Source organism: Somniosus microcephalus, chromosome 2 (genome assembly GCF_052327205.1).
Source record: "Somniosus microcephalus isolate GS21.2 chromosome 2, FLI_Smic_1.0, whole genome shotgun sequence".
NCBI classification, from domain to species: Eukaryota; Metazoa; Chordata; class Chondrichthyes; order Squaliformes; family Somniosidae; genus Somniosus; species Somniosus microcephalus.
Window position 1 is genome coordinate 346,297,610 of NC_140988.1, and position 72,089 is coordinate 346,369,698.

At 46.2% G+C, this 72,089-nt stretch overlaps 1 protein-coding gene across 2 annotated transcripts; it reads left to right on the forward strand.

Moving 5' to 3' along the window:
• Positions 1-19,255: 19,255 nt before the first annotated feature.
• atoh8 (atonal bHLH transcription factor 8) lies at positions 19,256-53,068 on the forward strand. Of its 2 annotated transcripts, none has more exons than XM_085975485.1 (3): positions 19,256-20,359; positions 22,301-22,492; positions 48,641-53,068. In XM_085975485.1, exons 1-3 carry the CDS (start codon positions 19,700-19,702, stop codon positions 48,647-48,649), a joined length of 861 nt encoding a protein of 286 aa, XP_085831611.1. In that variant the 5' UTR covers positions 19,256-19,699; the 3' UTR covers positions 48,650-53,068. The 2 variants fall into 2 exon arrangements, with proteins under 2 accessions (XP_085831611.1, XP_085831612.1); XM_085975486.1 differs by lacking the exon at positions 48,641-53,068 and adding an exon at positions 32,009-32,925 and having other exon boundaries at positions 19,262-20,359.
• The last annotated feature ends 19,021 nt before the right edge of the window (positions 53,069-72,089 follow it).

Genomic DNA, 72,089 nt, shown 5'->3' on the forward strand with positions numbered 1-72,089 from the left:
TTCTTCGCCCAGAGTTGTGAGCCTGTGGAATTCTCTACCACAGAATGCAGTAGAGGCCAATTCATTAAATATATTCAAGGAGTTAGATATATTTCTTAAGGCTAAAGGGATCAAGGGATATGGTGAGAAGGCAGGGACAGGGTACTGAATTTGGATGATCAGCCATGATCTCATTGAATGGCGGAGCGGGCTCGAGGGGCCGAATGGCCTAGGCCTGCTCCTATCTTCTATGTTACTATGATTGCAGATGTGAAGATTGTAGGTGTGGGGATTGTAGGTGTGGAGATTGTAGGTGTGAGGATTGTAGGTGTGGAGATTGTAGGTGTGAGGATTGTAGGTGTGGGGATTGTAGGTGTGAGGATTGTATGTGTGGGTTTGTAGGTGTGGGGATTGTAGTTGTGGCGATTGTAGGTATGAGGATTGTGCATGTGAGGGTTGTAGCTGTTAGGATTGTAGGTGTGGGCATGAGGATTGTAGGTGTGAGGATTGTAGGTGTGGGGTTTGTAGGTGTGTGGATTGTTGGTGTGAGGATTGTAGGTGTGAGGATTGTAGGTGTGAGGATTGTAGGTGTGGGGATTGTAGGTGTGAGGATTTTAGGTGCCGGTTTGTAGGTGTGGGGATTGTAGGTGTGGGGATTGTATGTGTGGGGATTCTAGGTGTGGGGATTGTAGGCATGGGGTTTGTAGTGTGAGGATTGTCGGTGTGAGGATTGTAGGTGTGGAGATTGTAGGTGTGGGAATTGTAGGTGTGGTGATTGTAGGTGTGGAGATTGTAGGTGTGAGGATTGTAGGTGTGAGGATTGTAGGTGTGGGGATTGTAGGTGTGGGGATTGTAGGTGTGGGGATTGTAGGTGTGGGGATGGTAGGTGTGAGGATTGCAGGTGTGGGGATTGTAGGTGTGGGGATTGTAGGTGTGGGGATTGTAGGTGTTAAGATTGTAGATGTGGGGATTGTAGGTGTGGGGATTGTAGGTGTTTAGATTGTAGGTGTGGGGATTGTAGATGTGGGGATTGTAGGTGTTAAGCTTGTAGGTGTGGGGATTGTAAGTGTGGGGATTGTAGGTGTGGGGATTGTAGGTGTTAAGATTGTAGGTTTGGGTTTGTAGGTGTGGGGATTGTAGGTGTGGGGGTTGTAGGTGTGAGGATTGTCAGTATGAGGACTGTAGGTGATGTAAGAAAAGTACTAGGCAATTGGTCTGAGTATTAAACAAGGCTTTAATCAAATGTTTTTCAACATGGAGATCCAGTTGCGTCCTTCACTACTGCCTGTTAAAAATGTCCTATGCTAGCTGAGCCCAGGCCCGAATATTTTTGCTCTCCCTGGACAGCGCCACCAGCAGGCCGCCCAGTATTATTTCATAAGTCATTTCCACATGAATGACAAGATTCATGTCACTCTTCCCGCCTGAAAGATTGGATGTCCGGCGGCTTCCTTTTACCAAATTAATCGAGCTAAGAATAGACGCAGTCGTTTGGATCTCCGTTGGAGCAGTTGACTAAATTGACGTAAGAAAACTACTAGGCAATTGTTCTGGGAATTAAACAAGGCTTCAATCAACTCTTTTTCAACAAGGTGATCTAGTTGTCTCCTTCACTAGTTCCTGTTAAAGAATGTCCTGAGCAAGCTGGGCCCATTCCCGAGTATTTATACTCTCCCTGGACAGCACCAATGGCAGGCCGCCCAGTATTATTTCATATGCCATGTCCACATGAATGACAAGATTCATGTCAGTAGGTGTGAGGATTGTAGGTGTGCGGACTGTAGGTGTGGGGATTGTAGATGTGAGGATTGTAGCTGCGAGGATTGTAGGTGTGAGGATTCTAGGTGTGAGGATTGTAGGTGTGAGGATTGTAGGTGTGAGGATTGTAGGTGTGGGGAATGTAGGTGTGAGGATTGTAGGTGTGGGGATTGTAGGTGTGGGGATTGTAGGTGTGGGGATTGTAGGTGTGAGGATTATAGGTGTGAGGATTGTAGGTGTGGGGAATGTAGGTGTCATAGAGTCATAGAGTCATAGAGTTATACAGCACGGATAGAGGCCCTTCGGCCCATCGTGCCCGCGCCGGCCATCACGCCCTGTCTAATCTAATACCATATTCCAGCATTTGGTCCGTAGCCTTGTATGCTATGGCATTTCAAGTGCTCACCCAAATGCTTCTTGAATGTTGTGAGGGTTCCAGCCTCCACAACCCTTTCAGGCAGTGAGTTCCAGACTCCAACCACCCTCTGGGTGAAAAAGTTCTTTCTCAAATCCCCTCTAAAACCTCCCGCCCTTTACCTTGAATCTATGCCCCCTAGTTATTGACCCTTCTACTAAGGGAAAAAGCTCCTTAGTATCCATCCTATCTATGCCCCTCATAATTTTGTACACCTCAATCATGTCCCCCCTCAGCCTCCTCTGCTCCAAGGAAAACAAACCCAATCTGTCCAGTCTCTCTTCATAGCTGAAGCGTTCCAGCCCTGGTAGCATCCTGGTGAATCTCCTCTGCACCCTCTCCAAAGCTATCACATCCTTCCTGTAGTGTGGCGACCAGAACTGCACACAGTATTCCAGCTGTGGCCTAACCAGTGTTTTATACAGCTCCATCATAACCTCCTTGCTCTTATATTCTATGCCTCGGCTAATGAAGGGAAGTATCCCATATGCCTTTTTAACCACCTTATCCACCTGTTCCGCCGCCTTCAGGGATCTGTGTACTTGCACACCCAGATCCCTCTGACCCTCCGTCTTGCCTAGGGTCTTACCATTCATTGTGTATTCCTTGCCTTGTTAGTCCCCCCAAAGTGCATCACCTCGCACTTTTCCGGGTTAAATTCCATTTGCCACTGTTCCGCCCATCTCACCAACCCATCGATATCGTCCTGCAGACTGAGACTACCCTCCTCGCTATTTACCACCCTACCAATTTTTGTATCATCCGCGAACTTACTGATCATACCTTTTACATTCATATCCAAGTCATTAATGTAGACCACAAACAGCAAGGGACCCAGCACCGATCCCTGTGGTACCCCACTGGCCACAGGCTTCCAGTCACAAAAACAACCTTCGACCATCACCCTCTGCCTTCTGCCACTAAGCCAGTTTTGTATCCAACGTGCCAAGGCACCCTGGATTCCATGGGCTCTTACCTTCTTGACCAGTCTCCTGTGCGGGACTTTATCGAAGGCCTTACTGAAATCCATGTATACCACATCCACTGCGTTACCCTCATCCACACACCTAGTCACCCCCTCAAAAAATTCAATCAAATTAGTCAGACATGATCTTCCCTTGACAAAGCCATGTTGACTATCCCTGATTAATCCTTGCCTCTCCAAGTGGAGACTGATTTTGTCCCTCAGAATTTTTTCCAATAATTTTCCCACCACTGATGTTAGGCTCACTGGCCTGTAGTTCCCCGGTTTTTCCCTACTCCCCTTCTTGAATAATGGAACTACATTAGCGGTTCTCCAGTCCTCTGGCACATCCCCTGTGGCCAGAGAGGTTCTGAATATGTGTGTTAGAGCCCCCGCAATCTCTTCCTTTGCCTCACACAACAGCCTGGGATACATTTCGTCCGGGCCTGAGGATTTATCCATTTTTAGGCCTGCTAAAACCGCCAATACCTCCTCCCTCTCGATGTTAATGTGTTCGAGCATATCACAGTCCCCCCGCCCTATTTCTATGTCTACATCGTCCCTCTCCATAGTGAAAACAGATGCAAAAAATTCATTTAGAACCCCTCCTACATCTTCCGGCTCCGCACACAGATTGCCACTTTTGTCCCTAATGGGCCCTATTTTTTCCCTAGTTATCCTCTTACCCTTAATATACTTATAAAACATCTTAGGATTTTCCTTTATTTTGCTCGCCAGTGTTATTTTATGGCCCCTCCTTGATCTCCTAATTTCTTTTTTAAGTATCCCCTGCACTTTTTGTACTCCTCTAGGGCTTCCTCCGTCTTTAGCCTTTTGTATCTGCCAAAAGCCCTCCTTTTTTTTCGAATCCATTCTCGTATATCCCCTGACATCCAAGGTTCCCTGTGGTTTTTGAAACCACCCTTGACCTTTACGGGAACATGTTGCCATTGTATGATCTCAATCTCCCTTCTGAAAGCCTCCCATTGCTCCGATGCAGATTTTCCTACAAGTAGCTGATCCCAGTCCATTTTGGCCAGATCCTGCTTTATCCTATTAAAATCGGCCTTCCCCCAATTTAGAACCTTTATTTCCGGCCCATCCCTGTCCTTTTCCATGACCACCTTAAATCTCACCATATTATGGTCACTGTCACCAAAGTGCTCACCTACTAGCACTTCTTCTACTTGGCCGGCCACATTCCCTAGAATTAGGTCCAGCACCGCCCCCTCTCTTGTAGGACCTTCTACATGCTGGCTCAAAAAGCTCTCCTGGATGCACTTTAAGAATTCTACACCCTCTGTGCCTTTCACACTCTGACTATCCCAGTTAATATTGGGGAAGTTGAAATCCCCCATTATTATTACCCTATTATTTGCACATTTCTCTGAGATTTGCCTACATATCTGTTCCTCTATCTCCCCCTGACTGTTTGGAGGCCTATAGTACACTCCCAGCAAAGTGCTTGCCCCCTTCTTGTTTTTAAGCTCCACCCATATGGCCTCATTCGAGGAATCTGCTAAATGTCATCCCTCCTTACTGCAGTAATTGACTCCTTAATTAATATTGCTACAACCCCTCCTCTTATACTCCCCCCCCTCTGTCTCGCCTGAAGATTCTGTACCCCGGAATATTGAGCTGCCAGTCTTGCCCCTCCCTCAACCATGTCTCTGTGATAGCAACAATATCATACTCCCGTGTGTTTATCAACACCTTCAGTTCATCCACCTTATTTGCAAGACTCCTTGCATTAAAATAGATGCCATCCAGCCTTGCCTTTGTATATTTGCCCTGTCTACCAAGCTGACTTGTTTTTTTCTCTATAATTGGCAGCACATCACCCCCTATTTCAGCTCCCCTCTGTATCCCATCCCCCTGCCAAGTTAGTTTAAACCCCCCCCAACAGTGCTAGCAAACCTCCCCGCAAGGATATTTGTCCCGCTCTGGTTCAGGTGCAACCCGTCCGACTTGTACAAGTCCCACCTTCCCCAGAAGCAGGCCCAGTGATCCAGGAAAGTAAAACCCTCCCCCCTACACCAACTCTTTAGCCACGCATTCATCTGCTCTATCCTCCTATTCCTATATTCACTAGCACGTGGCACTGGGAGTAATCCAGAGATTACAACCTTTGAGGTCCTGCTCTTTAATCTGTTACCTAGCTCCCTAAATTCTTGATGCAGGACCTCATCCCCCTTCCTACCTATGTCGTTGGTCCCAATGTGGACCACGACCTCTGCCAGCTCACCCTCCCCCTTAAGAATGCCCTGTAGCCGCTCAGTGACATCCATGACCCTGGCCCCAGGGAGGCAACAAACCATCCTGGAGTCACGTTTGCGGCCACAGAAACGCCTATCTGTTCCCCTTACGATAGAATCCCCTACCACTATTGCTCTCCCACTCTTTTTCCTCCCTTTCTGAGCAGCAGAAGCGTCCCTGGTGCCACGAAGCTGGCTGCTGCTGCCTTCCCCTGGTGAGTCATCCCCCTCAACAGTATCCAACTTGGTATACCTGTTTGAAAGGGGGATGTCCGCAGGGGGCCCCTGCACTTCCTGCCTGCCTCTGTTGCTCCGCCTGATGGTCACCCAGTTTCTTTCTGCCTGTGCAGCCCTACCCTGCGGCGTGAACAACTCGCTAAACGTGCTATCCATGACCCTCTCAGCATCGCGCATGCTCCAAAACTCATCCACCTGCAGCTCGAGCACCACAATGCGGTCTACAAGTAGCTGCAGCTGGATGCATTTCCCGCACACATGGTTGCCAGGGACACTGGCAGCGTCCCTGACTTCCCACATAGAACAAGAGGAGCGGAACACGGGTCTGAGCTCTCCTGCCATGACTTACTCCTTTAATTAATCTAAAAATTTATTCAATACCCCAGTTACAGGTGTACTCTAGGGCGCTTTATTTACCAACTGTCCTCACTACAACACAGAGTCCCTAGAAATTTAACACCACAGAAGTCAAGCTTGTAATGAAAAGAGAGAAATACTCACCAACCAATCACTTACCTGCTCCCTGGTGACGTCACACCCCAATTACTTTTTACCTCTCTGCAACTTCTGAGCTCGCAGACTGGAGTTTGGTATGCCTCTCCTGGCCCCGCTGCCGCTTTAAGTACCTCGCTGCCGAGTCTCCCACAGGTCCCGCCTCTCGCTGCCTGCCACCGCTGCTCTGAGGTGTGAGGATTGTAGGTGTGAGGATTGTAGGTGTGCGGATTGTAGGTGTGGGGATTGTAGGTGTGGGGATTGTAGGTGTGAGGATTGTAGGTGTGAGGATTGTAGGTGTGAGGATTCTAGGTGTGAGGATTCTAGGTGTGAGGATTGTAGGTGTGGTTATCGTAGGTTTGGGGTTTGTAGGTGTGGGGATTGTAGGTGTGGGCATTGTAGGTGTGAGGATTGTAGGTGTGGGGAATGTAGGTTTGAGGATTGTAGGTGTGGGGATTGTAGGTGTGGGGATTGTAGGTATGAGGATTGTAGGTGTGAGGATTGTAGGTGTGAGGATTGTAGGTGTGGGTATCGTAGGTTTGGGGTTTGTATTTGTGGGGATTGTAGGTGTGAGGATTGTAGGTGTGTGGATTGTAGATGTGGAGATTGTAGGTGTGAGGATTGTAGGTGTGTGGATTGTAGATGTGACGATTGTTGGTGTGGGGTTTGTAGGTGTGGGGATTGTAGGTGTGAGGATTGTAGGTGTGGGGTTTGTAGGTGTGGGGATTGTAGGTGTGAGGATTGTAGGTGTGAGGATTGTAGGTGTGAGAATTGTAGGTGTGGGGATTGTAGGTGTTGGGATCATAGGTGTGGGTATTGTAGGTGTGAGGATTGTATGTGTGAGGATTGTAGATGTGTGGATAGTTGGTGTGAGGATTGTAGGTGTGGGGATTGTAGGTGTGGAGATTGTAGGTGTGGAGATTGTAGGTGTGAGAATTGTAGGTTAGGGGATTGTAGGTGTTGGGATCGTAGGTGTGAGGATTGTAGATGTGTGGATAGTTGGTGTGAGGATTGTAGGTGTGGGGATTGTAGGTGTGAGGATTGTAGGTGTGAGGATTGTAGGTGTGAGAATTGTAGGTGTGGGGATTGTAGGTGTTGGGATCGTAGGTGTGAGGATTGTAGATGTGTGGACAGTTGGTGTGAGGATTGTAGGTGTGGGGATTGTGTGAGGATTGTAGGTGTGAGGATTGTAGGTGTGGGGATTGTAGGTGTGGGGATTGTAGGTGTGAGGATTGTAGGTGTGAGGATTGTAGGTGTGGGGATTGTAGGTGTGGGGATTGTAGGTGTGAGGATTGTAGGTGTGAGGATTGTAGGTGTGGGGATTGTAGGTGTGGGGATTGTAGGTGTGAGGATTGTAGGTGTGAGGATTGTAGGTGTGAGGATTGTAGGTGTGAGGATTGTAGGTGTGAGGATTGTAGGTGTGGGGATTGTAGCTGTGGGGATTGTAGGTGTGGGGATTGTAGGTGTCGGGATTGTAGGTGTGGGGATTGTAGGTGTGGGGATTGTAGGTGTTTGGATTGTTGGTGTGGGGATTGTAGGTGTGGGGGTTGTTGGTGTGAGGATTGTAGGTGTGGGAATTGTATGTGTGGGGATTGTAGGTTTGGGGATTGTTGGTGTGGGGATTGTAGATGTGGGGATTGTAGGCGTGGGGATTGTAGGATGGGGGGATTTTAGGTGTGAGGATTGTTGGTGTGAGTATTGTTGGTGTGGGGATTGTATGTGTGGGGATTGTTGGTGTGGGGATTGTATGTGTGGGGATTGTAGGTGTGGGGATTGTTGGTGTGGGGATTGTAGGTGTGGGGATTGTAGGCGTGGGGATTGTAGGATGGGGGGATTTTAGGTGTGAGGATTGCAGGTGACATAAGAATACTGCTAGGCACTTGGTCTGAGTATTAAATAAGGCTTTAATCAACTATTTTTCAACATGGAGATCTAGTTGCGTCCTTCACTAGTTCCTGTTAACAAATGTCCTGATCAAGCTGGGCACAGGCCCGACTATTTATACTCTCCCTGGACAGCGCCACCAGCAGGCCGCCCAATATTATTTCATAAGTCATTTCCACATAAATGACAAGATTCATCCCACCTGAAAGATTGGAAGCCTGGCAGCTTGCTTTTACCGATTTATTTGGACTGAGAATAGACGCAGTCGTTTGGATATCCGTCGGAGCAGTTGATTAAATTGACATAAGAAAACTACTGGGCACTTGGTCTGAGTATGAAACAAGGCTTCAATGAACTGTTTTTCATCATGAAGATCTAATTGTGTCCTTCACTAGTTCCTGTTAAAGAATGTCCTAAGCAAGCTGGACCCATGCCCAAGTATTTATGCTCTCCCTGGACAGCGCCACCAGCAGGCCACCCATTATTATTTTATAAGTCATTTCCATTGAGGATTGTAGATGTGGGGATTGTAGGTGTGATGATTGTAGGTGTGAGGGTTGTAAATGTGGGGATTGTAGGTGTGAGGGTTGTAGATGTGGTGATTGTAGGTGTGAGGGTTGTAGGTTTTTGGGTTGTAGGCTGTGGGGATTGTAGGTGTGAGGGTTGTAGGCTGTCGGGATTGTAGGTGTGAGGGTTGTAGGTGTGTGGGTTGTAGCCTGCGGGGATTGTAGGTGTGAGGGTTGTAGGCTGTCGGGAGTGTAGGTGTGAGGGTTGTAGGTGTGTGGGTTGTAGCCTGTGGGGATTGAAGGTGTGAGGGTTGTAGGCTGTGGGGATTTTAGGCTGCCGGGGGGGTGTTTGTAGGCAGTGTGGGGGATTGTAGGTGTGGAAATTGTAGGCTGTGACGGGGGTTGGGGTTGTAGTTGTTGTGGGTGGGGGTGTTGTTTGTAGGCTGAGAGGGCTGTACGCTGCGGAGGTTGTAGGGTAATGTCCAAAGAATTCCGAAAGCTGAATAAGAAAGTATTTGCCTTCCTTATTAGGGGGATTTGATTTCTTTGGAAAGGAAAATCAGATGTGGTGTATAATGTCAGCTGATCCACTAATGCAGCTTTTGCATGCCCACTGATGTTGAATTTCACCCTCTGTGTTACAGAGGTACAACATTCACATCGCAGACATCTAAAACTTGTATTTATTGGCCCAGAAATTCGGGTCGGAGGCTTCCCACGCGTGCAAGCCTCCGTCCTGCACTTATCTAGCGCGCCGGCCGTTGTGCTGTGGGCCCACATGGTATTCCGATCCTGGGCCTGCTCCAATTGCCAGTGCGCAGTGCTTGCGTATCCCAGGGGCGCAGTTAGTTCGAAGCGTCCCCTGGGATCATGTGGGCCATGGAGAGCCAATGGTAGCAGGGAATGCTTCATTCATAAATTTGACAGGAAGAGCTGTCAAACCTATAAATACTATAAGTCCCAAAACATAACTAAAACTTCAAATACATTTTTTTTAAATCACATTTTTAAAATAACTATAAATTACATGAAATAACTATTTTAAACAATAATTTAAAATTTTGAAAAAATTAATTATATTTTCTAACGGAGCTATAAATAAACTTACCTTTCTTTAAAGTATTTAAAAATAATAAACCTGTGGGAAAAATGTTTTCATTTTAATTAATTCACCATTTACCTAGTTAAAAGCAGGCCTTGCGCCTGCTTTTTAAAAGTGTAACTGCTGGAGACTTACCCCCCCGGAGAACCCTGCAAAGAAAACGTAAGTTCGATGCGCACGCGCTGCCTCTCCGGCGCATGCGTTCCACCTGTCAACCCCTTCTTTCAAGGGAACGGAAGTTCCGGTTTCCCGCACATGTGCAGTGCATGCACGAAACCGGCACTTTCGTTGGGCCTACGCGTGAGTGAGTACCCAGTGCGTACTCACGCGTGGGGACCCGAATTTCTGGGCGATTGTGTATCAATATGCAATTGAATATGTCTGAAAAGATCCAGTGAAATTATGAGGGAGAAAGGAATCGAAGGTTATGCTGATAGTTGAAGTGGGGTGGAAGGAGGTTCGTGTGGAGCATAAACACCACCATGGACTAGTTGGGCCGAATGGCTTGTTTCTTTGTTATACATTCTATGTAATTCTATGAAACATCTGTACACATATTTATCTGTTACTCTCCATCAATACTGCACCACATTCTCAGTTAGACATGACCCCTTATTTCAAGTAAGTTGACAACAGAAAACATTCCAACGAAACATTTTTTATCTTATTTAATGCAAGTTGTAAGTGAATGCTTCTGCAAACATTTTTTTTTCCATTTCCTTGAGCTTTCCTGTGAGCCACCTGTCCAGAAAATAAATCCAATGGTTGTGCACTTAGTCACAACATCAGTAAAGTCAGGCTGCAGCTGGGGTAACATCACTGTTGGGACTGGCCCTAAACATTCTGGACTATCAGCTGTACGGAAAATAGCTCACAGATACCAGACAGTCGAGCCAAGAAAAAAAAACCTTATACAGTCACCACCCAAGTAAAATAGAACCAAATGTATCTCCGCACCCATGTTAAATCTTAATATTAAAAACATATACACACACACATTCTTTATTACCAAATCTGTGTCAACAATGACCAAATGGCAATCGATGATAATAAAGCATTGAATGAGAAAAGACTATTTGGCACATCAAGCCATTGCTTCCCCAGACTATATAAGCCAGTTTCTTCCACAGATCTTATGTAATGCCTCCTATCACAAACACTTCCCAACCTATTTAATCTCCCGAGGAAAGGTTTTGCACATTTTCTCCCTGCCCCCAAGAGTTAATCCAGAAAGATACCAGGATACCTGCCCTATTCTTGCATTCTACATTGCCTAGGGGCACTTGCCTTGCTTGGCAGGATATTTGAATAATCCCAGCAATTCAGGATATATATCCAACTCTTTTCTAAAGATGTCAATCCACACAGAATTAGTAGCTCTAGGGAATCTATTCTATCTTTCCACTAATCCATGAGAACATAAGAGCCTCTTAATCTCAAATCTCACTTCAGGTTTATTCATTTTATACTCTTGCAGTCTTGCCGTCACAGTCCAATACAAAAAAACTGCTCGCCTCCATATTATATATTATTTATTCTTCCTAGCAATTGAAAAGACTAAATCAGATTTCCCTGTAATCTTCTTTTCTGAGTGAAAACAATTTCAGTTCTGTGAATCCCTCTTATTAAGTTAGACAATAATTTAAGTTGCACTTCACCAGATCTCTTGAATGCAATTGTCTTTCCAAAGGTGTGCTGCCCTATGGTCACCTATGATCTTTGCAAGATTAGAATAACTCCTTTCAATTAACAGTCAAATGCACTCAAGATGTATCTTAGTATAACAACCTGCATTGATTACATAGAATTACATAGAATATACAGCACAGAAACAGGCCATACAGCCCAACCAGTCCACATTGGCATTTATGCTCTACTCGAGCCTCCTCCCATCCTTCCTCATCTAACTCTATCAGCATAACCCTCTGTTCCCTTCTCCCTCATAAGCTTGTCTAGCTTACCCTTAAATGCATCTACACTATTCGCCTCAACCACTCCCTGTGGTAGCAAGTTCCACATTCTCACCACTCTCTGGGTAAAGACGTTTCTTCTGAATTCCCTATTTGATTTTTTGGTGACTATCTTATATTGATGGCCTCCAGTTATGCTCTTCCCCACAAGTGGAAACATTCACTCTGTAACCATTCTATCAAAACCTTTCATAATTTTAAAGACTCTATTAGGTCATCCCTCAGCCTTCTCTTTTCAAAAGAAAAGAGACCCAGCCTGTTCATCCTTTCCTGATACGTATACCCTCGCATTTCTGGTATCATCCTTGTAAATCCTTTGATATAGCACTTTTAACATCGAAAATCCTCCCAAGGCAATTCACAGAAAGATATATTTTTTTTAATGGACACTGAGCCAAAGAAGGAGATATTGTTTTATTTTTTTTATTTATTCATTCTTGGGGCGTGTGCATCGCTGGCAAGGCCAGCATTTTTTGCCCATCCCTAGTTGCCATTGAACATACGAACAATGTCGGACAGGTAAAGACTGGTCCTTCAAGCCTGTCCCACACAATTGTGAAACCTTGTGTATCACAATATTTACACTCTCCACCCCACTCAAAACCATGTGGTCTCCTGGGAGAGGCAAAAGAAAAAAGATTTTTAAAAACCCAGGCCAATTTGGGGAAAAATCTGGGAAATTCCTCTCCGTCCAGGCCCTGAATTCCCTGCAGTACCTACCTTCTGTAAGAGGTGATCTCCACCCCAGCCAGAAACAGGTCCAGCTCTCACTTGAAGAAATTCAGCAAATCAGCATCCACCGCACGAGACGGCAGCCTATTTCAGAGATCCACTATTCTCTGGGAAAAGAACCACCTCCTGACACCTAACCTAGACTGGCCTTATACAACTTAAATTTGTGACCCCCTGGTTCTCCCTAACCTATTTAATTGGAACAAACTGACAACTGGAACACAATCTGTTTCCTTCGTTATCTTAAAAACCTCAATTAGATCACCTGTAAGATACACATCTCTAAAGTGTAGAGTCCCAACTCATTTAACCTATCTTGATCATTAAGATGCTTTAAACTGGGAATTAGTCTGGTGATGGTGGTGAGCAACCTTCTTGAACTGCTGCAGTCCGCGTGGTAAAGGTATTCCCACAGTGCTATTAGCTAGGGGGTTCCAGGATTTTGACCCAGCGACAAGGAAGGAACGACAATATATTTCCAAGTCAGGATGGTGTGTGACGTGGAGGGGAATTTGGAGGTGGTGGTGTTCCTACGCGCCTGCTGCTCTTGTCCTTCTAGGTGGAAGAGGTTGCGGATTTGGGAGGTGCTGCCGAAGATGCCTTGGCGAGTTGCTGCAGTGCATCTTGTAGATGGTACCAAAGTTCCTCATAATTTTTGGGGGGTGCACAGCTAAACGGGTACATTGGATGGTACACACTGCACCCACGGTGCGCCGGTGGTGGAGGGAGTGAATGTTTAAGGTGGTGGATGGGGTTCCGATCAAGCGGACTGCTTTGTCCTGGATGGTGTTGAGCTTCTTGGGTGTTGTTGGAACTGCACCCAACCAGGCAAATGGAGAATATTCCATCATACTACTGACTTGTGCCTTATAGGTGGTAGAAAGGCTTTGGGGAGTCAGCAGGTGAGTCACTCCCTGCAGAATACCCAGCCTCTGACCTGCTCTTGTAGCCACAGTATTTATGTGGCTGGTCCAGTTAGGTTTCTGGTCAATGGTGACCCCCAGAATGTTGATGGTGGGGGATTCAACAATGTTGATGATGGGGGATTCAACAATGTCAAGGGCAGGTGATTGTGGGAGATGGTCATTGCCTAGCACTTGTGTGGCATGATGGCTACTTGCCACTTATCAGCCCAAGCCTGAATGTTGTCCACGGACTGCTTCATTATCTGAGGAGTTGCGAATGGAACTGAACACTGTGCACTCATCAACGAACATCCCCACTTTTGACCTTATGATGGAGGAAAGGTCATTGATAAAGCAGCTGAAGATGGTTGGGCCTAGAATAGTGCCCTGAGGAACTCCTGCAGCATTGTCCTGGGTCTGAGATAAGAACGTAAGAACATAAGAAATAGGAGCAGAAGTAGGCCATTTAACCCTTCGAGCCTGCTCCATCATTCAATAAGATCATGGCTGATCTTCTACCTCAAATCTACCTTCTCGCACTATCTCCATATCCCTTGATTCCCTTAGTATCCAAAAATCTATTGCTCTCAGTCTATTCAACGATTGAGCCTCCACAACCTGTAAGGGGTTTTCCTTGAGAGATTTCCCTGAGGTTTCTCTCTCTAGAGGCCTCTCTCTCTTGCACAGTAAAACCTTGAGTGGTTCGACCCACTCGCCCCTTAGATTCTATACTCTGGACTTTGGGGCAGGAACTACAATGTAGAGAAAACTCTTATAGACCAAGTTTGATGAAACAAAATGAAATTTTATTGCATATGGAAAAATATCAAATCAAATGCAAGTAGATAAGAGAGTACATGGAAGGGAAAAACACACAAACAAATCATAATGACACAGTACTAACTAAGGCAAATACAGACATCTTATACTCTACAAAGATCATCATGAAATAAGGAAACACACGGAACATCGAGGGACAACAACTCATGTTAATTGTACCCTTAAATCCACCCCCTTATCAAACCTATCTAGATCTGATTGTGAAGGGCCAGAAACATGCTCACCAATCCCACTAGGAAGTGCAAGGTTTTGAAATCGAGTCTGTGTTTGGTCCTTTCAGGCATTTCGTCTCCACGTGGATCGTGGAGCTCCTGCGAGCTGCGCCACACCTCTCTCCTGAGGTGGGGGTCAGGGGCAGCTGGACACTGGCGGGCCTGGATGTCGGCGGGGTCGAGGATCGTCGGCTCGACCCTGGTTAGAGGAGCCTTGGGCTGGCTCCCATCGCTTCTTCAGTTTTCTTTTCTCTCTTCTCCCGAGCAGGGGTGGCTGGAAGGTTTCTCCTCTTGGGGTTTTTATATTTTTGTCTCTTCTCCCAAGTTGGGTCGATGGCCTCTCGTTCCGGCAACGGCCCGGGGACGGTCGGTGATCTCCCGATGTGCTTCCCCGGGGTGGAACATCGGTTTCGAGACGGCCTTCTCGATGTTGGCTTTCTTCTTCCTCCTGCGATTGCCTGCTCCTTCTTCTGGGTGTCCGGATTCAAGCTGTGTGTTTCCAGCTCTCCAAGCCTGCGTGTCGGTCTGTGTGCCTGCGCCCGCCAACTGCCCAAAAAGTCTTCCAGATATACTTTCTTCCAGAAACCTCCATCTCCCGCCCAAAATCAGGTTAGTCTTTGTTTTATTTTTGGCGGGCTGGGAGCACAGTGGGGTAGTCATTATATTTTAAAATGTCTTAAACGGCTGGTAAGAGGCCCATCTCTGGTCTGGAATTACCTTCATTGTTTTTAATGTCCTGCTTCTCTCTAGATAGAGACCCCGGGAACTAAAACAGGCAACTAGGAGCCACCTTGTACTTGGAAAGCTCATTACTGTAAGACTTGGGCGAACCAGCAAACCAGTAGATAAGATTGATTCTCAGTAATAGGATGAAAGTGTAGCTGGGAAACAGCACAACTGTAGAGAAATAAGTAGAGTTCTTCTCCTATTCTGACTGTTCTGCATCCAATATTAAAGTTGGTAAAAGTCATTTCTAGCTATGGGCATGACTTTCAACTTCAACGTGAGTGTAAAATGGGCACGAGCTGATCGGCTGCCCTTTACACATCGCGCTCAATTTTCCTTTCGGTTGATTTCAATGGTGTATAACGGGAAGTCCATTTGATGCGCACACGGAAGCCGATGCATGGGCGAGAAATTCAATTCACGCCAGTTTCCAGTGCAAAATGGATGGCACGACCTGAATTACATAGAATTACATAGTATTTACAGCTCAGAAACAGGCCATTCGGCCCAACTGGTCTGTGCCATGTTTATGTTCCACACGAGCCACCTCCTCTCACCTTACTTCATCTCACCCTATCAACATAATCTTCTATTCCTTTCTCCCTCATGTACTTATCTATCTCCCCCTTAAATGCATCTATACTATTCGCCTCAACTACTCCAACTAGCAGCAAGTTCCATTTTCTCACCACTTTCTGGGTAAAGGACTTTCTCCTGAATTCCTTATTGGATTCATGAATGCGCACCCGAAGATATCACCTGATCAAAATTGGGCCTTGGGCCTCAATTCTATTTACCCAGCAAGCTGTGGATGACAATCAGGCATCATGAGACAGGTCATGATGGTCAGTCGGGGTCTGATCCATCCGGCCAGCTCCGGCTCCCGGTAGGTCCTAGGAGGAAAGGTGAAGTCAGGACTGGAAGCTAAGAGAAATGGCAAGCATTTTAGTCAGGTTGGAAAAAATGGGGAAAAGGGGAAATGGAAAACAATAGATACTCCAATCATAGAGAGGGGGTTCATGGGTTGAATGACCTGCAAAGTGTTCAGCAGAAAAATGTTGGATGGTATGAAAGATCTCAATGGAACATAGGAACAGTTGTAGGCAGTTCAGCAAACGTTCCCTTTAAGCTGCGCGGCCCTGTCTTTTTCAATGTTAAGTTTCATGCACACGCGGAACTGTGAATGGGCCGCGCACCCCCCAAAATATTAGGGGGGGTCACTGAATTCAGCCCCTCAGGCCTGTTCCGCCATTCAATTAGATCATGGCTGATCTGTATCTTAACTCCATCTACCCGCCTTGGTTCTGTAACCCTTAATACCCTTGCCTAACAAAAATCTATCAACCTCAGTTTTGAAATTTTCAATTGACAAAGCCTCAACAGCTGTTTTTTGGGGGGGTCAGAGTTCCAGATTTCCACTACGCTTTGAGTGAAGAAGTGCTTCCTGATATCCTGGTATGTAAAATGGAAAAGATTAGCGAAAGTGAATGTGGGTCCCTTACAGGCTGAGACAGGAGAAGTTATAATGGGGAATAAGGAAATGGCAGAGAAATTAAACAAATACATTGGGCAGGATTTTCATTGGGCCGTGGAGACGGGATTGGAGGCGTGTGGGGGGTTAAAATCCCGAAATCGGGGGGGCACGAACCCATCCCGCCCCCAACCCGCCTCCATGCCAGTTTCAAAGGAGGCGGGTACCCGACCTGTGCTGGGAGCCACCTCCCCGAGGTGGGAAGGGGATTAGTGCCAATTAACTGCCTTTAGGCAGTTTTTAGCCTAATCCCTATTTTTATTGCTGAAGTGTGGGATTCCCGTCGGCGCCAAACCACGCCAAGTTAGCGAGGCGGACCGTCGGGCTGAAGGGCTTGGAGGGTTCGAGATATCCGTTGTTCAGGTGAGTCATGGGTACATGAGTGCAGAGGTAAGTGTGTTTGGTGTGTGTAAAGTGTTTAAAGAAGTTTTACTTACCTTTTCTTACCTTTACAGCCTTCCTTCCTTCAGGTCTCGGGGGTCCCTCATCTCACCGGCACAGAAAGCAGAATGGCCGCGAGCTGTCAAAAGTTGCAGCATTCAGCTTTCTGTTCTGGAGTGATCTCTAAATCAGCCTGAGAGGAAGGAATTAACTTGGAGTACAGATTGTCAGTGTTTGACAGCTTCAAAGAGCTGTTGAACGCTGATATTTCATCTGTCAAAAGGTCTTGACAGATGAAATGTCAATCTGTGACGTCACCTGTTGCTGGATGGCCCTTAATTGGCCTGCTGAGCCTGCTGGACGGGCTCAACAAGGTCAATCAAGTGAAAATCGCGTGGGTTGGCTACAACTCGATGGAGGCGGGACTACAACCCCAAAAGTTGTAGTCCAGCCTCCTACACGCCTCCAGTATCAAAATCCAGCCCGTTGTGTCTGTCTTCACGGAAGAAGACGCAAAAAACTTCCTGGAAATAGTGGAGACCCAAGGCTCTAGTGAGAATGAGGAACTGAAAGAAATTAGTATTAGTAAAAAAATACTGGAGAAATTAATGGGACTGAAAGCCAATAAATCCCCTGGACCTGATGGCCTACAACCTAGGGTTTTGAATGAGGTGGCTATAGAGATAGTGGATAGTGGATGCATAGTGGTTGTCATTTTCCAAAATTCCATAGATTCTAGAACGGTTCCTGAGGATTGGAAGGTAGCAAATGTAACCCCACTATTTAAGAAAGGAGGGAGAGAGAAAACAGGGAACTACAGACCAGTTAGCCAGAAATCAGTAGTAGGGAAAATGTTAGAATCTATTATTAAGGACATGGTAACAGGGCACTTAGAAAATAATAATAGGATTGGGCAGAGTCAACACAGATTTATGAAAGGGAAATTGTATTTGACAAATTTGTTAGGAGTTTTTTGAGGTTGTAACTAGCAGAATAGATAAGGGGGAACCAGTGGATGTAGTGTATTTGGATTTTCAGAAGGCATTCGATAAGGTGCCACACAAGAGGTTATTATACAAAATTAGGACTCATGAGATTGGGGGAACATGGATGGAGGGTTGGTTAATGGGCAGAAAACAGAGAGTAGTAATAAACGGGTCATTTTCGGGTTGGCAAGCTGTAACTAGTGGGGTACCGCAAGGATCAGTGCTTGGGCCTCAGCTATTCACAATCTATATCAATGATTTGGATGAGGGGACCAAATGTAATATATCCAAGTTTGCTGATGATACAAAGCTGGGTGGGAATGTAAGTTGTGAGGAGGATGCAAGGAGGCTTCAAGGGGATATCGACAGGCTAAGTGAGTGAGCAAGAACATGGCAAATGGAATATAATGTGGAGAAATGTGAAGTTATCCACTTTGGTAGGAAAAATAGAAAAGCAGAGTATTTTTGAAATGATGAGAGATCGGGAAATGTTGGTGTTCAGAGGGACCTGGGTATCCTTGTACATGAATCACTGAAAGTTAACATGCAGGTACAGCAAGCAATTAGGAAAGCAAATGGTATGTTGGCCTTTATTACAAGAGGATTTGAGTATAAGAGTAAAGACGTCTTACTGTAACTATATAGGGCCCTGGTGAATATTGTGTACAGTTTTGTTCTCCTTATCTAAGGAAGGATATACTTGCCATAGAGGGAGTGCAAAGAAGGTTCACCAGACTGGTTCCTGGGATGGGGGGATTGTCCTATGAGGACAGATTGAGTCGACTAGACCTATATTCTCTAGAGTTTAGAAGAATGAGAGGTGAGCTCATTGAAACATACAAAATTCTTATAGGGCTTGACAGGGTAGATGCAGGGAGGATGTTTCCCCTGGCTGGGGAGTCTAGAACCAGGGGTCACAGTCTCAGAATAAGGGGTCGGCCATTTAGGACTGAGATGAGGAGAAATTTCTTCACTCTGAGGGTGGTGAATCTTTGGAATTCTCTGCCCCAGAGGGCTGTGGAGGCTCAGTAGTGAGTATAATCAAGACAGAGATCGATAGATTTTTGAATAGCAAGGGATGTGGGGATAGTGCAGGAAAGTGGAGTTGAGGTAGAAGATCAGCCATGATCTTATTGAATGGCGGAGCAGGCTCGAGGGGCCAAATGGCCGACTCCTGCTCCTATTTCTTATGTTCTTATCACCCCTGAACAGCCGAGCTCTAATTCTAAGGTTGTTCTGGACTCTCCCGCCACAGGAAGTAGTTTCTCTCTATCCACCCCATCAAATCCTTTGATCATCTTAAACACCTCGATCAGATCACCCCTTAATCTCCTCTGCTCAATAGAAAGGCAGGTTTTCTCTCTTGTTAATTCGTTTGCCTGGATGGATTTGGTGTCGGAATAAAGTCGGCGAACGGCAGAACATTTTGGATTGCAGCCTGTGCTGCGCTGGCCAGGTTCAGAAACCAGGCTGGGAGTGCGATGTGAACGAAGGGTTCCTTTTCTTGTCAGGCGTTGCGTTTTTGCAGTCTGCCTCGAACAGGCATCGCGATGACTGATCTAACTAACACGGGCTTCTGTGTAAGCTGAGGCTAAACAAACACAGATGGATCGCCGAATGCGTTCGCGGAAAAAAAATGTTGGCAATGCAGAGCAAGGGGGACTTGAGATGACATTCTCGCATCACTAGAGGCATTGCTTCAGAACTGTTGCTATAGCTGCGGAGGAGGAGGGTTAACACACACACACACACACAGTGGTAGTGGCTGAAACACGCTCAGCTGAAGGTTAGAATATATATTTTTTTTAACTCGTCTTCATCATAATGAGGACCTCGGAGAGCCTGGACGAGGCTGAGTGGAAGAAGCTGTGCGCCCGAGGGATCGGTACCATAAAGAGACTGAAAAGGAAAAACCGAGATGTCATCAGGCACGGTGAGATCGAGAAAGTTTACGGAGGCGAGGAGGACAAGCTGGGCGACCCTCTACTCGCCCGGCTGAGCGACAGCAAGGGCGGCTGCGGCGGTGACACTTTCCAGGAGGCGCCCACCACTTCCACTTGCCGGGGCTCCCGTGCTGAGATTGTGGATTTGCGCAGGACTGCGACCATGACAAGTGTGCCGGGTGGAGGGGGAGGAGGAGGGGGCGATGATGAGGGTCTCAGCCCGCAGTCGGCAGCTCCAGGTAAGCGGAAGCTTGCTCGACCTCCAGCGTCCCAAGTGTGCGCCTTTGAGCCCCAGGCGTTTGCGGCTCAGCCCAGCCTCCAGCCCCGCATTGTGCTGTGCCAGCGCTCCGCCGGCGGCTCCTACAGCTCGGTGCCGCCGCACGCAAGCTACAGCCCACCGCCGAGGAAGCGGTCGGGCGACACCTCCAGCGTCTCCACCGAGATCAAAGCCATCCAGCAGACCAGGAGGCTGCTGGCCAACGCCAGGGAAAGAACCAGGGTCCACACCATCAGCGCCGCCTTCGAAGCTCTGAGGAAACAGGTACACGTCCCACCGTTACAGTCAAAATGTTACCCTCCCTCCTCCCACAGCGTGAGGATGGGGGAAGAAACATAGAAACATAGAAGATAGGAGCAGGAGTAGGCCATTCGGCCCCTCGAGCCTGCTCCGCCATTCAATGCGATTATGGCTGATCATCCAAATTCAGTACCCTGTCCCTGCCTTCTCCCCATATCCCTTGATCCCTTTAGCCTTAAGAAATATATCCAACTCCTTCTTGAATATATTTAATGAATTGGCCTCTACTGTCTTCTGTGGTAGAGAATTCCACAGGTCCACCACTCTCTGGGTGAAGAAATTCCTCCTCATTTCTGTCCTAAATGGCTTACCCCTTACCCTTAGACTGTGACCCCTGGTTCTGGACTCCCTGACCATCGGGAACATCCTTCCTGCATCTAGTCTGTCCAGTCCTGTCAGAATTTTATAAGTTTCAATGAAACAATAACATCTTGTTTCATCAGTAATTCAATTGGGAGCCTCCCCAAAAACAAAAGGTTGAAGGGAAACAGAATTGTCAAAAAGAATCCCAAAGAAGGTGCTCAGTGTTAACAGTCCAGCTTACGGCAATGCAAGTATTGATGGCAATGACTGGAGTTCATATTAAGCCCCGATCACTTTAGAGAATGGTGGAAATTTACGGCACAGCAGGAGGCCATTCGGCCCATCGTGTCTGTGCCGGGCGATCCAGCCTCGTCCCACTTCTCAGCTGTTGGCCCGTAGCCTTGATCCTAAAATTAACATCCACGGTCGAAAAGCTGCCTCCATAATCAGCCCGAGTAGATCCTCAAAAGTCTCCACGTTGATGGAGGGACAGTCTACATGGATGGCGACACTATAGAGTAACTGCAGCCAGCGCCTGTCACCTATTCAGAATTCGATGTAGAAAGAAAGATACAGAAATTAATGGGGCTCCCAAAAATGCTTTAAACCGAGATACAGAGACACACACACACAAAGTTCCTTCCCAATGTGGATCTAACCCGCCAGAACAGAGTCTGTCATTCCTTGTTAACACTTATAGTGCGAACTTGGAGCTGCATTTACAGACTGGAGTTAGCCCAGCCTCCACACAACGTGCTCTTGGTGTTGGAAAAAGAAAAAGGGACTGTTCCCGGGCACTCGGTGGAAACTGGTTTGAAAAAAAGGGGGCCACGTTTCACGTGACCTGATGCCGAAAGTTTGAAACTGTCGCCTCCCGAGTTATATAATGCAGCAAGCGGGCGAAGGCTGATTGACGCATTTGTGGATATGTTTACAAATACTTCTCTGTGGGGGAGAGGTCACTGAGCAGATTACTGAGAAATTGCACAAACCGAGTTCATAATGAGGTGCAAAATTGCCGATTGGGATATTGGACAGGAGCCCGGGGGCTTTACAGCACGTGTTTTGTTTTTTTTTGTTTCTTTTTTTCTTACATTCCTCAAAATTAACGCCTGAACTTGGCAGAACCTTACCTGAAATTGTCAATACCCCGCGAGATCAACTCCACCTTCGCATTGTTGCGCGTGTCCAATAGGTATTTTAAAAAGTAAAACCATCGCATCAATGTGTCAAATCAGATTTATATTTCATTTCACGGAAACTAACCAGTGTTTATTTATCGATATAACACTGTCTCAGTACCCGGAAATCATTTTGTAATATATGACTCATCGTGGTAACCACTTCACTTAGCATTTATCAAGTATGTGTGTACATTCATATTTATATACATTTCCAATTATCTATTGTGTGTGTGTATGCATATTTATATACGTATACATTTACCCATTGTGCATATATATACATGCATATACATATGTGTGTACGTATATGTATGTAATTATATGTGTATTATGCATACTTTTAAGTATGTATGCATGGCGTGCCAGACTTATTCATCTTGTATTTTCCCCTACAATTACTCTGGGCGCCTCTCCGCAGGTTCCTTGCTATTCGTATGGACAGAAGCTGTCGAAGCTGGCGATTCTGAGGATAGCGTGTAATTACATCCTGTCCCTGGCTAGGCTGGCTGACCTCGATTACAGCTCCGATCACAGCAACATGAGCTTCTCCGAGTGTGTGGAGCAATGCACCAAGACATTGCAGGCAGAGGGCAGATCAAAAAAGAGGAAGGTGAGTTTCCAGCCCCGTGCTAAAAGCACAAGGAGAGAGACACTTTAAAAGTCCTCTCCATCTTTCTTTCACACACACACACATTGCATGAACGAGATTGGGGGGGGGGGGGAGTTACCCTCTCTTGTCTGGTACTCCCTGGGTTAAACAGTCTTTCCCCATTGTATAAACGGCAGGACTTCACTTCGCTTTACCCGCCTTGCCTTGTGCGTGTTGTCGTTACCCCGGTACAGTTCGATCTGTTTCATCTGTCTGTATTTCGACATTGGCTGCATTGGCCTTTGCAGAGCTCTCGTGAACTGAAGCATTTCACAAGAGTGCGGTCATTTATTTTTATTTGAACCGAGCAGGCTGGGGGATGGGGTGGGGATAAGGGAGGGGGGGCGGGTGGTGGGGGGAGGAGGGCTGTAGGTTGAGGCAAGGTTACCGAACCCGCGGGCTGCAATAATTGTTTACTTACAAAAACCTGGGAAACTTGTATTTTGTGACGATTTGCAGAACCGTTTAATGCAGATTTTTCTCATTAAAAAAAAAATCTTACAGAAACCAAACCTAATATTATCAAGTCAGTGCATTGTTTGGATTTAGGACAATATTTTTGTAAACAGTAAAAAAAAAAATTTTTAAATAATGAACTTGTGAAGCGATTCGAGCTTTTCATTCCCACTTTATGACAATGGGAGTTTTTTAAACTCCATCTGAACCTCCCTCGGCATTCTTGTACTTTTCAGCTGCAACAGTGTCTAATAAATCACGCGCTGATCTTGCCACCGTGTTGTTTGCGGAGTGAATGAATGGAGAGGATGGTTTTTTCGGGAGTGTTTGGTGTTTGTGCAGCCCCAGACTCCAGATGTTCAGCTGCTGGTGTGGGAAGCAGAGCTGGCGCCACTCAGGGCAGAGGGCAGAGCAAAGGCACGCGATTTGGGGAAGAAACACTCAGTCACACGAAACTTTTGGCACATTCCCCAGCACTCGGCTGGACATCTGTTCCAGAAAAACTTTTTTTTAATAGCTGCTTTCTGAGCAGCTCGTGAGGATACACTGACTGCAGCTGTTTCATGTGAAGAGACAGAGAGGGAGGGAGAGACGGAAACCTATATGAACAGGACATAATGTTATGAATAATGTTATTACAATTTTAAATACAGGAAAGTTGCTGTTGCTTTCTAACTTTTTTTTTTAAGTAGACCCCTCTTTGTTAAGTATTGAATTTACTAGGTTTGAACCTGAATTGAACCCCCCCAAAAAACCAAATCGACCAAGTTTAAAGGTTTATCATTAGTTTATTCTGCTCTTTTTAATTTTTTTTAATGTTAAAATAATTCAGAGCTTTGTTTGAAGGTGGTTATTTGCTATTTTATGGAAGGAACACAACAGATGGAGCAGATCATGTCACAACTAGCCAACAACGTTTGTGAAGACGCAATGGCCCCCCCCCCCCCTCCCCCCCGCCTTGCTAATTTGAAGCCTGGTGGTTTCTCTCTGTCGCCAACACTGTGGTTATACTGGAGTTAAAATCTTGGATCAGCTGCAGCACTGATTTGCAGTGGGTAGCAATTTGTTTCGACTGCCTGTCTGCCAACCAGATCGGTGTAGAGAGAGAGAGCTCTGTATATGTGTGCACACACAGACCTCACTTCAGACTGGTTACTGGCTTGAGAGCACGGGCAAGATTGTCCACACTCTCAAAACATAGAAACATAGAAGATAGAAGCAGGAGTAGGCCATTCGGCCCCTCAAGCTTGCTCCGCCATTCAAGGAGATCATGGCTGATCATCCAAACTCAGTACCCTGTCCCTGCCTTCTCCCCATATCCCTTGATCCCTTTAGCCTTAAGAAATATATCCAACTCCTTCTTGAATTGGCCTCAACTGCCTTCTGTGGTAGAGAATTCCACAGGTTCACCACTCTCTGGGTGAAGAAATTCCTCCTCATCTCTGTTCTAAATGGCTTACCCCTTATCTTTAGACTGTGACCCCTGGTTCTGGACTCCCCCGCCATCGGGAACATCCTTCCTGCATCTAGCCTGTCTAATCCTGTTAGAATTTTATAAGTTTCAATGAGATCCCCTCTCATTCTTCTAAACTCCAGTGAGTATAAGCCCAATTGACCCAATCTCTCCTCATACATCATTCCTGCCATCCCAGGTATCAGTCTGGTGAATCTTCGCTGCACTCCCTCCATGGCAAGAACCTCCTTCCTCAGATAAGGTGACCAAAACTGCACACAATACTCAAGGTGTGGTCTCACCAAGGCCCTGTACAACTGCAGCAAGACATCCTTGTTCCTGTACTCGAATCCTCTCGCTACGAAGGCCAACATACCATTTGCCTTCTTAACCGCCTGCTGCACCTTCAGCAACTGGTGCACAAGGACACCCAGGTCTTGTTGCACTTCCCCTTCTCCCAATCTATTGCCGTTCAGATAATAATCTGCCTTCCTGTTTCTGCCACCAAAGTGGAAAACAGCAACAGCAACTTGCATTTATCTAGTGCCATTAACATAGTAAAACGTTCCAAGGCACGTCACAGGAGCGATTATCAAACAAAATTTGACACTGAGCTACATAAGGAGATAAGGGCCTGGATTTTGCATAGATAATAACGGGTAAGGCTAACAGCGCTCACCATTATAATGGAGAAAATCTGACACAACTTCTGGCGTCTGCACATGCACAGTTAAACACAAAAATCCAGAGTTGCTGTCACAGATACACTGCTCCTCCACAGGGAATGCTGTAACAGTCCTTGCCGATAGACTCGGCACTGAAATTGCTGTAATGGTGTGAATCTGGGGTACTTACCCACGATAGATGCCAGAAAAAGTTAGGGCGGGTGCATTCAGGAGTAAGTACATTTTTAATGGCGTGATAAGTGATAATTATTGCCAAACAATTTCTCTGGCCCTGAAAGTATAATTTTACAAGTGTGGAGTCTCATTCCTTCAGAAGTTAATTAGTGTTGGAGATTTTATTTTAAATAATTTTTTTTATTTTACTTTTACTGTCTGTCTCTTTTATCTTTCTTTCTTAATCCCACCTGTCTTTCCAATCTTTATTTTGCTTCTGTGCTTGATTTAAATTAACTTATACTTCCTGTTTTATACTTCCTGGTTTAGACTCTGCGTGTCTCAGTGAGGATTCTTCAATCTGATTGGTTGAAGAGCCTCAGTGTTTCTTGCGCTGCTCACAGATGCCACAGATCCCCTGTAGAGGCCTGATTAGAGCAAGTCTCCGCTCAAAAGCATGAGAAAACTTTGTAGGCAGCTGTCAACGAGGTGAACGGTGAGTGCCGTTCCTTCACCACTGACTGCAAAAATCCGGGCCTTTGGGATAGGTGCCCAAAAGCTTGGTCAAAGAAGCAAGTTTTAAGGAGTGTCTTAAAGGAGGTGAGAGAGGCAGAGATGCTTAGGGAGGGAATTCCAGAGCTTAGGGCCTAGGCAGCTGAAGGCACGGCCGCCAGTGGTGGAGTTGAAGAAGAGCAGGGATGTACAAGAGGCCAGAATTGGAATAGTAAAGACAATTCTTTGCTCGGTTTAATAAAGTGCGCAAGAGATGAAACTGATCCTCTGAACAATTTTTACCCCCATCTTGACTCCCACACTGCAGTTAGACTCAATGCAGTGCCAAGAGCAAGCAGCGTGACATGACTTCAAGTTACGCTGGCACTTTTGCAGGGTTGCACAGTTGAAACCATTTCGTAGTAGCAGTATAACTGCGCTCTGTCAAAGTTTTGCAATTACACCCTAGCAGTGTCGATCCATCTTTAAAGCATAGAATCATACTGCACAGAAGGAGGCCACTCAGCCCATCGTGCCTGTGCCGGCTCTTTGAAAGAGTTATCCAATTAGTCCCACTCCCCTGCAAAGCGTGCACCAATCATTCATTGATTGAGTTCAAATATCTGAAATTGGCATTTAGGAAAGAGATACTGCGGCTTGGAAAGGAAATAGCCTCCAACCAATTCAAGGCATATTCCTCCAATTTGCCCCTTCCCTTGAAATCACACCGCAATTAGGTAGATTTTTTTTTTTTTAATTTTTTTTATTCATTGATGGGATGTGGGCGTCGCTGGCTGTCCCTAATTGCCCTTGAGATGATGGTGGTGAGCCGCCTTCTTGAACCGCTGCAGTCCATATGGTGTAGGTACACCCACAATGCTGTTAGGAAGGGAGTTCCAGGATTTTGGCCCAGCGACAGTGAAGGAACGGTGATACAGGTCCAAGCCAGGATGATGTGTGGCTTGGAGGGGAACTTGTAGGTGGTGATGTTCCCATGCGTCTGCTGCCCTTGTCCTTCTAAGTGGTAGAGGTCGCGGGTTTGGAAGGTGCTGTTGAAGGAGCTTTGGCGAGTTGCTGCAGTGCATCTTGTAGATGGTACACACTGCAGCCACAGTGCGCCGGTGGTGGAGGGAGTGAATGTTGAAGGTGGTGGATGGAGTGCCAATCAAGTGGGCTGCTTTATCCTGAATGGTGTCGAGCTTCTTGAGTGTTGTTGGAGCTGCACTCATCCAGGCAAGTGGAGAGTATTCCATCACACTCCTGACTTGTGCCTTGTAGATGGTGGAACGGCTTTGGGGAGTCAGGAGGTGAGACACTCGCCACAGAATTCCCAGCCTCTGGCCTGCTCTTGTAGCCACAGTATTTATATGGCTGGTCCAGTTCAGTTTCTGATCAATGGTAACCCCCAGGATGTTGATAGTGGAGGATTCAGCGATGGTAATGCCATTGAATGTCAAGGGGAGATGGTTAGAGTCTCGCTTGTTGGAGATGATCATTGCCTGGCACTTGTGTGGTGCGAATGTTACTTGCCACTTGTCAGCCCAAGTCTGAATGTTGTCCAGGTCTTGCTGCATATGGACACGGACTGCGTCAGTATCTGACGAGTCTCGAATGGTGCTGAACAGTGTGCAATCATCAGCGAACATCCCCACTTCTGACCTTATGACGGAGGGAAGGTCATTGATGAAACAGCTGAAGATGGTTGGGCCTAGGACACTGCCCTGAGGAACTCCTGCAGTGATGTCATGTGATTGAGATGAATGACCTCCAACAACCACAGCCAACTTCCTTTGTGCTAGGTATGATTCCAACCAATGGAATTGATTGCGTAGGTCAGTTTGATATTCCAGAAGCCTAATCCCATTCTAAGAGGGAAGCCCTGTTCTTGTTGGATGCTATATAGTTACATCTAATTATGAATAACAACAGCAGCAAATTGCATTTATATAGCATCTTTAACATAGTAAAACATCCCAAGGCACTTCACAGGAGTATTATAAAGCAAAATTTGTTGACACCAAGCCACATAAGGAGAAATTAGGTGTCCAAAAAGCTTGGTCAAAGAGGTAGGTTTTAAGGAGCGCCTTAAAGGAGGAAAAAGAGGTAGAGAGGCGGAGAGGTTTAGGGAGGGAATTCCAGAGCTTAGGGCCTAGGCAACAGAAGGCATGGCCACCAATGGTTGAGCGATTATAATCACGGATGCTCAAGAGGGCAGAATTAGAGGAGCGCAGATATCTCTGCGGGGGGGGGGTAAAGGAGGGGTTGTGGGACTCGAAGAGGTTACAGAGATAGGGAAGGGCGAGGCCGTGGAGGGATTTGAAAACAAAGGTTCCGACTTTTTATGCAAAATGTGCACGTAGGACACTTTCTAACTAGGAAATTCTGTTAAGGCGCTAGAATAAATGTAGGCAGTCCAACCAGATCAAGAATCGCCCATGACATCCAATGGGGAATTTTTGGTCAGGCTCATTTCTTGGCAATACCATGGCAGGAGCAAGCCTGATATGAGATCTCTCCTATAACTGTGTCACGATGGCCAAAAGCTGCAGTGTGGGTGTTTCTTATGTGGTTTGCACATTATTACCACAGCATTAGTTATTTCCTTTGTCATGTTTTATAAATAAATGTGATCTGTGGTGGAGAAACACCATCTCAACTCAAACCATGTGCCTTTCCTCTCCTCTTCAGGTGAGAGTAAATTTAATTGTCAGACTCCAAGGATTTTGGTACCATTGTAGATTATTTGTTAAAACCCCTTGGTTTCTCCCACACAGTGAGTTGGTAATTCAAGATGAGTCATCAGGTGCAACACTAGGCAGAGGATAAAGGGGAAAGTGACTGGATGTTGGGAAGATGGAGGATGGGAAAATCATTCAGAGCCCCCTACTGACTGGGTATAGGATGGCATTGATGTAGACTGTGGAGACATTGGGGGGGATTTTCGCCTGGAGTTAAGCATCACTTGGACAGAGCGCAGAGAGGAAAATTGGACTGGGAGGATCGTGTGCCCCTTTAAGAATCCTCTGGATTTTTCCTTCAATTAAATGGAAGGAAAATCCATCAGTTTCTGTTACCAGTCTGCAATCCTTCCCGCAAGACTTTCCTCTCTGGACTCTGCCCAGGCAATGCTTATTGCCCTGGTGTCAAAGATAAAATAATCATCTCCATTGGCTCAGACACAAGTGGTGTGATGCATTGCCATGTAATCTATGTCACTGTACTGTGCACTAGCATAAGATTTTCCAAACACTGTCTCATAAACACTGTGCCACTTTAATGCTTTAAGGGCTTGTGCTTTTTAATCACCAACTGCATCTATATAAGAAAGAAAGAAGCCTCTTATCATCCGACGAGCTTCACCCAATGAATTACTTTTTGGAGTGCAGTGATTGCTGTTATCTGTTGCCTCACAGCGCCAGGGACCCGGGTTCGAATCCGACCTCGGGCGACTGTCTGTGTGGAGTTTGCGCATTCTCCCTGTGTTTGTGTGGGTTTCCTCCGGGTGCTCCGGTTTCCTCCCACAGTCCAAAGATGTGCGAGTTAGGTTGATTGGCTATGATAAATTGACCCTTAGTGTTAGGGGGATTAATACGTGGGGTTACGGGGATAGGGTGGGATATGTGTTGGTATAGGGGTTACGGGGATCGGGTGGGATATGTGTCGGTGCAGGCTCGATGGGCCGAAATGGCCTCTATCTGCACTGTAGGGATTCTGTGATTCTGTGATTCTGCTCCAGCAACATTTCACAGCAATGTGATAAATGCCAAGTTAACGTGAGAGCACCTTCACCACACGGACTGCAGTGGTTCAAGAAGAAGGTTCACCACCACCTTCTCAAGGGCAACTAGGGATGGGCAATAAATGCCGGCTTTGCCAGCAACATCCATATCCCGAGAATTTTTTTTTTTTAATTGTTTTATTTGGTGGCATTGGTTTAGAGAGGAATGTTGGCCAAGACATTGGGAGAACTCTGCTCTTCTTTCAGTAGAGGCATGGATTTTAACGTCTACCTGGATGGGTAGACAGGGCTTCACTTAATGTCTCATCTGAATATAATGTGAAGCGTTCAGTACTTTTTCCCCTTGTCCAATTTTGTTTAAAATGCTAAACTTTTTAACTACTTTATCTTCATCTTTCTTCCACTAAAGAAGTGCATCCATCCAGAATTTGTCCACTTTAGATTCCTTTTTTCAAAGTGAATCACGAGTTTTATAATTACAAAATAAATAGTTGGAACTTAGTATATTGTAGAGTATTAGATGACAAATGTCCTAGTTAAGAAAGAATTACATGTTTAGTCTAGGACAAATGACCTGATCACTCATTAAGTGAAAAGTACAATTGTTTAGTGATTGATGGTGCACGGATTTAATTATTGATGACTTGGAAACATGATTTGCAGATATCAGCACCTAGAATAGAATATTGCTCTAGTAGTGCATTAAAAATATTTTTCTTTAAGTTCCTATCATTGGTCTGTGCCAAGCTAACTGATTTCAGTCAGGGCAATAGTTGGGGTGTTGCATTTGACCCCAGTGTGCGATGGCAAGAGAGGGGAAAATCGTCCAAAGTTCGCACTCTTGCTATTGAATAATCCCTCCTGTGTTTGTGTGGATGTCAGATGAGAACAGGATCAGACTTGGCTGTGACGCCATCCATGGGTGACTCACCTATCAATGCTGTCTATGTTCATACATAAATAATGGCCACTTGGGTGATGGGGTGGAGGTTTGCCAGAGCTCATGGGACTATATCCCCAGAGGGGAGGAGGGACAAGATTAGTGTGGAGAAAAGTTCACTTTCTTTGACCTAAGTTTAACATCAGAATTTTATATTTCTTGGAAAAAAGATGTGTTGACAAAATATCTCCCTTCTTGATTGCCTCTCAGGAGCTTTGGCACTCAAATTAAATAACATTCCATTGTTTGCAATGGACTGGAAGCAATCCATAGATAGTTGTGATAATTTTTTTTTTAAGTTGTTTCTTTTTGTTACCCTATAAGTGTCAGCTTGTTTGAGTTGGTAGCGCTCTTATTACTGAGTCAAAGGGTCATGGCTTCAAGTCCCACTCCAGGACTTGAGCACGCAACCAAGGCAGCGCTGTTCTTTGGGTATGTCACATAGAAGCCCTATCTGTCTGTTCCTGTGACTCAGGTGGACAATCAAAATCCCATGGCTTTACTGAAGAAGACAAAGGTTGTTCTTCCAGTGCCGCGGCTAATACCATCAAAACCGGTTAGCTGGTTATTCGTCTTGGGCACATTTGCCTATATAACAGCAGTCATTGCACTGTTGAAGAAAATAATTTATGTGAAGTGCTTTGGAATGTGTCAGAGCAATGTGACAAGGTGTGATGTATATCCGAGTCTTTCTTACTTTAGTTATTTTCCTCCCACCATTAACATTTTCTCTCGCCGTCTCACATACATATCTCCCACCTTGCGCTGAGTTAGCACATGCAGGGATGCGATTTCCTGTAGAACCAGCAAATCGCTGGCTTCATGGCATGGGAATCTTAGCCACCGGCATGGCTTTTCTCAATTGTGTTGTTTCATGTCAGGATTATGAAGGGACAAGGGCGAGTAGACAACCTGCTGTCAGGTCTCTGCCAACGACAGTCTCGATTTGGGCTCTTAGAGCAGCCCAAGGGTGACACCTCTCTCACCCCTGAGAAGCAGTGCCTGTTCTCCGCCCCACCACGAAGATCGGGAGACACAAGGCACGAGAAATGGGGGCCCCTGGTGCAGCACCTTGTGGGGCTCAGTTTGTGAGCAGCCCCTCGGGCTCTAATACTGTTTCCTATCTTGTAATTTTTAATTCTTGCTATTTTGGAAAACCTGTAAATAAATAAATGCTCTGTGAAGCACTCTAATAAGCATGTTATGGACTTTAGCTCACCAGGGTCCATTTTGATGCAAGGTAAAATTGAGTGTTAAAATTGAACCTGGTGTGTTAAAACCTGAATTCATTTCAGATGTCTGAGTTCATTACTGCCCTTGGATTAAATGTTCATGTATTTATTGCTTAACTGAGACGGAGTGAAACTATGTATCTTTTATGGGTTTTACAATAGCTTTCAGCTAACCTGACTTCGTCTTTAAGTCTGTCCCTAATACGAAACACATTTGATTGCCAACAGCTGCTAGTAAACTCAGTACTCTACGGGTTAATTAATCTCATCCTATTCCACATGGTCTACTAGTAATTCCTATCATAAATTACATTCTGCCGTTTCAGGAATGATCCAGTGAAGGAGCAACATTTCACAGGAACATCACACAGTGAGCTGGTGTCTAGCCAACACTGACAGGGAAGCAGACGTATAAGAAATTGAAGAGCAGATATAGAATTGCAGGAGACATTACGCAGAAGAGAGGTTAACCCAAAAGAAATGATGTTGACTGTTTAAAAAAAAGAGAGAAGTCCCCTTTCTCGGGAATACAATATCCGCCTACAGGAACAGTCAGGTTTCTGGACGTGCAATCTGTTCGGCACTTTCTCCTTTGGTTTTGGTGGAGGATGATGTGGGTCTGGGCCTTCACTCACTTTGACAGCACCAATAGCAGGATAAAGAGGAATTATGCAATTTTATGTTGTTAGATTTTTTTTTAAATTTAGGCGAGGTAAAGTCAGACCTCTGAGACTGAATTAGCTTCAAACACATGTTGGTCCGCTGGGTACAATGTAATGCATTGTGTTTTTGTGGCTGGGTAACAAGGATTGATAACGCTGTAGAGGAGGTTATAACAATCAGCTGCGCATATTTTTTGATATTGTAAATCTGAATGACTTGCTGTAAAAGGGTCCGTTTAAAATTTGACGAATTAAGCTAAAAACTAGTGCTGCCAATGCTAGTTATTTCCAAACTCCAGTGTTTTTGGTCAGTTGGTTAAAATGCTGATGACCCTACATGTGATCTTTTGTGTATTTTCAGCTTGTTTTCTGATTGCATTCTGGCCAGATTTCCTGCTGATAGCAAATTGCAACAGGGCCTCTGGCTGTCTCCTTAGAAACAAGTGGTCAGACAATCAGAAAGCCTACTGATATGACATGCACTTTATGATCTATGTAATCACACTGTCCTCTGTTATTGTGGGGTCATATTAATCACTAGTATTAATGAACAAATGTTTATAAAGGTATATGAGACATTGGATGTCATTTTGAAGTCAATTATTGGCCCAGAAATTAGGTTCGGGGGCTTGCCGCGCGTGCAAGCCCCCGATGTGCACTTACCCGGCGCGCTGACATTTCAATCCTGGCCCGCATTGCATTTCCTGTCACTGGCCCGCTTCAGGTCGCGCTGTGCGTGTGTGACCCAGTGGCGTACTTAGTCCGATGAGCCGGCTGGGATCACGTGAGCACTGGGCAACCAATGGGAGGTTGCAAAAGTTCATTCATGAGTTTGATAGTAAGAACTGTCAAACTCATGAAAACTCCTGGCCCCAAAACACTACTTAAACTTGAAAGAAAATTTAAAAAAACATCGTACTACTTAAATAAACTATAAATAACTGTAAAAAACTATTTTAAACAATAATTTTAAATTTTGAAAAAAATTATTATATAAAAAATCGGGGCTAAAAATACACTTACCTTACTGTAAAGTCTTCAAAAAAAATGAACCTGTGGAAAAAATTTCTAATTTTACTTAATAGACCACTTACCTGTTAAAAGTAAGTACTTACGGCTGCTTTTTCCACGCGTAAAAACCGGAGTCTTTTCCCCACGGGCAACTCTTCAAAAAAAAAAGGGAAGTTCAGCGCGCACGCGCTACCTGAAACCTCACACGCGTTCCGCCTCTTAACCCCTTGGGTCAGAGGAGAGGAAATGCCGGTTTTCCCCGCATGCGCTGTGCATGCTGAAAACCGGCAATTCCTCCGGGCCCACGCGTGAGTACCCCGTCCGTACTCACGCGTTGGGACAGGAATTACTGGCCCATTGTGTTGTGAGGAAGTCTGTGTGCAAATAGTCATGTGTGTGTACCAGTGTTCCCTCTAAGCGGCGCAGCAATGGGAAAAAATCCCACGCAGGCCACTCACCGGCTTTTCCATTGTAAATACCACACATGTGTGGAAATTTAAAGAGACTGCGCACTAAAATAAATAGGCCGCGCAGAACAAAACACTGCTTACAGGGAACATTGGTGTGTACCTTTCGGCAACATTTTTAATATCAGAAAAGTCAGAGACCCGCCCCCCACCACCACCAATAGCTCAAAGAGTTTATCCAGTGAATTGTTGAGCCACACAGACTGGGAAGTTCCCATGGTTAGCTGGCCTCAGCCAAGGCTTTGGTAGGATCAACGCAATTGGTCTCTCTGTACTCGTTTTGAGGACAATTGTCCAGGGTACCCACTCCCGACTGATATCCACAGGCCCCTGCTGGAAATACACGTGCGTGGATGTCACATGAGGGCAAGGATTGGGCTCGGTTGTGATGCCCCATGGTCGAACAGCCTGTCAAGGATCTCACACGAACGATGAACACTTGGAATAATGGCCACTTGGCCTAGGTACTAGAGGAGGATTAGCACCTGTGGAACCAGCCAGTACCACCAGTAACAAGGGGAGAGCAAAAAACTGGTCAAGAAAAAGATCAGGGACGAGTAAAGGCCACTTGTCTGATAAGTGCTCATCTCTCAAACCTGCATCAGATTAATGTAAAAGAACATTAATATGGGTTCCATAATAAGTTTTCCTCCAAACGGTACCCATGATGTGGAACTGTTTACAGCCATGACTCCCAACCTGGTCATAGCTACAATAAGGTAAATAAGGCTCCTTCGGTAGCACCTCCCAAACCCGTGACCTCTACCACCTAGAAGGACAAGGGCAGCAGGCGCATGGGAACACCACCACCTCCAAGTTCCCCTCCAAGTTACACACCATCCTGACTTGGAAATATATCGTCGTTCCTTCATCATCGCTGGGTCAAAATCCTGGAACTCCCTCCCTAACAGCACTTGTGGGAGTACCTTCACCACACGGACTGCAGCGGTTCAAGAAGGCGGCGCACCACCACCTTCTCAAGGGCAATTAGGGATGGGCAATAAATGCTGACCTTGCCAGCGACGCCCACATCCCATAAACGAATCCATCATCATTCACAGAATCAAACGTAACACATCCGCCCCAAAAATGGAAAAACTCCCCTTCCAACATGGGGTCTCACTCATTGGGAGCAAACATTGGCGATTCGGGGAGCTTCACCGTGCTTCCTATTTTCCAACCACTGATTGCAAGTTCAGGACTATCGTATATGAACAAACAGGTTGAATATTAGCTGGTGTGTGATTACACAAAAAGACTGTAACAGTTGAGTGTGGCGATCGGATCTTTGTTGTAAATTGCATGTATTTTAAATTGAAAAGACTTTGGGGGAAAAATTCAGCATCGACCATTTTGGGGCACTAACATCGCCTGGGCACTAACTTTAGTGCCTGGTGCTAATTAGTGCTGGCGACCGCATAATTGAGTTTCAGCGGCCCAAGAGGGAAGTGGAGCACTAAATCAAGCGCTACACTTCCTTCTTAGGGCGCTAACGTCGGAGAGCGGGGCGGAGACTTCAGCAGCGCTGCACATTGGGCCGTGCAGCACTGCCGGGTTCAAAGGCTCCTTCCCTCCCTTAAAGGGAAGGGCCATCGCTGCAAGCCCTGCAAGTTAAAAAGGTCCTACCTGGACCACCAAGGCAGCCGCGATCCCACACGGTCAGCCCGGCAATCGAGCAGGAACCCGCGAAAAAAACCAGAACAGGAAAGGTAAGTTTTCTTCCACTTACCTCGGCCACCTCGCCTTTAATCATCACGCTTGAAGTGGTCGGCCGCCCGATGCACGCCTCCCGCAACTGTCGGTGTTTTCGACCAGTGCTGCTGCAGGGGGCGGAAGTCAATTTCGGGTCCGGGGCGATGCGCACGGCGATGACATCATGATCTCCGGGCAAAGGCGATCGGGCGCAACGCCATGGCACCACCGCAAAACTCCCACCGAATACGGTTGGAGTTGATGTCCGCGCCGCACCCGGTCGCAAAGCCATTTGCTCCCAGGGGAGCTAACAGGAGATGCACAGGCACCCAATTTCACCCCCTTTAGCTCACTAGCCCAAGGGAGCAATTCCTCAGCGTAGAGGTAGAGGGCAATGATGAGGCACGGAATATAACTTATACCCCATGGGTAGGCTAACTGAAAACTCCTGAGCAAAGAGGTTGAGCCCAGCATCCCAAGTGGGATATCTATTGTATCTCATATTCTTCATTATACGTTTGGTAAGTAACTAAACTTAAAAGTGAATTGTTACACATTTTAAGGAATGGTTCCATGCCAACCTTGGAGGGTTATTTTTTAACTTGAGCCAACTGTCCATAATTTTCATGAAATATGAAAAGGCATGTCACATAGATTGTGCCATTGTGTGCAGCGTAAATACCTGAGCATCTAAATGCGATAGAGGGACAGATGGATCTGAAGATACAGATACACAGATCACTAAAAGTCGCGACCCAGGTTAATAATGCCATTTTAAAAAAGCAAACAAAGCACTGGGGTTCGTTTCTAGCAGGAAAGAATTGAAAAGCAGGGAGGTTATGTTAAACATGTATAGAACCTTGGTTAGATGACACTTGGAGTACTGTGCACAGTTCTGGTTTCCATATTATAAAAAGGATATAGAGGCACTGGAGAAGGTGCAAAATAGATTTACTAGAATGATACCAGAACTGAGAGGTTATAATATCAGGAAAGATTGAACAAGCTGGGGCTCTTCTCTCCAGAAAAGAGAAGACTGAGGGGTGACCTGATGGAGGTCTGCAAGATTATGAAAGGGTCTGATAGGGTTGATGTAGAGAAGATGGGGGGAAAATTCAGTTGGTTTGCGCCTCCCGTTAGCACCTTAAGAGGGCGCTAATGGGGGCGCAAAGCAACTAGCACCTGGGCGCGGCGATGTTTGCACCGCTCGCGAAATTAGACATTTTGCGGCGGCACTAAACACTACTGCCACGATCTCCTGCGCTGGCAGATCGTGACGTCAGTCGAGTGCGCAACGCCCCGGTAGCGCCCTGGACTGGATATTGAGTGGCGCCCCCTGCCTTACCGCCTGCCGCTAGCAACGACAGGTTGAGGGGCGCATTTTGCAGTCAGAAAGGGACTGGGGGAGCGCTATTTAAAGGTGGCTGCTTCCTGCCTTTTTTTGTTGGCGACATTTTTGCACCACGCATTCTGAGAGAGAGAGAGAGACTTCTGGAGAGATTCAATGCTGTGTGAAGGAGTTTTGGGGACTGAGCAGCACTTTGCAGGTTCATTTTGATTTGCCCTTAGTTGTATCGATTTAGAAGAGATTGTGGGGGCAGCACTTTGAGCTCTTTCCCTGGGTCTCTCCATTGTTCTTTCCAGCAGATTTGATGTACAGGTCTCTCCAGGCCGAGATTCAAGGCTGCAATGAGCAGGATGTGGATTGAGAGCAAAATCAACCCTCCCCTTTAAGATAAAAACAGAAAATGCTGGAGAAACTCAGCATGTCAAGCAGCATCTGTGAAGAGAGAAACAGTCAACGTTTCAGGTCGATGACCTTTTGTCAGAACTCACCTTTAAGAACTGGCCGGCGCCAGTGTGTCTGTGTTCCATTGCTGACTGACATCACATGAGCTTCGCCAGTGCTCTGAGGTAGCGCCTCGCTCCTCGGCCTTTGTGCCTTAAGACAGGTGTGAAGCACCTGATTTCGTGCTCCAATCACCTCCAAGGGCGATAAAAGCCAAGTTTGCCGTCGGAGGCAATAATTAGCGCCAGGCGCTAAACTTTGCGCACGGCCGATAATGGCGCCCCAAACGGGGCAATACTGAATTTTCCACTTGAGGACAAGACCAGAACTAGGGGCCATAAATATAAGATAGTCACTGATAAATCCAATTGGGAATTCAGGAGAAGCTTCTTTACCCAGAGAGTGGTTAAAATGTGGAACTCGCTATCACAGGGAGTGGTTGAAGAGAATAGCATAGATGCATTTAAGGGGAAGCTAGATAAGCACGAGAGAGAAAGGAATAGAAGGATATTTTGATAGGGTTAGATGAAGAGGGGTGGGAGGAGGCTCGTGTGGAGCATAAACACCAGCATTGACCTGTTGGGCCGAATGGCCTGTTTCCGTGCTGTATATACTTTGTAATACTTTGTATTGTGGTTCAATAGCAAAGGATTCACATGGTAACATGTACCACCTGACTGAAACACAGTCTGTAACTGGATCGTTGCATAGTCCAATGGTACATTTAACCTGCAGCGGCCATGCTGAGACCAGTGGCTCTCTTATTGGTTCCAGCCAGGCAATGCCTTGTTCATGCAATCTGGCTCCAAGTAGAATTTTCTTGCCCAGGTGTGCTTATGTGCATCCGTATTCCGAGCATTTAAAGTTCTAAGGAGATGATTATGTGAGGCTCTGCTGGCATAGATGTGGGCAGCACGGGCAAGGCAGTATTTATTGCCCACCCCTAGTTGCCCTGAGGGCATTAAGAGCCAACCACATGGTGTGGGACTGGAGTTACATGTAGGCCAGACCAGGTAGAGGTGGCAGGTTCTCTTCTCTAATGCGCACATTGGAACAGGGATAGACCATTCAGTGACTCGAGCTTGTGAATCAGTTGGGTTTTTACAGTCATCCAGCCTGGTCATTTTATCTGGTGCCAGTGCCCGAATTAGCAGATTTATTGAATCCAATTTCACAAATTGTCATGGTGGAATTTGAACTCACGCCTCTGGGTTGCTGGTCCAGCAGCCACTAGGCTACCACAGTTCGGCAAAACTTTAGTTGCAAATTGGCATTGTAAAAAAAGCTGTTAGTAACATCTTGTAATATACAACTACTGGAAAGTTCCCAATAAATTACACAGTTTGATATGGCTATATAGTTTAAAAGCCAGGTGCCGCAGATTCATTAAACGCGCAGTATATATATTCACATTAATATAAGTAGGGCCTCTTTGGGGTGAGATGGCTCCAAAATAACATGCCTGGCAATGGAGTCAACCTTCCGTGGTAGACTCGGTAATCCAGATAGCTAAGCAGTGCTTTAGGACATTGTTGATGATTAACCAGCCAGCTTAGTTCACCAATGGAGCGTGAATGGGACGATCTGTCACTGGGAGCTAGGATTCATCCCACTCCGTTTCGGATAACCCCACAAACCAGCGCCCTAACGGGTAAGGATTGCACTAGATGGACAAGGAGTGGGAAGCAGTGATCTCTACTAGTAAGCGGCCCAGTTTTAGGTGGTTAAACCCCAGCAGTACCCTTGCACAAGATTGGGGCTTCCTAAGCCTTCACTCAGTCAACCTGTGCCTAAGGTCTATGGACTTAGATCAATGTAGTGTGTCCCTCTGTGTAAAAGGTATACAATCCACACTGGGAAAACAGAACCTCTACCTGTCTGGATTTCTCCTTAACGTTCGAAGATTCATAAACATGATGATGGATTTCCACGTGAGTCAGATACCCATCGATCAAATAAAATGATATTCATAAACTGCAAGTATTTGTACCGGAAACATATTGCATTTTTAAGACACAAGTGATGAATAAGACACCTGAGGTTTTCCTTCTGTTGGACAAAGTACAAAACAATTAATCTTAAACAGTACGTTCCTGTGTATCCTTATTCTGTTAGCTGACACCGGATCAAGGATGTTATAAATGTGGTTTACTCTCAGTGGAGTGAGCCTGTGGCTTGGAAATGTAAAGCCAATAGGAATAAAGCTTCCATGATGAAATGCTAAGCTCTCCTTGCTGGCTGATCACAGAAGCACAGAAGGAGGCCTTTCAGCCTATTGTGCCTGTGCCGGCTCTTTGAACGAGCTATCCAATTAGTCCCATTCCCCTGCCCTTTCCCTACTGCCCTGCAAAAATGTTCCCCTTCTAGTATATATTATTATTGAATCTGTTTTGCCCACCCTTTTAGGCAGTGCATTCCAGATCATAATAAGTCGCTGTGCAAAAAAAAGTCTCCTCATCTCGCCTCTGCTTCTTTTGCCAATGACCTTAAATCTGTGTCCTCTAGTTACCGACACTTCTGCCACAATCTTGTTCTGAAAGAAATCCAGCCACTTGCAAGAAAACAGCATTTCTTTGGCAGTTTGTGTTCCAAAAAATGTTCAGCATGCAAATATCTCCTGGGACGACCTACAACGTATTGACAGGATGCAACTTGGGCCAGTGCTTGATATTCTGTAGATAGACTGGGGGGTTTTTCTGCTTGAGAGCCTTGCGTCTCACTGCTTCTTTTCTCAGTGGCGCTGACTAATCTTGAGACATCTCGATGAAAATGGGACATTTGAAATACAAGCCCTGGTGTCTTGTCAGAGATTAAAATTTAGTTGTTACGCGTCAGCCCTTAATGACAGCGCCCCATACTTCCAGTTCCAGGTTCTACTATCCTTCACTCAAGACTAGGCATCACCTTGTTATGACGGGGAGCATGATGATCCATCCTATCCTGTTCCACTGTTAGATCCAAAACAGTGAGTCCCACGAACAACCAAAAGATGCTCGTTTACCTATCTGAATTGCCTATTGGTATAACCACCAGTTGTGAATGATTCATTTTTACCAAGAATGCTTCACTCTGACCAAGAATGCAAAGAAATGAGGACCATGCCAAACCAAAATTCACTTGTACAGCTTTTGTAGACTAGCCCTTGCTCTATTGCACTTCCTATTAAATTGATAATCAGTTTAATGCTCATTTCCTTCTTTACTGCAATTATTATCACCTACCTGCCTTCATCAAAGTCATTTTGCCTTTACAGTCTGGGTTTGTAAATAAAGTTGCTGCCATTTAATTTTGGATGAAGCAATACTGAATTATTGCTTGGGTCAGTTCTTCATCATCATGTATATCAACATTTCCAGTCCCATTTGCAATTCGGACTTAGTCTGATTTTAGCTGGGTATCAAAATCCGGGGTGTAAATTCTCTCACCTGCAACCTCTCCCCAATGCAGCCTTTTTTGTTTCTCCCTGTTTCATCAATTCTTCAATAGGCATTGCTCCGCTGAATTTTCCTCTCTTGTTTTTCCTGAGCTGCAAATGCAATATCCGACACATCCAGCACCTTCCCTGTGTCAAATTCAAAACTCATCATATTGTCTCCTACTGTAACCTATTCTTTCCCAGCACCTCAGAACTGTGGAGCTCCTTTGCATCCATTAGGCTCCCTTTCATAAGAACATAAGAAATAGGAGCAGGACATTCGGCCCTTCGCGCCTGCTCAATAAGATCATGGCTGATCTTCTGCTCCACTTTCCCGCACTATCCCCACATCCCTTAATTCCCTTAGTATCCGAAAATCTATCGATCTCTGTCTTGAATATACTCAACGAATGCACGTCCACAGCTCTCTGGGGTAGAGAATTCCAAAGATTCACAACCCTTTGAAGAAATTTCTCCTCATCTCAGTCCTAAATGGCCACCCCCTTATTCTGAGACTGGGGGGAATTTTGCAGGGGGTTGGGGGGGGGGCAGAAGCGGGCACGATCGGTGGGGGGTTGGGTGGGAAAGTGTTTTTGTTTGACAGCGGGTTGGGACACTGCTGTCAACCCGCCACCACGTGCCTTTACCAAATGTTGGGTCTGGCAGCGCTGAGCAAACCCGACACACAGCGGCGGGGGAGGCAATTGACATCATTAGTGGCTTTGTTTCCAGCTTTTTGATTTTGACAGCTCGCCCACCGGTTTCCCTCTGTGCCGAGATCTTGTCAGTGAAGCTGAGGTGGGAGGTCAGTGGCCATTGAATCAACTGATGAGTTGACAGCTTCAAATGTCAACTCAAAGCTCCCAGCTGATTCTGATATCTTCCCTTAAACACCTGGGCCTAGATTTTCAGTATAGACAGTTTTGGGGCGCTAACCTTAGCGCCCGCCCGAAGTTAGCGCCCGCCCCAAAGTAGCGCCCCGTTGCCGGAAATTCAGTGGCTTCGCCCTAAGAGGTTGGTGGAGCGCTAAAAGAGGCGTTCCACTACTATCTTTAGGTGCTAAGCCGGCGGTGCAGAGCGCTGCGCACGGCAGACACTCTGGTGCCAGTGAGCTCTTAAAGGGGAAGGGTGCATGTGTTTTTTTGCAAAGGCAGAGTCTGGGGGGGAAAAGACGAAGATGATGATGATGATGATGACGATGACGAGGAGGAGGAGGAGGAGGAGGAAACATAAATACACCGTTCACTGGAGCCTTCCACACAACACATGCAGACTGCCTTTTATAGTGCAGGAGGAGTGCCCTTTAATTTGCGCTCCCCAGGGTGTGTTGCGTTCCATTTTACAAACGCTCTGGACGCCAGCCGCACAATGGGGCGGTCCGACTGAAGTTTGGATTCGGGGCGGCCAAAGGGCGTTGCACGAGGATGTGACGTCATTTTCTGCGCGCGCATCCAGGCGGCCGCTAAACTTTGCGCCGGCGCTAACGGGCAACTTAATTTGGGGCGGGGCGCAAACTGCGCTGCGCCCGGGCGCTACATGCATAGCGCCCGAAAATCACTTAAGGCGCTAACTGCTGGCGCAAGCAACTGAAAATCTAGCCCCAGCTTCTCTAAACTGCATTTCCACTATAGATTCAGGATGCTGCAAGTCTTTACACAAGTCTCCATCCAGTCTAACCTCATTACCTCTCTCACCATTCACAGATCACTTCTGTCATCTCTACTTCTCCTGCTATCTATTCCATCAGCATCGGTGCCCTTTATACTGTCTCACCTTGGTCCTCAGAATCCCATCACGATCAGCCTGAACACCAGCATCACCAGGCACACCAACAGCACCAACAACAACACCAACCTTCTCCGCAATCACCTGATGCTGCACAGGACACAGGGCATCAACACCCGACCACATTGCTGCCCGGGGTGCCAGGGATGACCTCACCATAGCCACATTTACTTCACCTAATACTGTACACCCTGGCTGCCACATGATGCACCAGGTTGGCACCACCCCACACCAACACCATAAAGCATCCCTACAATGCCCAAGCCATTCCTTTCCCACTCATCACCATTGCGGGGGATACTGTTATGTCTCAACATTCACTGCAACTCACTAAGCCACTTCCAAAGGTGCACACAAATCTGTCCAAGAACACAAAGTGTTGAAAATAAAGATTTCAATGTTTGACAACACATTAACAGAAACTTCACATGAACATTGGCTAAAACACCCAAGTGCCTAGCCTTGTGTGTTGTTAGTTGGTATAATTGCACTAGGATAAGGGTGAGTGTGAGTGGTGGCGAGTGAGATGGGGATGTGATAATGTAGATAGAGAGGGATGGGTGGGGGTGTAAGGTAAGTTGGTGTAAGTAAGGATGTGCAGGAGTAGGGTAGGGAAGGCAGAGTGATGGGGATGTGAGGAGAAACACAGCAGGATGAGGTTGAGTGTGGCATTGCAGTAATGTTTCGTGATCTACTAAGATGAATTGAAAGGTTTGCACCACTGTAGCCTGGTCCTCCTGACAACACCCCTGCTTGTGCCCTCCTGTGCAATGTGCAACCAGGCTGCGTTGATCTCCTGGGGAGGTCTCTTCCGCCCATTGGAAGGGAAGAGAACCTCCCTGCGTGCTGTGACTCCCTCCATAAGCATATGGAGGGAGTCATGGGAGAGCCTGGGTACAGCCCTGCACCTTTGTGCAGTGCTTGTCAGTGTTTGCAGCACCTCAATACTGTAGAACACTGACAGCACAACTGTCAAAATCAATTTTTGCCTAGTCCCTTTAAGGAAACCGGCTGATGATGTGTCATCAAATGAAGTCATCAGACCCGCTTCCTTCAATTGGCCGGGAAGCACGCTGGGCGGGGGAGAAAATCATTCTACACAGTGGGCTGGAGCAGGCAGCGAGGCCTGAACCCGCCACCAGCGTCGCCCGCCACGGACCCGCCAAGTTAGTGACCCCTAGTTCTAGACTCCAGCCAAGGGAAACATCCTCCCAGTATCCCAGAATCATTTACAGTCTTCAAAAATAAAAAAAGGTTGGCGTCATCTGTTCACTATTTTTTAATTTACCTTGTCATCCATATTTTTAACCCTGGTGATGTTCTGTGCTATGGGCCTCGACACTAGTACCTGCTGCTTCCTCTGTTTTAGCCAATTCCTTAGCCACCTCCAAGTTCTACCCTTTGCCTAGTGTTGGTGGATAGAATCATAGAATGTTGCCTTTGGCCCAGCAAGTCTGTGCTGGTGTTTTCTCCACATGAGCCACTCTAATCTAATTCCTACCACATAAGTGGTTATGTTACTGGACTAAAATCCACAGGCCTGGACTAATAAGCTAGAGAATGCATGTTCTTTCTTCCTTATTCAGTCTTGAGGTGTGGGCGTCGCTGGCAAGGCTGGCATTTATTACTCATCTCGAGCTGCCCTTGTACAACTGAGTGGCTTGCTAGCAAATCAGGCCACGTCAGAGGGCAATTAAAAGTCAACCATATGGGTGTGGGACTGGAGTCACATATTGTCCAGACCGGATAAGGATGGTAGGATTCTTTTTCTAGCGGACATTAGCGAACCAGTTGGGCTTTTGCGTAAAGCACCACATAGTGCTTAGCCAAGCTGTTTCAGTACAGTTACAACACTAGCTCCTACCCGACAATGTGGAAAATTGTAGGTATGTCCTGTTCACAATAAGCAGGACAAATCCAATCCGGCAATTACCACCCTACCTGCCTAATCGTAACCGTCAGCAAAGTGATGGACGGCATCATCAACAGTACTATCAAGTGGCACTTACTCACCTATAACCTGCTCTTCGATGTTCAGTTTGGATTCTTCCAGGACCACTCAGCTCCAGACCTCATTTAGCCTTTGTCCAAACAATTCTATATTTGAATCCCCCCAATCCGGATTCCGCCCCTGCCATAGTGCCGAAACAGCCTTATCAAAGTCACAAATGACATTGTATGTGACTGTGACCGTGGTAAACTATCCCTTCTCATCCTTCTCGACTTGTCAGCAGCCTTTGACACGGTAGACCACACCATCCTCCTCCAACGCCTCTCCTCCCTCATCAAACTGGGTGGGATTGTCCTCGCCTGATTGCACTCCACCCTCGGCGGCCGTGCCTTCAGCTGCCTGGGCTCTAAGCTCTGGAATTCCCTCCGTAAACCTCTCCGCCTCTCCATCTCTCTCTCCTCCTTTAAGGCGCTCCTTGAAACCTACCTCTTTAACCAAGCTTTTGGTCACCTGTCCTAATATCTCCTTATGTGGATCAGTGTCCAATTTTGTTAGATAACGCTCCTGTGAAGCACCTTGGGATGTTTTACTATGTTAAAGGTGCTATATAAATGCAAGTTGTTGTTGTTATTGTTCAACACAAGTGTTGAATTCCAGAGGTGAGGTGAGAGCAAATGCCCTTGCCATCAAGGCAGCATTCAACCAAGTGTGGCACCAAACAGCTCTAGTAAAACTGAAGTCAATGGGGATCAGGACAAAAACTCTCCAGTTGCTCCAGTCATACCTGGCATAAAGAAAGATGGTTGCATAGAAACATAGAAACATAGAAGATAGGAGCAGGAGTAGGCCATTCGGCCCCTCGAGCCTGCTCTGCCATTCAATGAGATCATGGCTGATCATCCAAACTCAGTACCCTGTCCCTGCCTTCTCCCCATATCCCTTGATCCCTTTAGCATTAAGAAATATATCTAACTCCCTCTTGAATATATTCAATGAATTGGCCTCAACTGCCTTCTGTGGTAGAGAATTCCACAGGTTCACCACTCTCTGGGTGAAGAAATTCCTCCTCATCTCTGTCCTAAATGGCTTACCCCTTATCCTTAGATGTGACCCCTGGTTCTGGACTCCCCCTGCCATCGGGAACATCCTTCCTGCATTTGTCTGTCTAGTCCTGTTAGAATTTTATAAGTTTCAATGAGATCCCCTCTCATTCTTCTAAACTCCAGCGAGTATAAGCCCAATCGACCCAACCTCTCCTCATACATCATTCCTGCCACCCCAGGTATCAGTCTGGTGAATCTTCGCTGCACTCCCTCCATGGCAAGAACATCCTTCCTCAGATAAGGCGATCAAAACTGCACATAATACTCAAGGTGTGGTCTCACCAAGGCCCTGTACAACTGCAGCAAGACATCCTTGTTCCTGTACTCAAACCCTCTCGCTACGAAGGCCAACATACCATTTGCCTTCTTAACTGCCTGCTGCACCTGCATGCTTACCTTCAGCGACTGGTGCACAAGTTGCAGTTGTTAGAGGCCACAGAACATCGCTGCAGGAGTTCCTCAAGGCAACGTCTTAGGCCCAACTACCTTCAGCTGCTTCATCAATCACCTCAAAAGGGGGGTTGTTTGCTGATGATTACGTAGTGTTCAGCTCCATTCACAATTGCTCAGATAATGAAGGCAGCAAGACCCGGGCATCATCCAGGCGTAGGCTGATAAGTAGCAAGTAACATTCGCACCACACAAGTCCCAAGCAATGACCATCACCAACAAGAGGTAGTCTAACCACCTCCCCTTGCCGAATTCCCTACCATCAACATCCTGAGGGTCACCATTGACCAGAAACTCAACTGAACTAGCCACACAAATGCCATGGCCACTAAAGCAGAGCAGAGGCTGGATCAAGCCTCTCCACCACCTACAAGGCACAAGTCAGAAGCATAATGGAATACTCTCCACTTACCTGTATGGGTACAGCTGCAACAACACTCAAGAAACTCAATAGCATCCAGGACAAAGCAGTCCGCTTGATCGGCAGCTCATCCTCCAGCTTAATCATCCACTCCCTCCACCACTGGCGCACCTTGGCTGCAGTCTACAAGATGCAGTGCAGCAACTCACCAAGGCTTCTTTGGCGGTACTTCCAAAGCCCGTGACCTCCACTATCTAGAAGGACAAGGGCAGCAGGCGCATAGGAACACCATCACCTCTAAGTTTCCCTCCAAGTCACACACCATCCCGACTTGGAAATTCCTTCATTGTCACTGCGTCAACATTTTGGAACTCACTACCTAACAGCATTCTGGGAGTACCTTCACCACACCGGCTGCAGTGGCTCAAGAAGAAAGCTCACCACCACCTTCTCCAGGGAAATTAAGTCAGAGGGAAAGTGAAGATGAAAATAAGATTGGCAAAGAGAGAATATGAGAGTAGAATGGCAATTAACATAAAAGGGAACCCTAAAATCTTCTACTGGCATGTAAACAGTAAGCGGGTAAGAGGCAGGGTTATGTTATGACTCTATAAATGCTGACCTTATAGAGTCATAGAGTCATAATGGCACAGATGGAGGCCATTCAGCCCATCGAGTCCGTGCCAGCTCTCTGTAGAGCAATCCAGTCAGTGCCACTGCCCCACTCTATCCCCATAGCCCTGCAAGTTTATTTCCCTCAAGTGCCTATCCCCTTGAAAACATCGAGTGTCTCTGCTTCTACCATTTCCATCGGCAGCGAGTTCCAGGTCATCACCACTCGCTGCGTAAAAAAGGTTTTCCTCACATCCCCCATGTATCTCTTGCCCAAAACCTTAAATCTGTGTCCCCTAGTCCTTGTACCATCAACTAGCGGGAACAGCCTATCCCTGCCTAGCCTATCCAAACCCATCATAATCTTGTACACCTCTATCAAATCACCCCTCAACCTCCTTTGCTCTAATGAAAACAAATCCAGCTTCTCCAACCTGTCCTTGTAGCTAAGCTCCCCCATCCCTGGAACCATTCTGGTAAATCTCCTCTGCACCCTCTCAGGGGCCTTCACATCTTTCCTAAAGTGTGGTGACCAGAACTGGACGCATTACTCCAGTTGTGGCCTAACCAGCACTTTATAAAGGTTCAGCATAATTTCTCTACTTTTGTACTCAGTACCTCTATTTATGAAGCCCAAGATCCCATATGATTTGTTAACCACTCTCTCAATATCTCCGACCACCTTCAGGGACGTATGCACATTAACTCCCAGGTCCCTCTGTCCCTGCACACTCTTTAAAACTGTGCCATTAAGTGTATATTGCCTCTCCCTGTTCCTTCTGCCAAAATGCATCACCTCACACTTCTCTGTATTAAATTCCATCTGTCACTTGTCTGCCCATTCTGCCTTGTCAGCAATGCACATATCACGTGAATAAATGTTAACAATAATGATCTGCTCATTTATCTTATTGCTTTTTTGTGGGATTTCTTGTGCACAAATTGACAGTCACGTTTGGTTACATAACAACAGTAATTACACTTCAAAAGTATTTCGTTGGGTTAAAATTTTTTGGGGACTTCGGAAATGTAAAAGGCATTATATAAATATGAGTGGATTTTTCATCAAGGCTCCTTTGACCTGAAAGTGCTCCAGGTATAGTCCCATGCACTGGACCCCCACAGGGTCTCAGTATAGTTCGAAGATGTTTATCCAAATGCCACTTATCTGATTTGACCAGATCATTGATGCTGGGACCTCCCGGTATGCCAGCTGTGTATAATTATTGTATCTTAACATACATCTGTTTCTGTATGGATTAATATTGTTTAATACAGTAGAATGTGGAACTCATATGGGGCCAGCTTATAAATTCACTTTTCCAAATAGGAGTGTTTTTTGAACTGTTCAGATAAACATATCTCACGGTACAGTGCAGCGACTTGTACACCAGTGTGCCTTGTGGATATATAAAACATATCCTTGATGAATATCTGACTTCATGCACACACAGGTCACTTGGTTGGTAATGTCAATGCACAACGATCAAAATGTTCTCCAATCCTTTGCTACGTTAAAGGTGCTATATAAATGCAAGTTGTTGTTGTGTAGAATTACGTTCTCCTGTCTGTGTTGTTCCTTGTTAGAATTACTATAGTTAGCTCAATTTCGAGCCTGAAACAAACTTGAGTGTGGTGCATTGGTATTTCTGTCTTCTAGGACAACTAGGAATGAACTACGAGTGCGGTGACCTGGGCGATTCCTACAGTCACAAGATTTGTGTATGGGCAAAAACCCAAGAGGTTGCAGCTTCTACATCACAGAGAACGTAAGGTCCAGTCAGAGGGATTATAACAGGACCCTAGAAAAGACGAACAGCTCATTACAATACCCTAAACCCTACGGGCTGAATTTTGCTGGCGCTCAGAGGGCGGGTTCAGAGGCAGGTCCGCTGTCAAAATCCAAAAGATTGGCAGCGGGGTGATATCCCACTCTAAACCCGCCTCCTTGTGAGTTTCCCTAGTGCCGGTTCTGCCTGCACTTTGTAGACACAGCACTAAGCAGCGGGACATGCAATTGTGCTTGTTACGAGGGTGTTTAAAGCAATTTAATCACCATTTTACCAGGTACAAAGCATTTTCCAAAGTTTTCCATGAGGTTCCTGTCATTCGGGGATCACGCCAGGTAAGTATGTCGGGCTCTGAATATAATAGAGCCACCTGGTAGACTACTGATGTATATAATAATAAAGCCATATGCAGTACAGTTCTTACCGGAAGCCATGCCGTGCTATTGTATAAATATATATATGCTGTGTCTCAAAATATCACAGAATTGGCGATAAGGATGCGATTGCGGATTCCCTAGCTGAAATTTTTGTTGGAGAATGATCCTGCCAACCGACGGAGGGACTGTTAAAGGTTATTCGTTTTGCAGAAAAACTTAAAAATCCAAGGTAAACTCCGAACACACGTGGCTGAACTGTCGATGTTGCCAGAGTCCAGATGGCCACACCTATAGGAATAATAGGGCACTTGGATGAGCTCCATCGCGACCAAGAGTCTTTCAGAGCATATGTGGAGTGGCTAGAAATGTTTTTCACCGCGAATAGTATCGCCGAAATCCCCGATGATATAAACCATAACCGACTGGTTTTAGAAATGAAACGGGCTGTTTGTTTGACTGAAGCAGGCTCCGAGGTGTATGAAACCCTGAAAAATGTGCTTGTTCCCACCAAGCCAAAGGGCACGCCACTGAAGGAGATCCTAATCAAGTTAGAACAGCACTACAGTCCTGAGCCCCTGGAAATTGCTGAAAGTTATCGTTTTGGAACACGGGATTAATTAAATGACGAGGGTATCAGTGAGTACATTGTAGCTTTAAAAAAGCTATCTATTCGCTATCATTTCGGAAACTTTCAGGACCGAGCTTTGCGTGACCGCTTTGTTTGTGGGTTGAAAAGTGAACGTATCAGAATTAAATTGCTGACAACCCCTAACTTGACTTTTGACTTAGCTTGTCAGACAGCTATGTCGATGGATATGGCCGACCGATACTCCCGAGAGTTCCGCACCAGACAACCGAGGTGAATCGGCTGCGGGCTAAAAGTAAAAGGCAGTTGAGCCCCAAGGCCTCAGCAACTGGCCAAGGTAACAGTGCATTGAAGTCGTGCTATTGGTGCCTGGGACAACACATCGCTCAAAGCTGTTCATATGTGAAAGCAGAGTGTTTCAATGCAAGAAAACTGGGCATCTTGCAAAGGCGTGCCAACAGAAGAGTAAACCGACTGGCAATGCTAGAAGTAGAAATTGCCAGACACTACATACCATTGAAGAGAGCAGGATGAGGAGTTTCTGGCAATTCCCGTCATCCGGAGCACGAAGGTATCTAACAGCGATTCGCAAGGTATCATCGTCCAAGTAGATGCCGCAGGAACCAGATAGCCATGGAAATCGACACTGGTGCATCCATGAGCATAGTAACGGAATCACTATATCGCGACAAGTTGCATGATTATTGACTAGAGAAATCGAAGGTAGAGCTGCGAGGCTACTCAGGAGAGCAAATCCCTGTAGTAGGAAGTGTTACCATACCAGTGAAATACGAGGATCAGTGTCAGAGCTTGCCTCTCATGGGAGTGGCAGGAGACAAGCCTGCCTTGATAGGTAGAAATTGGTTGGGATCACTGAAGCTGGATTGGAATGAGATTTTTCGTGTGGAAGCGAAACTTACATCGAAAGATGATGTCATCAAGCAGTATCCGAAGGTGTTCAGCAAAATGGGCAGTCCAATCCAAGACTACAAGGCGAGAGTCAGAGTGCAGAAGGACGTAAGACCAGTTTACTGCAAGCCATGTCCCGTACCATACGCACTCAAGGAGAAAGTTGAGCAAGAACTCAAAAGACTAGAAACTGAGAACATTATCTCGAAGGTTGTTGTACCTAAGTCAGATGGTAAGGTAAGGTTGTGTGGTGATTATAATGTAACCGAAAACCAGGTTCTAGAGTGTAATCTACCCAATATGTTGCCAAATGTGGAAGATTTGTTCATAACGCTGACAGGTGGCCAGATCTTTTCGAAGTTAGTTCTAACAAACGCCTACTTACAACTTGAGTTAGATGAAGAGTCCAAGTCATGCTTGACTATAAATACTCACCGAGGCCTATATCAGTTCAATAGGCTAATATTTGGAGGGACTTCTGCCCCTGACATATTCCAGGGGGTGATGAACCAAATTTTGCAACGAATTGATGGGGTAGTGTGTTATTTGGATGACATACTAATTTCAGCACCAAACAGGCAAATCCATGATGAGGTGTTGAATGAAGTGCTCAAACGGCTAGAGAAGTATGGAGTACAAGTGACAGCTCACAAGTGTGAGTTGTTTCAAGACTCAGTGGAGTACTTAGGGCACAGAGTAGACAAAGATGGTTTACATCCAACCAAGGGAAAGCTGGATGCAATCAGAAATGCACCCACTCCCAAGAATGTCTCTGAACATCAATAATTTTGGGTCTTTTGAATTATTACGGAAAGTTCCTCCCAAACTTGGCTACATTGTTACATCCACTGAATGAGCTGTTGAGAAAACAGTTCCCTTGGAAGTGGTCAAAAGAATGAGACACAGCATTCAAAGAGTATAAAAGCCAGTTAGTAGAGAGTACCATGTTAGTTCACTATGATGAGGTTATCTTCATGACCGTCACCTGGGAATGTGCTTGACAAACAGCTTTGCACGCAGTTACTTATGGTGGCCAGGTTTAGATAAAGAGGTAGAGTACATAGTCAGTCAGTGTACAACATGTCAATCAGTACTATTAGAGGCATGGAAATGGCCTCCCAGAGTTTGGCAAAGGTTACATGTAGATTTTGCTGAGCTAGAAGAACAACAATTGTTCATAGTGTTAGATAGTCACTCGAAATAGGTAGAGGTGTTTCCGATGCGGATAATAACAACAAGCAAAACACTAGACAATTTGCGAAGATTGTTTTCTTCATACGGCCTCCCAGAAGAAATTGTGTCTGATAATGGGCCACAATTTTGTTCAGAAGAGTTCACACAGTTCATGGGCAGAAATGGTGTGAAACATACCAAAGTTCCACCATACCACCCTGCTTCAAATGGTGCAGCAGAGCGCACAGTACAAATTGTCAAACATGCTCTCATCAAGCAAATGTTGGATCCAAATCCAAAGAAACGTCAATTGTCGTTGGACCACAAGCGGGCAAATTTTCTGATTACCTATCGGAATACTCCTCATACCACTACTGGTAGAAAACCAACAGAGTCGTTTCTCAAACAACAGCCACAAACCAGGTTCTCGTTGTTAAAGCCAAACTTGGCACAGTCCGTAGAAGAGAAACAATCAAGGCAGAAAGAGAGTCATGATAAAGGTAGAGTTTGAGAGAGAAGTGTGAAGTTGAACCAGAAGGTTAGAGTGAAGAACCATCACAATAAATGGTTACCAAGAAGAGTAGTGAAGATATGTGGCCCTCGCACATATTTGGTCAAGATGTTTGATCATGGAAAGGTTAGGTTTGTTCACATTGATCATATCTTACCTACAGATGTGGAAGGAGTTGAAAGTTGGGATGATTCAATTTATTCTGATGAGTCATATAGTATTGTTACAAGTAGAGTAACAGTAGCAAATCCTACATCAGACGTACCAGAAACAAGTCCAAGAGAAAGTCAAAATTTAGGTCTGAGCCTGAGTCAGGCAGACAAACAGTCTGAAAGTGTAAAGAGTCCAAATGTAGATCAAGGTCAGTCCTTGGAGAAAAATTCTCTGCAGGCTCAGCCTAGAATGAATCAAAGTCCTACAACAAGATCTGAAAGTTCTGTTCAAGAAAGAAGGTATCCTCTTCGAAACAGAAAACCAATGGTTAAGTTTAATCTGTAAATATGGAAAATGAGTTCATATCTTTTATTTGTGTTACAGAATTCTATAGTAGAATTTAGAAACATAAAATGGGTTCCATTTGAGAAATGTATACCAAGAGTTGTGTATACCATGCAAGTCATGTACAATGATTATTTGCTATGATTAACTTCTTCAATAAGGAGGGAGAAGTGTAATAGAGCTAACTGGTGGACTACTGATGTATATAATAATAAAGCCATGTGCAGTACAGTTCTTACCAGAAGCCATGTTGTGCTGTTGTATATATATGCTGTGTCTGAAGATATCACACTGATCAACTCTCCATTTGTTTTATTAGGTGATAGCTGCAAAGGTGGTATAAAAGCTACCATTTTACAACTGGTCACTTTCCACTCTCAGAAGCTTCAGCCTTCAGTATTTGGATCACACTTTTGAGCTTTATGCACTTTTGAAGTGTTTGGAGTAATCTCTCTATCCACTGTCACCTCCTTGAAAAAACCTATCTCAACACTGACAGATTACCTCTGTCTTCTCAACCTCACCTGCCATCTATTCCATCAGCATTGGTGCCCTTGACAAAATCTCCCCTTCGTCCACAGAATCCCAACACGATCAGCCCCAACACCAGCATCACCGTGCACACCAGCAGCACCAACACCCACACCAACCTTCTCTGCAATCAATTGATGCTGCACTGGACACAGGCCATCATCGCCCATGCACATTGCTACCCGGGACGCCAGTGATGGCCTCACCATGTCCAGATTTGCTTCACTTAACACTGAACACCCTGGCTGCCACATGATGCACCAGGTTGGCACCACCCCACACCAGCACCATAAAGCATTCCTACAATAGCCAAGCCATTCCTTTCACATTCAGCACCATTGGGGGTGAGGGGGGGGGGGTGGGGGGGGGACGTTATGTCTCACCATTCACTGAAACTCACTTTTATTTTATTCGTTCATTGGATGTGGCCATCACTGGCAAGGCCAGCATTTATTACCCATCCCTAGTTGCCCTTGAGAAGGTGGTGGTGAGCCGCCTTCTTGAACTGCTGCAGTCCTTGTGGTGAAGGTACTCCCACAGTGCTGTTAAGTAGGGAGTTCCACGATTGTGACCCAGTGACGATAAAGGAACAGAATGGTGTCTAATTTGGAGGGGAACTTGGAGGTGGTGGCGTTCCCATGCACCTGCTGCCCTTGTCCTTCTAGATGGTAGAGGTCGCGGGTTTGTGAGGTGCTGCCGAAGAAGCCTTGGCGAGTTGCTGCAGTGCATCTTGTAGATGGTACATACTGTAGCCATGGTACGCCGGTGGTGGAGGGAGTGAATGTTTAAAGTGGTGGATGGGTTGCCAATCAAGCGGGCTGCTTTGTCCTGGATGGTGTCGAGCTTCTTGAGTGTTGTTGGAGCTGCATTCATTCAGGCAAGTGGAGAGTATTCCATCACACTCCTAACTTGTGCCTTGTAGATGGTGGAAAGGCTTTGGGGAGTCAGGAGGTGAGACACTCGCCGCAGAATACCTAGCCTCTGACCTGCTCTTGTAGCCACAGTATTTATGTGGTTGGTCCAGTTAAGTTTCTGGTCAATGGTGACCCCCAGGATGTGGATGGTGGAGGATTTGGTGATGGCAATGCCGTTGAATGTCATGGGGCAGTGGTTAGATGCTCGCTTGTTGGAGATAGACATTGCCTGGCACTTATGTGGCGCGAATGTTACCTGCCACTTATCAGCCCAAGCCTGAATGTCGTCCAGGTCTTGCTGCATGCGGGCACGGACTGCTTCATTATCTAAGGAGTTGCTAAGACACTTTCAAAGGTGCACACAAATCTGTCCAAGAACACAAAGTGCTGAAATTAATTAACAGAAAGTTTACACGAACATTGGCTAAAACATCCAAGTGCCTACCCTTGTGTGTTGTTAGTTGGTATGATTGGACTAGGATGAGGGTGAGTGTGAGAAGTGGCTAGTGAGATGGGGAAGTCATAATGTAGATAGAGAGGGATGGGTGGAGGTGCAAGGTAAGTTGGTGTGAGTAAGGATTTGCAGGAGTAGGGTAAGGAAGGCAGAGTGATGGGGATGTGATGAGTGGCACAGCAGGATGAGGTTGAGTGTGGCTTGGCAGTAACGTTTCGTGATCTACTGAGATCATTGAAAGGTTTGCGCCACTGTAGCCTGGTCCTCCTGATGACATCCCTGCTTGTGCCCTCCTGTGCAATGTGCAACCAGGCTGTGTTGGTGTCCTGGGGAGGTCTCTTCCGCCCATTGGAAGGGAAGAGAACCTCCCTGCGTGCTGTGACTCCCTCTATAAGCATATGGAGGGAGTCATGGGAGAGCCTGGGTGCAGCCGTGCACCTTTGTGCAGTGCTTGTCAGTGTTTGCAGCACCTCAATGCTGCGGAACACTGACAGCAGAACTGTCAAAATCAATGTGGCCATGGTCCCTTTAAGGAAATCAGCTGATGACACATCATCAAATGACATCATCAGACCTGCTTCCTATGAATTGGACGGGAACCTCGCAGGGTGGGCTTAACAAACCCGATCATTGTAAAATCTTGTTGGAGGCCGGGACCCAGACAGATGCGAGGTCCGCACACGCCACAGACGTCCCCCGCCCCGGACTCGCCGAGGTTGGAAAAATCCAGCCCTACATGTGTGAGTGAGGGACCTAACGCCTCTATTAGGTCCCCTTGCCGAAATTGGAGTGCAATGAGCGGAGCAGGAGCCCGGCCTATTCAGCGGCCGCTCCGGCCTAAGCAGCAGACACCAATAAAAGGTATGTTTTTTAGCTGTAGCTCACTTGGTAGCATGCTCACCCCTGAATCAGAAGGTTACGGTTTCAAGTCCCAGTCCAGAGCCTTGAGCACAATATCTAGGCTGACACTTTGGTGCAGTACCGAGGGAGTGCTGCACTGTCGGAGGTGCCGTCTGTCATTTGCGCCATTAAACCGAGGCCCTGTCTGCCCTCTAGGTAGACGTAAAAGATCCCATGGCACTATTCGAAGAAGAGCAGGGGAGTTCTCCCCGGTGTCTTAGCCAATAGTTATCCCTCAACTGACATCACTAAAACAGATTATCTGGTCATTATCACATTGCTGTGTGTGGGAGCTTGCTGTGCACAAATTGGCTGCTGCATTTCCTACATAACAAAAGTATTTTTTAATTAGCTGTAAAGAGCTTGCTGAGGTTGTGAAAAGCGCTATAGAAATGCAAGTCTTGATTTTTCCTTTAAAAAATTCAAAAACTTTTCCTGTGGAGCGAGGAGGTGTGCTCCCCCCGTGTCCACAGTACTCACAATCACCGCCCACTCCCCCACCGCCCCCCTCCCCACCATTGCTGCTCCACCCCCTCCCCTCCTCAGGGCTTACCTTTGGCCCCACTGCTGGCGAGGCAAGCGGCCCAACATTCATCTTTTTTAAATGGTCGAGCTGCCTGTGGAGGCACAACAGTTGCTGGCAACTTGTCCAAGTGATGTTAATGAGGACTGAGGCCTGAGACCTGAGGCCTAATTTCAGGCAGACCTTCTGCCTCCCGGTCTGGGTGTGCTCTCTGTGCGCGTCGCCCATTTCAGGCCCCAAAAAAACGGGCCTAAAAGGAATTTCCGTACCCTGGTGTTTACCTGAAGCCAGAAATAACAGACAATCTGTCACAAACAAATCAGTACAGGAACTAAAAGTTCTTAAGGGTTTGTTGGCACTGTGTAACTGTGAGCTGCTACCCTCTACAGGCCAATTTTTGATGCCTTATATCAACAAAATTCAAAAGGTCCATTAATGGGTCGCCTAATCTTGTTAATCAAATGAACCAAAAGATGCTGCAGATTGGGTTAAAAGGGGGAAATGATGAAATTTAGGAAACCTGAAGTAAAATCAGAAAATGCTGCTCAGAGAATGCACAGCAGGTCAAGTCAGTATCTGAAAGAGATAATTGGTTAATGTTTTGCATGTGCTCCTCACCATAGCTGACCAAGGGTGACACTCGAAACACCAGAGGCAATTTTCCATATTCGCCCTCCTGGTGGGGAGCCTCACAACAACAACAACAACAAACAAACAAACATAGAAACATAGAAGATAGGAGCAGGAGTAGGCCATTCGGCCCCTCGAGCCTGCTCCGCCATTTAATGCGATCATGGCTGATCATCCAAATTCAGTACCCAGTCCCTGCTTTCTCCCCATACCCCTTGATCCCTTTAGCCTTAAGAAATATATCCAACTCCTTCTTGAATATATTTAATGTATTGGCCTCTACTGCCTTCTGTGGTAGAGAATTCCACAGGTTCACCACTCTCTGGGTGAAGAAATTCCTCCTCATTTCTGTCCTAAATGGCTTACCCCTTATCCTTAAGACTGTGACCCCTGGTTCTGGACTCCCCGACCATCGGGAACATCCTTCCTGCATCTAGTCTGTCCAGTCCTGTCAGAATTTTATAAGTTTCAAACAAACAACAATGTGTATTTATATAGTGCCTTTAATGTAGTAAAACGTCCCAAGGTGCTTCACAGGAGTATTTTAAGACAAAAAAAATTGACACCGAGCCACCTATAGGATAAATTAGGGCAGGTGACCAAAAGCTTTGTCACCCATGGGACATGCATCTCATGAATTTGGGAAAAGAGGGTGTCGCTAATTTAAATGGTCAGACAAGCAAGCACAACGCACATCCAAATTACTGATACACAATCCTGCTGCGGATACGGCTCTCCAGCCCAAGGGTCAAATGGAAAAAAAATTACCCTGTCTTTTCTCTTCCGTGTCCTGACTGACCTGCTGTCCTTTTCCAGCATATTGGCCCAGAAATTCCGTTCGCAGGCCTCCCGCGGGCGGAGGGCTACGATCTGGAGAAATCTGTGCCTGGACCGGAGGGCTCCCGGGAGGCGCAGAATTCCTTACCTGGGCTTCTCCAAACTGCCGGTGCGCAGGGCCCAGGTATCCCAGAGGCGCAGGCGGTTCACAGCGTCCCTGGGATCACATGGGCCATGGGGAGCTAATCACAGAGAAGGGAATCTCCATTCATACATTTGACAGGAAGACCTATCAAATATATGAATGGAGATCACCCCCAAAAACATAGTAAAACTTTAAATGCATTTTTTAAAAAACATCACATTTTTAAAATTACTTTAAATTACAATAAAGTATTTTAAACAAAAAATTTATTTTTTGAAAAAAAAATTAAAGTTTTTAATGGGGCTAAAAATAAACTTACCTTCCTTTAAAGTATTTTTAAATGATAAATCAGTGGAATTTTTTAAAAACTTTTTTTAACTCTTATCCTGGTAAAAGCAGGCCTTGTGCCTGCTTTTACCAGGCGTAAGAATTGTAAGTGTTTTCTGCGGGCGGAGGGTCTCCATAAAACGGAACTCTCCGCCCGCAGAGGCCCTTCTCCCGGGCAGCCGGAGGATCTGTCAAGAGCTTTCTTGACAGATCGGAAATGCCGGTTTCCAGCGCATGCGCAGTGCATGCCTAAAACCAGCATTTCCGTTGGCCCTACGGGTGAGTACGCAGCGCGTACCCACCCGTAGGGACCGGAATTTCTGCCTCAATCTCTTTTAATTTTTGTGCTTTCTGCATTTGCGTGTTTTCAATTATTTCCCACCTCCCCACTCTGTACCCTCTATATCAGGCCGCATTAAATGTGCCTGGCCTTTATCCCCTTTCTAATTTGGCTAATGCAGCATTAATTACTAAATCGTTGCAGGCCTGTTATTTACAGCTGTTTAGACCATTCACAGATTTTGTTCATCAGGCACATATGCCTCATGAAGCATGTGATAACTTGGCCGGATCGCGGGGTCTCACATCTAACACCCCTGGGCTTCCCTTAGCACAGTAATCAAAACATGCTGTGTCTTGTGTTTTAGGCTCAGTGTGTGCTCATCTCTTACACAAATATCCTGGGGGAAGTCAGAGTGTGAGCTGCTACCCTCTACTGGCAAATTTCTGATGCCTTATATCAACAAAATGACAAAACTCAGAGACCCATTTACGGGTCACCTAATCTTGTTGATTAAATGAACGAAAAGGATCCTCCAGTTAGCGATAAAACAGGGGAAATGGAGAATTTCAGGAAAGCTGAAATAAAATCAGAAACTGCACAGCATGTCAGTCAGTGTCCGAAAGAAAAGATAGGTTAACTTTTATTATTTGAGGAAGAACAGGGAGAGGATTAGCCATGATCTACTTGAATGGCGGATCAGGCTAGAGTGGTTGAATGGCCTAAATCCTGTTCTTATGAGTTCTCTCCGGTGTCCAGGCCAATATTTATCCCTCAACCAACACCTAAAACGGATTAACAACAGAAAATGCTGGAAAAACTCAGCAGGCCAGGCAACATCCGTGGAGAGAGAAATAGAGTCAACGTTTCAGGTCGAAGACCCTTCGTCAGGACCTAAAACGGATTATCTGGTCATTATCTCATTTTGTCTGTGGGACCTTGCTGTGCGCAAATTGGCTGCCGCGTTTCCTACATTACAACAGAGGCGAGACTTCAAAAATACTTCATCAGCTGTAAAGCACTTTGGGACACCCTGAGGTCGAGAAAGGCGCTCTATAAATGCAAATCTTTCTTTCTTCTATTATGGAGCCCAAGAGCTTTTGCATAAGATCTTGGGGACGATTTTCGCCGAATACTTTAGGCACTAAACAGGTAGGGAGGAGGCCAAAATGGGGTCTTAAGCTGCAACGCCGGTTTAGCCCACGTTTAGCACAAGACGCCATCTTGGTAAAGCTTGCGCTAGGAGCGGCCGCCCGGAGGATCGTTAAACAGCTGATTGCCATGTAAAATGCCTGCCAGCACTCATTCAGGAGGCTGCACGGCATTTTGGTGGCTAGCACTTCAGCTAATGCCCTCTCCTAACAGCGACCAGACGTTTGGGAGTAAACACAGTGCTGATGTCGATTTTCAAGCGCTACTTAAAGGGATACTCACCACTTAAAGGGATACTCACCATTTCATGGTCATTGCTGCTGGAGCTGTGATAAGGACCTCTGAAACACACTTTCTGGGACACATTGTCAAGACTTCACCAACACTTAAGGAACATTTACTCTGCAAATTCTCTGAGGACTTCACCTAAAAAGAGTAAGTGCTGTCCTACTCCACCTTATTGGGCACCTTATAGGAGTCACCAGGGGAAAGAGAGTGCTTGATCATGGGCAACTTGCTAGGGGCCCCCCTTCGTCTGGACGAGGAATGGGAGGAGGACATGAGGCCAGGCAGAGCAGCACCAACTGCTGCGAGAGAGGGACAGGAGGGCGAGGTGGTGTCCTTGCCGCCTGCGGGTACAGGACATCCCTCTTCCTCTGGACATCCTTCACTAGGACCTCCAGTGCCGTGTCCGAGAACCTGTGCGTCCTCTCCCTCGGTCCCTGAGAGCCATCCTACAATGTCTACCAGCCAGAGCACTTCACACCTTCAGTGGAAGTGGGTACGAGGAACCCACATATATTGCTCCACCAATATTGTGTCTAATCAGTACTTGAGTGCTAAACCTGCAGGTTTCTGGTTTAGCACCTCCAGGCAAGTTCAAATTATGATCATCAGCAAATATTGTGTGCTACATCCGGATTTTCAACAGGCTGGTCCTATTAGCATTGCACCCATTTAGCACCTGTTTTCACCCTTTGGCCAAAATAACACCCCTCATCTGTTAAGTAAACACAAATATTTCTTAGAGAAAAAATAAATAAAAAATCCCTTTAAGGATGTTCTTTCTTTTTAATTAATGGTACTATTCTGAGATCTCAAATAAAAAGTGGCTACCCATATGTCCAGTTTCTGATTTTATTATTGGTGTGTATGGCACTGCTACTCACTAAAGTTGTCGAGGGCCATGACTTAGGAAAGGGTTTGCTTGAGGGCAACTTTCAGGAATGCTCTAACGCACTCCACCACAGGGAGCAGGAACACTGGTCTGGCCCACATTTCTTCACATGGTTGTAATGATCAGTAACATGTCATTCTAGAATGGTACAGTAGGTGGAGCTGTATGTTTAGGTGGGCTACCCACAAGGCAGTAGTCAAGATGGATGCCTGTACACTAGTCCACATGGCTGAATAAATGACTAGCTCAAGCTAGCAGTTCATAATGAAAACGTTTATTTATTTATGAACATAACATGGTACCAGGATTGGTAATATCTGCTGAATATTGTGAAACGCGACATGGAGAATTTGAAGCCACCAGAGGGTTGAAACTCATGGGGAATGTCGACTGCAATTGGCGGACTTTCAAACAACAATTCGAACTCTATATTGCTGCCATCGGGTTCGGTACGATGCCAGACGCAAGGAAAATAGCGTTACTGCTCATGGTTGCAGGCCCGCAGGCGATAGAGGTATTTAATACATTTGTATTTGATCAAGAGGAGGACAGAGAAAAGATGGACGATGTGCTAAAGAAGTTTGATACACATTGTTCTCCCAAAAAGAACGAGACCTATGAGAGGTACGTGTTCCGTTCACGGACACAGCAGCAAAATGAGACTTTTGATAGCTTTGTGACCGATCTGAAACTGAAAGCACAGACATGTAATTTCTCTGAACTGAAATCATCCATGATTCGTGACCAGATTGTGTTTGGTATTTATGATAAAAAAGTCAGGGAACGTTTGTTGAGAGAAACCGAACTAACATTGGAGGATGCTGTGAAAATATGCCATGCCAGTGAGCTAGCTCAGAAGCACGCGAAGACTTTCAGTGAAATTAATAATAATGTGACTGTAATGAGTGACTGTGCTGCTGTCGGTGCTGTGTTCTGCAAGGGGAAGAAACATGGGTAGAACAGAAATGAAAAGCAATCGGAGGATGGAATTTTAAATTGTAAACGTTGTGGTTACCAGCACCAGTCAAGACAATGCCCAGCGTTTGGAAAAATGTGCACAAAATGTAATGGAAAGAATCACTTTGCCAAACAATGCTTTTCAAAAGTAAAAACAAAGAAAGGGCAACAAGTCAATGTGATTGAGGACACTGATTTAAGTGAGACATTTTTTGTAGGAATGGTGTCATGTGACAATATAGAAAAGGATACAGAAAATGTGCAGCCCTCAGGAATGGACACTGATGAACATAAAATTAATGCAGTAAAAGAGGACAGATGGATGATGCCACTGCAGGTAAATGGAGCATTAGTTACATTGAAACTAGACACTGGGGCAAAAGCAAACTTAATCAGTATGAGTGACATAAAAAATATGAAAGAAAAGCCCAAAATACAGAAAAAGTTAGTACTACTGAAGGACTATAATGGACAGAAAATAGATAGCTTAGGTGTATGCAGACTTAAAGTGACAGTCAAAGACAAAGTGCATCATCTCATGTTTTCTGTTGTGGTTAAAGGACTTGATTCACTACTAGGTGACAAAGCTTGTGAGGACTTAGAACTGGTCAAGAGAGTCTACCGTATAAACTGTGCCATAAGCAAACCAGATGAATCAGTGGATTCTGTAGTGGGTAATTTCCAGGATGTGTTCAAAGGATTTGGAGTTCTACCATTCACTTACAAGATCCAGCTAAAGGAGGATGCTCAGCCAGTGGTACATGCTCCACGGAGAGTTCCAGCACCCCTGCGTGACCGGCTCAAGAAAGAACTGGACAGAATGACCACACTAGGAGTCATCAGGAAAGTCGAAGAGCCAACAGACTGGGTTAACTCCATGGTATGTGTAAAGAAAAAGATCAATGATCTAAGAATATGCATGGATCCAAAGGACTTAAATGCAAACATAAAACATGAACACTACCAGATTCCCAAACGAGAAGAAATCACCAGTGAAATGTCAGGTGCCAGATACTTCACAAAGCTCGATGCCTCACAAGGATTTTGGCAACTAAAACTGGATGAAGAGAGCACCAAATACTGTACCTTCAACACACCATTTGGCAGGTATTGTTTCCCCGGAATGCCTTTCGGGATAATATCTGCATCTGAAATCTTTCATAGAGCAATGGAACACATAATTGAAGGTCTGGAAGGAGTTCGGGCCTATGTTGATGACATCATCATCTGGGGCTCCACACTGAAAGAACACAATGAGAGACTGACTAAAGTGCTACAGAGCATACGCCGGAATGGACTGAAGCTCAACAAAGCCAAGTGTCAGTTTGGCGTCCAGGAAGTCACTTTCCTAGGAGATAATCTATCTGGTAAAGGAATAGAGCCAGATATGGAAAAAGTAAACGCCATACTCAACATGCCCCGACCCACTGATAAAAAAGGAGTGCTACGCATCATGGGGATGATAAACTTCATTGGAAAGTTCATTCCTAACTTGTCAGCCAAGACAGCCTGTCTGCGAGACCTGCTACATAAAACAAATGAGTTTGCATGGACAGAAAGACATGAACAAGAGTGGATGAACCTCAAAACAGTGCTGAAAACCACACCTGTACTCACCTTCTTTGATCCAACAAAGAGAATCAAAGTGTCAATGGATGCATCAAAAGATGGCCTAGGCGCGGTCTTGCTACAAGCAGAGGGTGAAGATTGGAAGCCTGTTGCCTATGCCTCCAGGTCTATGACTGATTCTGAGTGTCGATATGCCCAGATTGAAAAGGAATGTCTAGGCTTGGTAGTTGGACTAGAAAAGTTCCATGGCTACATATATGGACTTCCCACCTTCACAGTTGAGACAGACCACTGCCCACTGGTTGCCATCATAAAAAAAAATCTGAATGAGATGTCTCCAAGGATTCAACAACTCATGATGAAGCTGCAAAGATATGACTTTGAACTGATCTACACACCAGGCAAATACATAGTGTTAACAGATGCACTATCCCGAGCACCCACAATGAGTCATGTGAGCTCTACTGAGGAAGACGTGGATGTTCATGTGAGTATGGTCACTGCTGCACTGCCCATGTCAGACACAAAATCAAAGCAAATAGCAGAAGAAACAGTAAAAGATACAGTGTTACAAACAGTAATAGAGAACATTCATCATGGTTGGCCAAAAGGTTCCTGTCCAAAATATTTTCACATAAGGTCAGAGTTGAGTGTCGCAAGTGGACTATTACTAAAACAGAACAGAATAGTCATTCCACAGGCTCTACGTCGAGACATGCTCAAAAGGATTCATGAGGGACACCTCGGAATTGAAAAATGCAAAAGGAGAGCAAGAGACACTGTTTATTGGCCTGGCATAAATAAGGACATTGAGAACATGATAGGCATATGTGAGACATGTCAGAAACACCAAAACAAACAAGCAAAGGAACCAATGATAGTAGCTGACTTACCAACAGCACCATGGCAAAAGGTTGGTATGGACCTCTTTCATTTGAATGGTAAAGACTATCTAATAGTGATTGCCTACTATTCTAACTATCCTGAGATGGCGCTGCTCTCAAGCACATCAGCAAGCAGTGTCATAATGCATGTTAAATCCATCTTCGCCAGACATGGAATTCCCAGGATTGCCATTAGCGACAATGGTCCGTGCTTCAACTGTAAGGAGTGGCAACAGTTTGCAGCACATTATGACTTTCAACACATCACATCCAGTCCTCTGTATGCTCAGTCGAATGGTAAGGCAGAGAAAGGTGTTCAAGTTCTCAAACAGCTACTGAAGAAAGCAACAGAAAGCAAGTCTGATCCTTATCTCGCCCTGCTGAGCTACCGAGCCTCACCTTTAGACTCTGGTTCTTCACCTGCTGAACTCCTAATGGGTCGCAAGTTGCACACCACGCTACCCTGCTGTGCAAACGAAAAGCAGAGTAAGGAACTGAGACAGAGACTTCAACTGTTAAAGCTGAAACAGAAATCACACTATGACAAGTCATCCAAAACTCTGAAACCATTGACAAGGGATGATGTTGTCAGGATTGAGGATCCAAATGCATGGAACAGGAAAGCTACAGTTCTTGAGGAAGTAGGACCAAGGTCATACACTGTTGGAACTCAGGAAGGACAGATTCTCAGGAGGAACCGCCGTTCCCTCCTGAAAACACAAGAAACTATCCAAGAGCAAATCGATGACAATGCCGCAACTGAATCTTGTCACTCACCACCAGAACAATCTAACACAAACACACATACAGGCTCTCATGAAAACACATCAGACTTACCTGTGCTGAGAAGATCCACACGTGAAGTAAAAAAGCCTGATAGATATTATGTCCGTGTGTAATTGAGACACGGACTGCAGGAGTTGGTTATAACAGGTCTTTACTGAGTGGAGACAAACTGGAACTACTATGCAAAAGTTACTACACAGGCTTATATACAGGGGTGGTCACTACTGGTACTGCAGTATACAGGGGCTGCAGAATATAGTTCCTTCTGCAAAGTACATACACTACAATTCCTCCCCTTTTAGCTAAACAGTACATAAAATTTGATTAATAATTAAATAACATATTTACAATTACAGTTGCTAGATACATTAGCTGAAGTTAAGCAATTATAAGTTCAGTCTTTGAGGAGGCTTCCTGATTCTGTCTGGGTAACGCCTCTTTGGGGTATCAGGTTCTTCTGGCAAAGTTGATTCGGGATCAACGTCGTTGTTTGGTTCGTCTGCTTCCAATATCACCGATTCTGAGGTAGATGCAATTGATACTTCAGTTTCATCACCAGGTGCATCGGATCGTGGTGTGGAATTGACGTTTTCCAGTGACTCTAGAATCTGGTCAGCATGGCGTCTTACAACGCTCTCTCCAACGTCCACGGTATACATTAGAGGTCCTTGCCATGTACAGATCATTCCTGGCTGCCATTTCTCTGTGCGGTAGTCCCGGGCCAAAACTGGTTGACCTATCTTAAAACTCCTGGTTGGCCTTTCATTCATATTCTGAAACTGCCTGTTCTCCACATCTCTTCTGATGTTTGGCTTAACCAAATCCAAGCGGCATCGTAGTCTTCGATTGAAGAACATCATGGGTGGAGTTTGGTTGGTAACCGCATGTGTCGCATTCTGGTAGGCAAACAAGAAGTTATCCACCTTGTGTTGTAGGGGTATGTCTTCATTACACATTGCCTTGATAGCCTTCTTGAATGTTTGAACGAACCTCTCAGCCAATCCATTGGTGGCTGGATGATATGGGGCGGATGTGTAATGCTTAACACCATTGTTCGTTAAGAACCTCTGGAACTCTTCAGACACAAACTGTGGTCCATTGTCGGAGCAAATCTGTTCAGGCAGCCCATTTCTGGCGAATATGGTTCGTAAGACTGTGATAGTTTTTCTGTGGTGGTTGAGGACATTTTTATTACCTCTGGCCACTTTGAATGTGCATCCACCGCAATTAAAAACATCGAGTCCATAAATGGACCAGCAAAATCAATGTGCACCCTTTGGCATGGAGATGAGGGCCACTCCCATGGATGTAGAGGGGCTTGTGGTGGGGCGTTTTGGACCTTCTGGCATCCTGTACAGCTCTTGGTCATCTCTTCGATTTCTCTATCGATTCCCGGCCACCACACAAACGCTCTGGCTAAGTTCTTCATTTTTACCCCTCCCAGATGACCCTCGTGAAGCTCATTGAGCACTCTAATCCTTCAATTTGGGTGGAATTACTACTCTGGATCCACACATCAAGGTTCCTCTGCACACTGACAGCTGTTCTCTTCTCGGCGAGAATGCTGGCAACAGTGGTTCGCCATGTGCTGGCCATCCCTTCACCGTTAAATCATAGACCCAGGAGAGTGTCGGGTCATTTCGTGTTTCCTTTTCTATGTTTGCATTCGTCACAGGGAGACATTCAACTATGGTCGAGTGGAATATCTCCACTGGATCCACTGCAGGTGCTTCTTCCACCGTCGGCAACGGTAGGCGCGACAATCCATCAGCATTCCCATGCTGTTTAGTTCCTTTGTACTCGATGTCATATTAGTGTGCCCCTAGGAAAAGGGACCACCTCTGTAGCCGTTGTGCTGTCATTATCGGGACGCCCTTCTGAGGGTTGAAAATGGAGACAAGAGGTTGATGATCAGTTAGTAGAGTAAATTTCTGACCGTGCAGGTAGTGATTGAACTTCTTCACCCCCCACACCAGGCTGAGGGCCTCTCTGTCAATCTGGGCGTAGTTACGCTCGGCTGAAGTTAACGAGCGTGACACAAAAGCTATCGGCCTCTCTGAACCATCAAGGAATTTATGTGACAGTACCGCTCCAATGCCGTAGGGAGACGCATCACACGCCAGTCTTATCGGTAGTGATGGGTTGTAGTGAGCCAATACTTCTCTTGAAGTGATTAGGTCTTTACTCTTCTGAAAGGCCCGCCTACATTCATCGCTCCATTTCCATGCTACTCCAGTTTGTAGTAGGGCGTTCAGTGGGTGCAGAATTGTGGACAAATTCGGCAAAAACTTATGGTAGTAATTCACCAATCCGAGGAATGACCTCAGTTGCGACACATTTTCAGGCGCTGGAGCCTTAACTACCGCTTCAATTTTGTCAGGGGACTTATGTAACCCCTCTTCATCAATCACGTGGCCACAATACGATATCTGTTTCTTAAAAAACTCGCACTTGGGGCGATTGGCTCATAGCCCATGTTCTCTTAGTCTAGTGAGCACCTGCTCTAGGTTGGCAAGGTGTTCACTGTCATCTTCACCTGTCACTAGGATGTCGTCCAAGTAACACTGAGTCCCCGGAATCCCTTGCAGGACTTGTTCCATCGCTCTTTGCCATATCGCCGGAGCTGATGCTACTCCGAATACCAATCGATTATACTGGTAAAGACCTTTGTGAGTGTTTATCGTGAGATACTTCCTACAGGATTCTTCAACCTCCATCTGCAAATATGCTTGTGCTAGGTCAATTTTTGTAAAACGCTTCCCTCCAGATAGTGAGGCAAAAATATCTTCTATCCTCGGGAGAGGATATTATACTGTGTGAAGGACTGGGTTCACCGTCACCTTGAAGTCCCCACAGATGTGAACCTTCCTTGGCTCCTCAGACTTATTGTTTAACGTTTTCTTCATGACAGGAACGATGGGTGTCGCCCACTCGCTCCAGTCTACCTTAGATAACATGCCTGCATTCTCCAGATTCTCCAGCTCTGCCTCGACGGCTGGGCGAATTGCATATGGTACCGGTCTTGCTTTGAAAAACTTGGGAATTGCATTCTCTTCTATTTTTATCGAGGCAGTTACGCCTTTAAGAGATCCCAGTTCTTGTTGAAATACCTCATTGGCGTTAGCTAAGATTTTTGACAATCGGCCAGGTGTGACGTCGTCATCCTTTTTACCAGCCACCGTCAGTGCCTGAATGGAGTGCCAGTCTAAACTTATCTTTCTGATCCATTCACATCCCAATAACGGTGGTCCACCATCTTGCAGTATGTACAGATACAATTTCTGTATTTCCTTGCCGTTGTATTCGACAGACACCCTTATTTTCCCTCTGGGGTATACTTTTTGCCCCGTATACGTCTTCAAGACAATGGATGTCTCTTTCAAGGGTATGTGTGAGAATAGCCGCTCGTAGTCTCGTCGATTCATGACGGTCAGGGCTGATCCTGTATCCAATTCCATTTTGACTTGGGACCCTGCTATCGTGAGGGTGACCCAAATGGTTCGGTGATCCTCTTTTGCGATTACGTTGTGAAGTTTGAGACAGCTTAGTCTCTTGTTCCCGGATTCACTATCGCTCATCTGGTCTTCGGAACTACTGTCCGTCATCTTTTGTACTTTCCTGTACTGTTCCTTAGTAGCCTTTTTGTTGTCGTTAGTCTTCTTCCCAGACCTGCAAACTCGTGCAATGTGTCCCATCTTTCCGCATTGCCTGCATATTTTGTCCTTGGACCAGCAGTCCTTCTGGTCATGGGTTGTTCTGCCGCAGCGATAACATTTTTCAAATCCCCGTGTCATTTCGTGGGTGCCGTATTCCTGTGGCTTTTGCTGTATTTCCGCAGCTCCCCTTGCTGCTGCTTCGTACGATACTGCCACGCTGAAAGCCTTGTCTAGCGTCAGCTCTTTCTCTGGGAGTAACCTCTTCTGGGTTCCTTCACTCAGGAGTCCACAGACAAATTTGTCCCATAGGGTATCTGCCAGTCCTGCTCCGAACTGACAGTGCTTTGATAGCTTGCGTAGTTCCATAAGGTAATCAGCATTGCTCTCATCTTTATGCTGATTTCTCCTATGGAATTTAAATCTTTCTGCTATCAGCAGCGGTGTAGGATTTAGGTGTTCCTATAGGATATCAACAATTTCGTTAAAACTCTTCGCCATCGGTTTGGCTGGAGTAATCAGGTTCCGCAATAGGCCGTACGTTCTTGCGCCCATTAAGTTTAGTACCGATGCCTTTTTCTCATCAGCTACTTCGTTTGCCTCGCAATATACTTCGACTCTTTCCACATACGTGGTCCAGTCTTCTATTGCATTATCGAAGGCAGTGATATTGCCAGTCTTCGGCATCTTGGAAATCTAAGATGGCGCCTCCCGCGCTTTGCCTTCTTCCCTGATTTAATAAAATGGCGCCTCCCGCGCTTTCCGTCTTCCCCGCTGCTGTTAGCACTGTTGCTGGCGTTTTATGCCTTGATGGCGATGCCCTATGGTCTTCGCGCACTTCCCCCCGTGCTGCTGCTAACGCCGCTCTCCGTGGTTCCCGTGGCAAACTGCAGCTCCTCGCGGCTTTCTGCGCTTCTAATTTCTTTTATTTCCCCGTCGTCGGAGCAACCCTGCGGGACACTTTCCTCCCTCTTCTCGGGTCTGTACGCTGCCCGGCTTCGTAGCACCGGCCGCGCCCTGTGTGCTCCACCCTCTCTCTCTCTCTCCTCTTCCCGACAACGCTGCTCGGCCCCGTTGAAAAGCCACCCGATCGAGCTCTAGCCCGCCGCAGCCCAGGAAGGATCAGTGTACTACCTGCCACCAGCCCGATTAGCTGGAACACCAGTGACAGGATAACCAAGCCCCGCTCTCGACAGCCTCTCCTGCAAATCTTCAACTCCGATGAATCAGAGGCGGTTGCCTACGGTCGACGCCCGTTTCTTCTGTTTGTTTTATTTTTTATTTTTTTCTTTCTTCCTTCTGGCCTCGACCTCTGACAACTTCGCTTCAGGGATGGATCCCCATGAGGTGGTGCAGACTGTAGGTAAGTTCGGATCTGCTCGTCGCCAGTATTATGTCCGTGTGTAATTGAGACATGGACTGCAGGAGTTGGTTATAACAGGTCTTTACTGAGTGGAGATAAACTGGAACTACTATGCAAAAGTTACTACGCATGCTTATATACAGGGGTGGTCACTACTGGTACTGCAGTATACAGGGGCTGCAGAATATAGGCCTAGAAATTCAGTGGGCTTTGCGCCCAGTTACCGCCCAAAGAGGGCTTCTGCGCCAGTCTGCAAACTTCGGGCGAACTTCATTGACGCGCTAATTGCGGCGGTAGCCGTTAGCGCTGCGCCGCCACCGATGACGTCATCGGTGTGCGCAGCGCCCCGGTACCACCCCGACACCGGCCCGACCCCCATCTTCAGTAGCGGCCGCCTCTTCCGTGGTGGCCGCTAATAACATTCGGAGACCGGGTCCGTACAGCAGCCTTAGTGGGGCGCTTTAAGGTGGAGGTGCGGCCGGCCGCTTTTTCGGCGGCCGCCTGCCCGCACCTCCTTCCCCGGCCTCCTCCACCCGCCCCCCCGCGGCATTGCCGGCTGGTTTCCGGGAGCCCGGCACTTCTCCGTTGTGCCGGGCTCTTTTGCCGGCACTCGCGATCGGGGCTCCGGCTGCTGCAGGCACCTCCCCCTTAAGAGAGGGAGGAAGGCCTGCAGTACCGCAGCCTGCCGCTCCGCTGCGGGTGGCGCTGCGGCCACTAGCGCGCCGATATTCAGTTTCAGCGCCCCAAGCGGGGGCGGCCACACCCTTGAACAACGGCTGTCCTCGACTTTGGGCGCCGAAACTGAATATCGGCTGGGCGCGAATGGCTCCGCGCCCAGCGGTAAATTCTGGCCGCCACCGAGCTGGCGGGGCTATAGCTAATTTCTAGGCCATAGTTCCTTCTGCAAAGTACATACACTACAATAGACTTAATCTTTGAGCACAAAGAAAACTATAATAAAAGAATGAAAAGCTTAGAGTTCATAAAGTAAAGCTTTGAAAATGTGTTGACTGTTGTGAAGATGTTTATGTCGTTATGATTGATTGATATTGATTTTGTTTAACCTCTAAGGAAGGGGGATGTAATGATCAGTAACATGTCATTCTAGAATGATACACTAGGTGGAGCTGTATGTTTAGGTGGGCTACCCACAAGACAGTAGTCAAGATGGATGCCTGTACACTAGTCCACATGGCTGAATAAATGACTAGCTCAAGCTAGCAGTTCATAATGAAAACGTTTATTTATTTATGAACATAACAATGGCGAGCTCTTGATTTCAGCCATGCTGCATTGGAGAATCATGGAGAGAGCTCTGTTCCAATTTCCAGTGCCACTTCATCACTTTCTCTCCCTGGAGAGCAGGAGGAGGAGAGGGGACATTATTGAGTCCCACAAATTCGCCAAGTGGGCCACGAAGAGGCCAGAGGCACGCGGAGCAGCATATTTGCTGGGGGGGCCGCAGGGGTATTGGCCACAACTGGACCCAAGGATATTAAAGGTACCATTGGTTGTTGGCAAGGGCCAAGGAAAAGCCAAGAGCATCCTCACAGGAAGACAGAGGGGAAAGAAAACATGAGATGACGAATCACACTGCACTTGCACACTTCCTATTGACTGGTTTACGGGAACATGTGCAACAACCTGGGAACCAGTGATCTCCCCAACATCTTACTCAGAATAGCCATTTCTAGAGGTAATAAAGGCATGGATGAGGGTTTCAGTAGCAAATGAGCTGAAGTAGGGGCGTAGATGGCCGATGATCCGAAGGTGGATGTAGGCAGTCTTGGTAATGCAGAGGATATGTAGTCGGAGCTCAGCTCAGGATCAAACACTGAGGTTGCAAGCAGTTTGGTTACAACACTGACTACACTGCAAAGGAACTTCACTGGCTGATGTCATGAAAGGCGCTATATAAATGCACGCTTTCTTTCTTTTAAAATCTTTTACATTTAATCTTGCATCTATGTCCCCCTCACTCTAGTCCGGAAACAATCTGCTTCTATCTATTCTGTGATCTCTGTGCAGTGGGTCATGCAGTGTCAGCCATGGCTCAGTGGATAGCACTTTCTAGGTGGGAGGGGCTAGGAGTGAGCAGGCGCTGCTGGGTGCTTGATTACTGCAGGGAGTTGGAGTGAGTTCGTAAAAAGTTGGTGGTGATTTTTTTTCAGGTTTCAGGGCCTTTGTGGTCCTTAAACAGCAGCTAAATGACTGCTGAGGGGCTTGGAGTGTCGAGCCCCTCA

Bases quoted from the DNA above. Each gene is read 5' to 3' on its own strand.
- atoh8 (XM_085975485.1), top strand. From the start codon at position 19,700: ATGAGGACCTCGGAGAGCCTGGACGAGGCTGAGTGGAAGAAGCTGTGC. The intron at 20,360-22,300 runs GTACACGTCCCA...GCCTCTCCGCAG, and splicing joins TCGAAGCTCTGAGGAAACAG to GTTCCTTGCTATTCGTATGG.